This window comes from Psittacula echo (assembly GCF_963264785.1).
Source record: "Psittacula echo genome assembly, chromosome: 3".
Taxonomy (NCBI): Eukaryota; Metazoa; Chordata; class Aves; order Psittaciformes; family Psittacidae; genus Psittacula; species Psittacula echo.
Genome location: NC_137736.1, coordinates 47168168 through 47229809, shown reverse-complemented (window position 1 = coordinate 47229809; position 61642 = coordinate 47168168). Strand labels below are relative to the sequence as shown.

General features: G+C 42.2%; 1 protein-coding gene across 5 annotated transcripts; it reads left to right on the top strand.

Moving 5' to 3' along the window:
- The first annotated feature begins 1562 nt into the window (after positions 1-1562).
- Positions 1563-36817, top strand: BEND2 (BEN domain containing 2). Of its 5 annotated transcripts, XR_013956505.1 has the most exons (13): positions 1563-2011; positions 9626-9772; positions 13049-13209; positions 14327-14398; positions 14576-14650; positions 17960-18064; positions 20114-20627; positions 21783-21983; positions 22937-23058; positions 23693-23948; positions 25065-25268; positions 32183-35485; positions 35893-36817. XR_013956505.1 is itself a non-coding variant. In XM_080614487.1 (12 exons), exons 1-12 carry the CDS (start codon positions 1999-2001, stop codon positions 32413-32415), a joined length of 2055 nt encoding a protein of 684 aa, XP_080470613.1. In that variant the 5' UTR covers positions 1563-1998; the 3' UTR covers positions 32416-36817. The 5 variants fall into 5 exon arrangements, 4 of the variants coding, with proteins under 4 accessions (XP_080470613.1, XP_080470612.1, XP_080470615.1 ...); XM_080614487.1 differs by having other exon boundaries at positions 23693-23900; positions 32183-36817; XM_080614486.1 differs by having other exon boundaries at positions 32183-36817.
- The last annotated feature ends 24825 nt before the right edge of the window (positions 36818-61642 follow it).

Here is a 61642-nt window from a genome sequence, read left to right as displayed (position 1 = left end):
ACTTGGGGGTGCTGGTCAATGGGAAAATGAACATGAGCCGTCTTCAGTGTGCGCTCGCAGTCCAGAAAGCCAACTGTATCCTGGGCTGCATCAACAGGAGCGTGACCAGCAGGTTGAAGGAGGTGATCCTGCCCCTCTACTCTGCTCTCGTGAGACCTCACTTGGAGTATTGTGTGCAGTTCTGGTGTCCTCAACATAAAAAGGACATGGAACTGTTAGAACAAGTCCAGAGGAGGGCCACGAGGATGAACAGGGGACTGGAGCACCTCCTGTATGGAGACAGGCTGAGAAAGTTGGGGCTATTCAGCCTGGAGAAGAGAAGGCTGCGTGGAGACCTCATAGCAGCCTTCCAGTATCTGAAGGGGGCCTACAAGGATGCTGGGGAGGGACTCTTCATCAGGGACTGTAGTGACAGGACAAGGGGTAACGGGTTCAAACTTAAACAGGGGAAGTTTAGATTGGATCTAAGGAAGAAATTCTTTACTGTGAGGGTGGTGAGGCACTGGAATGGGTTGCCCAGGGAGGTTGTGAATGCTCCATCCTTGGCGGTGTTCAAGGCCAGGTTGGATGCGGTGTTCAAGGCCAGGATGGATGAGGCCTTGGCTGGCATGGTTTAGTGTGGGGTGTCCCTGCCCATGGCAGGGGGGCTGGAACTAGATGATCTTAAGGTCCTTTCCAATCCTAACTATTCTGCGATTCTATGATTCTATGATTACCTGCCGTAATTCCTATTGCTTCTTCTGATTCCCTCTTCTGTCCACATACAAGTTGCAGACATTCTCTCTTCCATGCCCTTCAACAGTGCAAATTATAGGTATTTCTATTCTTTTGTTCTAGCTTGCGCAAAATAGAGAACAATGCCTAGCTCCCCAACTGTCAAAGCTTTACACTCTATACATGTCAAGCAAAGACCCTCTCTGGTTACAAGTTACATAACTCTTTCATTACTTACTACACAGTTTCCTCTTTGTTAAGCAACTTCTTATGTTAATCAGTCCACATGATCAATGCCTACTTCTCTTTGGTTCAGGGGGTTTCTTGTGTCACTGGTCCATGAGATGGTGGTCACAATAGGAATTACATTTCACCCAGTTAGTGCTTCGTTTTGCTGCCAGTCGGCTCATCCATCCTGTGGAAGCACTTCCATCTTGAGTTTCTCCTTTAAACAAATGCTTTGCTGGCACTTGATAGAGAATTTAGCAGAACATACAAAAATGTGTGTTACCTGAACTATTAATAAATAAATTGTTCGTGGAGATAAGCTACTAACAATGCATTTTATTAAGCATCTGGTATCAACCAAACTCTGTACAGTTCTGTGAGGACAACCTTTTGCAGCCGTCACTACCCCTCTGCAACTGGATTTCTCTCATCACAAGCGGCTTGAGAAGAACCAAACCAAACCTCATGGCGTTTGATAAACAGACATTACTGTATGCTGAAACCTGGACCTATGGATGGCACACACATGAGGCTCTTCAGTTTGGGAATCGCAGAGGGCACAATTAAGCTACCCACAGACGTGCCCTGCCACAGAGACTCAGAGAGCAGCCTGCCAGCCCTCCATCCTCCTAACGACGGAGAAGCCTGCATGAAACTGAGCTCCCTGCCCTCAGCCAGGCCTGGGCAGGCACGGAGCGTGGCAGCGCCACGGAAACAAGAGCAGCGCAGAGAAAGCCGGGGAACTATGCGTCAGGCGAGAGCCGGCCCCGGCATCGCACCTCTGGCGCCGGGGGACAGGCGGCGGCGGCGGCGGCGGCGGCGACTCGGGAGAGCGGGCGGCACCGCCTCCACCCCCCACACTCCCGTTTGCCAGGCGCGCTCCCGTGCCCAGCGCGCAGCCGCACTGGTTCAAAACAGTTTGTCGCTCACGTCGGAGAAGCTGCTTCCGTTTCCAACACCGCATTCCGGCCACACCTGCCTGTGCCGGAGCCCCGGCTCGCTCCGCTGCCCTACCCGCTTTGAGGAGGACGCCGTGCTCTGCCGCCCCAGCAAGCTATGTCCGCCGACGGTAAGGCTGTCGGCCGCCGCCGACCCGCCGAGGGAAGGCAGGCGAGACGCAGAGCGCAGGGAGCTCCTTCATCCTTCGCAGCAGCCGCAGCGCTCGCTGCCTAACCGGCCGAGCCACGCCCACCGCGCACGCTGCTATTCGCCGGTTCCGGCGCGGTGCACCATCGCCATTGGCTATCCCTGCTGCCCGTCACCGCCGCGTCGTGGCGGCGGCGGTGGTGGTGGTGGTAGGGGTTTGGGACGCTGTGCGGGTTGGGAGTAGCGGGGGCCAGAGCGGTTAACGGTTTCCGAGCGCGGCAGGGAGCGTCCTCGCGGCGGGAGCTGTTGTTGTCGCTCCGCTGGGCGTGCCCAACGGCTTCGGGTTTTCCCCTCGCTGGGAACGCCTGTTGCCGAGGAGTCCCTGCAGTGCTGAGCCTTATGCAGCGAAGCCAAAGGCTGAGGGGCGGCCGTGTGTGGCTGTGCCGCGGGGAAATTACTGCCCAGGCGAAGTAACGTGGCCCTGCCACACTTTGATTATCGCGTGGTGCAGGGCCCGAGGGTGACAGCGGCAGTTGCGTGGTGTGCGGTAGGGGAAGCATTCGCGTTCCTTAGTCTTCAGATGGTGAGTGTAGAGGTAAAACGCTGTGGAGACTTGGCTGTGGAGCAGCGGTGTCTCGTCCCTGGCAGGTCCCCGGGTGCTGCAGTTACTTTGCTACAAAACCTGAGTGCCAGCAGAGATGAGCTCCTAAAGTGTGATGTCTGACACAATGATCTTTCCAGTCAAAGACAATGCATAGTGCAACTTATGTATCTTAGAGTTTAACTTACTTAGGCTTAAACCAGGTATTTTTGTCAGCTGCATGCGCCACCCTGCCCTTCCAAGCAGTAATGTTTACACAGCCTCACATCAGTTTAAGCTCATTTAGCTTATTGCTGTCCACCTGTCCCTTGCTCAGATGCCCAGTTTCCTTGTGTGATTTCATGGTTCAAGGAGCTTTTCTGGCTAAAAGAAAATAGTTATATTTTTGTTGTGGTTAGGTTTCAGCCAGTTCACTGTGCAACAATGCAAGTGTCAGGTTGAAGTAAAAGGGTAAGGATTAAGATGTAGTAGGGTAGGAGCATCGCAATGCTGATATACTCCAGACTAAGCAAATGTACAGGGTAATGCATTGGGTGTCTGTTCCTTCTCCTTTGTCCTAATTTTTTTTTTGGTCTCCTGATTGGCTTTGTCTGTAAGTAATCTTAAGAAATATTAAGACTGTTCTAAATTCATCAGCACCAGAAAAGATGTGCCATTAATAGTATCCCTCAGTCAAAAGGTGCAATATGAGTTCAAATCTTATTAAAGAGAGACCTCTTTCTGATGCTTGTTTTACCTCAAGTTTTGATTTTATTAGCATCCAGATGAGACATAATACCACAGGAAATCTGGTTTCATTACTCTGCTCCTCACCATAGTAATTGTTTTGCATTTGCTCAATATATGATCCCATTGTCTTAATCTGTTGCAGACTTCAGTCATGCAAATTCTGACTGCAGCATTCTAAATTAACTATTGTTCCAGTATTTACTGGCTGTTGATAAGCATTTTATCTCTGGCAGAGTATTCTGGTGTCTCTGATCTGTGACAACATATCTAGATTAATGGCAAAATTATCAGAAACATGCTAAATTCAAAGATGCAACTTGAGGTGGATGGTACCAATTTTTTCTGAGTACAGTACTTGAGCATCATTATGAAATCTAGTTTGTCTTACACATAGCTTCCATGACTGTCTGTTGCACCTGGGACTATTGAGATCACATTTGCAGAAATAAGCGTCTAACTGAACTCTTAGAAAATTAGGAAAAAACACTGTATTTCTTTGGAAAGTTTGACAGTTTTTGTGATTTGGCTAGCAGCCCCCAGGAACTCTGCAGTAGAGGTCGGGATAGGATTTAGTTCTACTTAGTGGTTTCAGTTCTCTCATCCCCCTGCCTCTAACATTCCATACCTCACGGTTACCTCCATTTCTGTTTCTGCAATAAGCAAGAGCATTCATTAGGTAACATCTGACTCGGTTCGAGTCCTTCCTTATCCCTCAGGCATATGTTGTGTATTTAATTAGTAACATACTTGGAGAAAGACAAGTCTGTGAGTTTCTCTTCAGATCTCAGCTGCTGCATTAGATCCCATTGTATTTCTTTGCTCATAGGTTTGATTATCTAAGTATGCAGAGATGTGCTTAAAACTCTTAAGGTTATGTCTGCAGTGAGACTGAGATAATATGCAAATGATTACTTGAAGCTGGGATGGGATGATACTAGCCCTGAAAGGCATCATGACACTGATATCTCTGTGCTCTCTGTTATGTTAGTTCTTTTTTTGTGTATGCTAGCATAAGTGTCAGGCCACAAATAAAGCAGGACTTAGCTGTGGTCCAAGTTAATGCTAGCTGAGTTACCTTTTGTAAGTTAGTTTAAACCCAGGTTAGTTAGTTCCTTGGTGTTTTTTGGGTTGTTTTTTTTTTAATGTGGTTGGGTAGGGTTGCTTTGCTTCATTAGCTGTGGTATGTAATTCGTAGTTGCTGCAGAGGGTTTTTTTGGCATTTATTTTTGTTTTCTTTTTAACTGTGAAAGACTTCATGTTTGGCGCTTTGGTTTTGTGAGGGTTTTGGTTTCTGTTTGCTTGTTTCTACTATTTCTGGATGTTTAATATCAACATCTTTCCATCTCTAAATTATTTTGGTGGCTTGTCCATGCATCTCTGAGTTTTATGTATGTTTCAGTCTGGTTCTGTTTGTCTTTCATTCTTATGTTTTGCATTTTTCTTCTGTTTTTAGCTCTTTTCACCAATACCTATACTACTATACCATTTGGGGAAAGGTGATCGAGCAGCAGTAAAAAGATACGCAGTCGTTTGGTTGCTGAAGTAGGTTGATCAAATAAAAGGGTTTCCAAAGAAGAGAGAAAAATTTTAAGTCATAATTACTTTTAAATATATTTCTCCATTGGTTATTGGAAATAAATTCTTTATGATGCTTGGGTTTACTTTGGTGCATAAAAGCAGCTTAATATAGTAGTGTAACTTCTGATGCGGGGTTAGACACACAGACGTTTCTGCATGTAAATCGTTATGAAAGCTGGGCTCAAGTTGCTCGAAAGCTCAGTAAGTGCTTTTAACTTCCTGCAAATACCTGCTGCCTGATGATTTTGTGTAGAAAGAAGCAAAGAAGAATTCCTGGTGAAAGAATTCTAAATGGTGAACATAACGGCTTTTAAGTAAAAAAGAGCACCTCCAATCTTGGTTCTCTAATTTGGTCATTTCACAGTACTGCTCTGTCTCCAGCTACCTTTCTGTGCAATGCATTTTTTTGCATGTGCATTTATCCATTTTATGGATGTACTATCCTACTGTCTTAACTGAAAATCATAAGTTGTAGTCTATACCATACAACCCAGAGCATGCATTGACTCTGAGAGAGCAATCAGTTTGGTGAAGTTTTCTGATTTTAGATGATTGTCAGGTCAGTGTTCAAACAGAAATTAAGCATTCTCTCACACTGATAAATTGTTCTAATGACTTGATAAACCAGCCTACTTAGTAAGTTTTACTTACTGAATGTGTAATTCTCTTCATGGTAAAAGCCTTATTTGAAATATATAAACCTAAAATATTTTCTTAATCACACTTCTTTAATTTATAATTTCCTCTCAAGACTAACCGGAAACATCTAAATATCTATGTCATTATATTTTTTGTGTCAGTGAAGTTAATGCAATGAAATTACTAACTTGGCACAAGAAATGCAGTTACATCTTCATTCAAGCCTCATGTGAAAAATAATCTTGATGGCTTCATTTTTATTTTTTTTTTTTTTTTTTCCAGGACCACAAATTAATCACAGAATCTGGCAGTTTGTGCTTTCTACCTGAAAGACAGATAGGTATTTAATATTGTTTGGTGCTATGGTATTGCTCCATATTGTTAACGCTTCTGAGAAGCAAAAGAAATACTCAGAATTGCTTAGAGGACTATGTTGCAGTTTAAGATTATAAGTGAACAGCTGGAATTCTTCTATTCTTTCATCATACATTTCTGAAGGTGTGTGAAGATTGCAGTTGAATGAACGAAGTTGTCCTCACATGTAAGAATTACTTCAGTTGTGACATGAAGAATTGCTTCACCTTGCCTGAATAAGATATGTAAAGGACTATGACATAACTACTTCTGCCCCCACACACCTTTTTTTTAACCTACCCATTATTTGTTGTCAAGTCTAAACAAAATACTTCTGAGCAGACTTCTTTTTTTTTTTTTAATGAATCTAACCAGTCTACATCAGAGACATTTACATTTGTTGACTGACTTCAGAGGCAAGGCAGCTAGAATACATTAGGAAAAGGACAAAGTGCTTAGTATAAAGCAGGTTGGTCTGTGTTTCTTGGAGCAGATTTCCTTGTTGTTGAAGTCACCAGTCATGTTGATAAGCCTTCATGGAAATGGGTCATGTATTCTAATCTCAAAACTTCCTGACTGTCTGTGTAAAAGTGCCATTCTGAAGAAGGAATAATTTTCTTTCCCTGCATGACAGCAGCCATGTTGAGCAATGGGTGATGGAGGATAAAAGCCCTTGGAATGAGGAAGATTGTGGGCACCATCTTAGAGGAGAGACTAGTGTATGCTGCTGCATTGCTCCTACATCATTGTAGAAATGTTTTGTAATTAATTAGCTATGTTTTGGAAGTGAGGTATTTCTGTATCTTCTGTTTCATGTGTTTATCTTCCTGCTGAGAGCTGCTCTAGTTACAGATTTTGGTGATTCTTTCTGCTCAGAGTCCACTGTACTGTTGATACTCTGATACTGAAACTTATTTAAGGGAGGGTGGGGGAGTGTGTGGAAGACTGAGCTTTGCTTTCAGTATCAACTAGCTGTAGAAACTGTCCTGATTTCTGATCATATTAGCCTTCCTCTAGTCCAGATGGAGCTGCTTTGTCTCTGCTACATGCTGGTTCCACAGAATTTTCCCTCTTTGTACCTGTTGCTCTGTCTGCTGTAGATTTGAGTGGCATAGGTGCTGGTCAGCTAGGCTTGATTTGCCTGCCTTATTTCCTGTGGGCCAAAGGGAGGCATGAGATTTGTGGTGAAGATCATGAATATACAGGAAAATTCTGTGCATTGTAGGGTTGCACAGGCCATGTACAATTTCACAGAATACTTGAGGGTGGAAGGGACCACTTGAGGTCATCTAGTTTGACCTTCCTGTTCAAGCAGGGTCACCTAGAGCACATTTTTCAGGACTGTGGCTCTTGAATTATTTCCAGGGAAGGAGACTCCACAACATCTCTGGGCAGTGTATCCTAATGCTCAGTCACCGTCACAGTAAAGAAGTTCTTCGTCATGTTCAGGTGTAACTTCCTGTGTTTTACTTTATGCCCATTGCCTCATGGCCCATTGGCTGGCATGACTGAGAAAGAGTCTAGCCCCATTCTCCTGACAGCTTCCCTTCAGATACTTACCCACATTCATCAGATTCCTGTCTTGAGTCTTCTCTTCTATAGGCTGAAGCGGCCCAGGTCCCTCAACCTTTCCTCATATGAGGGATGCTCCAGACCCTTAATCAGTCTGGTAGCCGTTTGCTGGACTTGCTCCAGGAGCTCCATGTCTCTCTTGTACTGGGGAGCCCAGGACCGAACACAGCATTCCAGGTGAGATCTCACCAGGACTGAGAGGGAGGATTACCTACCTCAGCCTGCTGGCAATGCTCTTCCTAATGTAGCCCAGGATACCATTGCCCTTCTTGGCCACAAGGGCACATTGCTGCTGACCCATGGAAAACCTGTCCACCAGGACCCCGGGTTCTTGTCTACAGAGCTAATTTCCTTCAGGTCAGCACCCATCCTGTCCTGGTGACTGGGGTTATTCCTCCCCAGGTGCAGGACCCTCCACCTGCCTCTGTTGAATTTTCAGAAGGCTCCCCTCTGCCCATCCCTCCAGCCTGTCTAGATCCTCCTGAATAACAGCACACCGCTCTTCCCAGTGTTGTGTTGTCAGCAAACTTGTGTCAGGGATAGAAAGATGATTGCAGGGCAGCAGCGGCCCAGCTGTAAGTAAGGCATTTGCCAGGCTGTACAGTAACCTCTTTGGGAAATTGGCAGAGAGGATTCTGTTCTTGCCTGCTTCATTACAGTTGCACTTTTCCTGACTCTGTTAACTCCCTTCCAGAGTAGGTAGACTGCTGGATAAATGTCAACAAAAAAGTTTGTGCCTGGGAGGCAGTTAAATAATTCAAAACATACAAATAGTTCATGTTAGCCTGCGTTGAACTTCAGTCAGTGAACATCACTGAAGTGCTAAAAGCTGCACCTAAATTAACTTCATGAGTAGTCCTCTTGTTTACTTCTATACAGCTAATTAAAATGGGCCAAGAACTGTTCTCTGGGCCTAAGCAGTGTATGCCAGCTCGCAGTCCTAACCACTAAACTCCTTTTTGCAGGGCAGCTATGCTCCAACTAGCTTTTTGGCTTCATTTACTACTGTAAACATAGCTACTGACTGCATGGCAATTGACCGATGTTTCTGAATAGACCCTCAATTTGGTGAAGTCTTTCGTAATCTGATGACAGCCAAATCCTGCTGAATTGTTTCTTCTGGATTAGATGGGAGTAGTGGCCAAAAGCAAGACTTTTATGACCTATGGATTTCAGCTTCTTTCCCACCTCTTGGTCTTTTAAGAAATTGGAACAGAAGAACAGATCAGGATTTGACGTGAATTGTTTGTGTAAGAGTAAAGAACCAGACCACTATTATAGTCATGCAGCCCTGATTCATTCCTGGAGCTTAGTCCATGCTGTGCCCTGAACAGGGTAGAGATCCTGTGGAAAATGCAACATGTGTTCGTATAGTTAGTGTGTCATTATGCATGTGTGCTGGCTGAATTTACGTTTTATTTCCTAACTTCAGTGGTTCACTGTGTGGTTCCTTCCATTAATTTGTTTAATCAAGAATAAATTCCACTTCCTGCCCTACCCTCCCAAAACCACCATACAGATACAGATACAGATCTAGCACTATTAGCTATAATACAGTTGTTCTGAAGCCAGGGTTTTTTTTCTTGATGTAATATGTTTAATTGGAAAAAAATTGGTACTGGAGATTTGCCATTCAGTGTTTCTGCACAGCATCTGACTGGGAGCTGATGTTTGGTTTGATCTGAATACCAATTCTGCAGTTAGGATTTGTAGAATTTATTTCATGTGCATTAAACACTTCTTGTTTATGGAAGTAAAATTTCATATCCAAATTAATGTCTTGTCATATGCTTGAGTGTAAATAATGGAGTTCTTTGAAGTGCTCAGTACTGGTTTATAACTATTTCTGTTAAAGCTGGATGCTGTAGGGAGAATTGAGTACTGAATAATTTCGTGGATCCTGCCAGCTAAGTAACAGCAAGCTGTTTCCCTTCTAGTGTGTGTTGAAACCTCAATGCCTGTGTTTAAAAGTGACTGCATTTAGATGCTAAAGTGAAACTGGGTTAAAATTAGCCAGTAGTACAATTCAGATAACGCTAGACCAGATACAAGCACTATAGCTGTCATCTGATATGCAGAGGGGTGTCTAGGCTTACCTGTTTCTCTTTCTACATATGCTGATAGATTATGTGCCTGTGAATGCTGAAGATGATGTGGAAGCAGTGATTATTGACAATGGAGAAAATGGACTGTCCACACAAAGCTGTGTGTCAATGGAACAAAACTCTGAAGTAAACAGTGGTGTTCACCATGTGGCTCAACTTGCCTATGGTAATTACTGTTCATTTTTATTGTAATTAATAGTTAATGGCTAATTTTAATGCTGTGTTGACAGTGCTGCTGTCTTGAATGCTTTCTGTATTACCCTTATTGTTAAAATGTGTTTTATTAGAAAGCTGCCTTATAGAAACTGATTGGCAATGCATTTAAAAAGAGGGACCTTTTTAGTTACTACTTTAGAGGTCTTTATTAAGAGTGAACCCATTGAAATATTACATTTTTACAAGACATTTTTTATTTAATTATAAATAAGTATACCTAGGAATGAATTAGCAAGCAAATTGGAAAATAAATGTCATGGAAGAACCTAACCCAGAAAATGAGGTTTTTAGGTAAACTGGCCAGTGCAATTCAGTGGAGCACTGGGGATACTGATGTGCGGTGGTAGTAAGATGGTTGTTTAAGGTGATAAATTACTAGATGTAAGTAGCTTTTGGTGTTTGTCTTTAATTCACTGCATTTATTTTAACATGCAAGATCAAAGTCTCTCAGAAATCTTACCCAATTCTCTGTTGGCCCAGACAAAAATTAATCATGGCTGTTCTGAGCATTTAGTTAGTCCAGTAGCAGTATTACCAAGTTTGCAAGGAAAATGACTGTAACTAAGTGATGGCCCTTATTGGCCTTTTTGTTTGGCCAGTTGATTTTATAGAGAATCTAGTCAGTATTCCTCTTCAGTGGAGTCAAGTTACATTTCAGCTTCCGAGTATTATTAGGTGCTTCTGAGAACTTTTAATCTTTTTTGGTCTTCTACTTGACAGTAGAGTATACTATAATTTTTGTACATTCATGTCTGAAAACATATTTGGGGGAGGGGAGGATGGTTTGGATGGTTTACTTTGGGTTTTGAGTCTGTTTAAAAAGGTAACAGTTAAAAAAATCCCACCTGAGAAACTGTCATAGGCAGTTGCTGGTCTTGGTTTTAGGGCAGGAATGATTATTTTTGTATCAACAGAAGAATCATGAGTGGGTATGATTGCTTTTTAAAAGGTAAAAGATGGGTTTGTCAACTTCAGGCTTACAGCTCCTGTTGTTGATCGTTAGCATTTGGTATTGTCTAGTTAAAATTGAGTATTGTGAGATGTATGACTAAAACATAGCGTAAGTTTATCTTGAATATAACTATTTAACTTAACTTTTAACATCATTTCTCTCATTGTTTTATTCAACCATCTTAGGCCAGTGACTTGTCAAGCAGTACCTTTTCTTCAGATCTGGTTCTGTCTGTCCAAACTGGTTCCTTTGACTTTTGTCTCATATCTTCTTGCCTACGGATACTGAGCTGGCAGAGCAAGCCAGCTGCAGAACACTTCCATTGTGTTTTTACTTAGCCATTTATGCCCACAAACTCGGTATCGCTTTTGCTGACACTCTTCTTTTAGGTCATATTTGTGCCTAAATATAAGTTTGGGAAGCTAATCAGAAATGTGATTAGTTTAACATAATATGTTTAAAATATAATTAAACCAGGGAGCTGATGTTTCTCCAAGTAAAATAGCATTCTGGTTTGTCTGCAGAAAGTACCTGAAGTTTGGGGGACTACATTGTGCCTGTGAGTTAATCCTACTGCCATGGACCCTTTCTACTTTCAACGTGTCCTCTTGCCTGTATTACTCTTGGTCCCTCAGAGTGCTACCATCTGTCAGGCTCAATTCTGGGGGTGCTTAGTGCTAGGAGATGAGTGCTAGGTCCGTGTGGCCAAGACAGAGGGATGAGGTCATCTGGGAAACTTTTCAGCTGGGTGGGAGAGTAGGTAGGTTTTAATCTTCACCTAAGAAAATAAATATTAAGTTTAATATTAACTGCATATGTATTTTTATTGCTGAGTTATTGATTATGATTTCAAAATGATGTTAACCGCACTAATCTAAAACTAACACAGATCTTGCCTAGGTAGCATCTGTCAGCTCTGCCACAATATTTGTCTGGGCTCTTAATGCAAATTTTTTTTTAATTTTTTTTTTTAATTAATCTGAATGTATTACTATTTTTCTGTCCTGCCCCAGGCCCTTCCTCTTTGAGTGCATAAAAATAAAGTGATCGTCTTTGCTTCCCAGTATTTCTCTTAGCTTGTCCTTGTCCCATTGGATTTGATTTTTCTTTCTGCTTTCGGGATATTAGTTCTACTTTCCAGTTGGGCCACAAAATAAGTTCCATTATTTTGCAGAGGCAGTAAGAAGTACCCTTATAACTTCTTCTTATACAGCCCCTTTTACTTGAAAAAAATTTATTGTAGGTATCTGCAAAACTCCCCCACCATACCTTTTCAGCTTAGGTTAAGCTGCAGAAAGCTTTTTGACAGCAGATAGCATGGTGGAAACTTGGTGTTGCCTTTTTATGCCAGCTATTTTTCCTTAGTTCTTTCCAACTTTCCAAGGTCTTGTTTAGCTTCTTCAGCTTTACTTGTCCGTTAATATCTTCTCTTATATGTATCTTGTTATCTATATAGTGTTTGGCCTGTCTATAGCTAAAATACATAGAACTCAAGGGGAAGTAATTAACTTTTTTTTTTTCCTTCTTCCCAAGTTTTTATTTCTTTTACAAAAGAGCTGCCATAGCCCTTTCTGGAAAGTTTGAGGTAAAAGCCTGTATATGACAGACAGGCAGAACTGGCAGTAGAGACACAACTTTTCCCTTAACAGTGAAGATCCTTTAATGTTCTTCAAAAGATAGGTCTGGGCTTCAGGAGAATTAGGACAGAGCTTTTTAACTGTGTGCCAGTCCCACACAGGTGGAGGCATTTTGTGTACCACTTGTGGATAGCTTGCGTTTGGTGGTCCCTGAGTATGCTGACTCAACAGAGGAGATACCTGGAACAGATCTCATTTTGTTGCACAGTGTTTCAGTTACAAAGATGGGAGAGACCCCATAAGTGAAGGAAATGGACAGCTGAGGACTAAACAAATGGAAACTATGTCTTACATTTGTGGGTGTTTCGCCTGAATTTCAGTTAACTGGTCTTGTTGAGGTTCTGAATTTTGTGACTTTGTAAAATTGGACATGGAAATAAGAACAGAGAATCAGCAGTGAAAGGCGAGGCAAATGAAGCAGAGGCTGGAGAGAGTTTGGAGGAAAGAATATTAAATTTATGATTTCAGCTCTAAATAAATTGGATTTAGTATTTAATAATATGCTAGTAAACAAATTTCAAATAACTAAGCAGTTAGTAAAAAAAAAAAAAAAAGTGGCTGCATGCTGCTTTATAGTGAAATGTTTAATGCAATGGGAAGCCTTCTGATATGCTTTGCTTTCTCTCCATTTTTTCAGGAAACCAAGGCTTATCAGTGCTAGCTGAACGATTAACATCGCATATAAGCCATTCTGCAAGTATGCTGAGAGGAAATGATCACAGCCCTGAGAAAATGAATTTTGTGCTTTCACGTAATAAAAGAAAACGACTTGCCCCTACTCTAGTAGGGCAGAATGTGGTATGTTTCCCGAAACAATAGCCCTTTGTTTTGAGGCTGGTTTCAATGTCACTGGGCGTGTAATTTTTTCCTTTACGTTTGTATGCTCGTTTAGTGATATCCCAGTGAAGAAGTGGGGATAGGATATCCGTGTAGTGCATGGAAGCTTCTAGCAAGAGTAAGACCTTGTTTTGCTGCATACTGTATGTGTGTAACAACAGCTAGTGTACAACAGAGAGTAACTCATACTGATTTGCTGTGTAGATGCTGTTATTTTTCTCAGTAAAAATCTCTTTGTATAATTTTTGATAAGAGTTGAAACTTTATGTTGAATAAGGATTTGCCTCCATCTATCCAAAAGCAGACTACATAGTTCTAACTTGAGGTAGTGTGAAGCTTAGTTCACATCACTAAAATATTATTCTTAAATTCCAAAAGTCAGGGTGGCTTTTTAATTTTGCTTGTTATGAAACAAAGAAAAACAAGACCCCCGTATCACCAACCTTCTCTTAAAAATAAGGCCTGTTTAAATATGACTTAAAACTCACACAAACAAACAAAAAACCCACAACAACAAGACTTGAAATCCATGATGTATGATGGATGTATGATGTATGATGCTCACATCCAGTAAAAGAAAAATGTCAGAATTGTCCAGGTGGTGGCACTGTTGATTCCTGTCTCAAAGCAGCTTTCAGGCAGTAGAAAAATTACGTCTTTTACACATTTTTACAGCTTCTGCATAGAAGTTATACCCATTGAAATAAATACACTTTTTGTTTTGAAATTGTTTTATTTAAATTAGTGTAACTATCTATAAGGAGTCTTATAATTACATAAGATTGGCTATGCAGAACATACATAGGTGAGAAAGTTCTGGCTTTAGAATAACCAAAGAAAAATACATACTATTACATAAATTTATAAGAGGTTTATGTTATGTTATGACCTAACCACAGGCACATAAATGAGATGACTGTGTTAAATCTCACTTTCTTGGGCTCTTTTGTAACCAGGGAGGGAATATAGCTAAAACTGAAAGTGTTCAAGTTGGATTCCTAGAAGGTTCTCTCTGGAGCTGATATTTTGAATTCTTTCGTTGTTCAAAACATTGAAAGTTCTTCATGTTATTTCCCAGATGAGAACAAGGGAAGGAGAATATGAAGATAGTGACAGTGTCATTTATGAGTATGAACCAGACTATGAATGTGTAAGTTAATTTTGACTGACTTTGAAAAGCTGCTTTGGGGATGCATGTTTTGGGGTAGACTTAAATAATGTGTGAGGTTTGAAGGGTTTTAAAGGCTTAATGTGGTATCCTAAGACTGTGTATACTACTAGCTTGCACTCTTTTTTTTTTTTTTTTTTTCTTTTCTTAATGAAATAGGGGAGCATTGTATCTGAAGCTTCCTACACTGGAGATCAGCAGAAAACTCTAATGGAAGTCCTTAGTTATTGCCAGGTATTTTTTTAATTTTTTTTCTTTGTCTCCGAAATGGCATTTAAACCATTTTAGTTGAATTTCAGGAAGATTTGCATTCTGTAGTCAATAACCTATGACTTCATCCTTTCTGGTTATTCATTTGTTAGCTGCCTGCTCAGTGTTTTCAATGAAAAAAAATCTACTTTGTATTTTCTGAAGTTTTCACATCATAGCTGGCAAGAATACTGTTCAAATATTAAGCTTCAATACAAATTATAAAGTCTAGTGATTATTGGAAGGACTTCATGGTAATGGAAAAGATCTGACTGTCATACACACCCAATTTTTGAAAGTACACGAGACTTGCCAAAAGCATGCCAAAATCCTGGTAGTGGTGTTTTGGTGAGTTCTTTGCTTTTGACTTCTGAAGCAATAGTTGGCAAGATTGAAAATTGACCACACCAAAAATTAAAAGCATCCCATATTTGCTTAGGTGAGGAATTATGTTACTATGGAGTCATAATACTCTATAAAGTGAAGGACGCTTAGACCAAGCTTTAGGGAGAATAATTTATCAGTGGCTTATAGCCAAGTATTAATGTCTTGCAAGTCTCCTTAAGCAGTTTGTGTGGCTTATATTATTGCTGCTAGTCTGGGAATGTGTGCTGCAGCAAGTAGTGCTAATGAGAAGCTGTAGCCTCTTTTGATGCCTACTAGGCCGTTTCCATCTCCTTCACCGCACTGTTATGCACTCCTCCCAGTAAGTCTGCCCTACAGCTACATGAAGCCTTTTAATAATGCCTTTACTGTCCATACCAATTTAAACAATTTTAGTGCTTGGGATATTTATAAATTTTGGAAACATTGATAGCTTCTTTTGTCTGAGAATAAATTGTTTTTAAAAAAAGATAGCTGTTGTATTGAAACCTAACTGTTGGTTTTGATAGAATTTCAAATTATTTTCGATTTATCTACGACATATTCATCTAGCATTTTTTTTCATATCCACATGTATTTTTAAAAATGCTGTAGATCAACAAAAGATATTGCTTTGCTAGTTGAAGACACGTTTCCTCTTTGTAACTCATATGTTTAATATGTCCGTGTGTGTTTTTTGCAGAAATAGCTGATGACATGTATGCGATAGGTATTTTCAAGTTGTCAGTGTCCTTTCAGTATTAGATTAATACTCTCTTATCTAATTCCTTTATATTCTTATGGCACAGAATGTATGTCTAAATTGCTGTGTAAGCATCGTGTTTGAGTTGCTAAATCCTGGAAACATTGAAGAAGGAACTTTCTATATCATACAATAATGTATAGTAATAACTGTTCAACTTTGAATGCTTTGTCTTATCTGGTTTTTATGTCTGAAAATTTGAGCCTTCACAATAATACTTTTTAAGTGTGTCTGATTGTTTTAGTAAGGCAACACGAATTCTTAACATCTGAAAGAAAGCTTCACCTTGGGGATTGACTGAAGATCAGACACTTTCAATAAATAAGTTTTTTCAAGTTTTTTATTTTTGATTCTGTGATTATGAAAAATGTGTATGCAGTTGATTTCAATGCCATGTTTGTTCTGAAAGGCATTACTGAGTTGATTTCTTTATACACCATTTACATCTCATCTTCACAGAATCACAGATGGTTGAGGTTGGAAGGGACCTCTGCAGACTATCTTGTCCAAACCCCGTACTCAAGCAGGGCCACCTAGAGATGTTTACCCAGAACCATGTTCTGATGGCTTTTGAATATCTCCAAGAAGGGAGTCTCCACAACCTCCCTTGGCAACCTGTGACAGGGCTCGGTCACCCTCACAGTGAAAAAGTATTTCCTGATGTTCAGAGGGAAACTGGACCCTCTTGTGTTTCAGTTGGTGCCCATTGCCTCTGGTCCTGCCACTGGGGACAGCTGGAAGAGAGGATCCTGACTCCATCCTCTTTGTACCCTCCCTTTAGGTGTTTCTATACATTGATGAGATCCCCCTGAGCTTTCTCTTTTGCAGTCTGAACAGTCCTGGCTCTCTCAACCTCTCCTCACAGGAGAGGTGTTCTAGCCCGTCATCTTTGTGGCCCTTTGTTGGACTTTGTTCAGTATGTGCACATCTCTGTTGTATTGCGGAGCTCAGGCCTGGACCCAGCACTCCAACTGTAGCTTCACCAGTGCTGACAAGAGGGAGATGATCACTTCCCTTGACCTGCTGGCAATATTTTGTATAATGCAGCCCAGGGTACCATTAGCCACCTTTGTGGCAAGGGCACTCGTATTCAACTTGGTAACTGCTAAAAGATCCCAGGTCCTTTGCTGCCAAGCTGCTTTCCAGCTAGATGGCCCCCAGCATGTCCTGGTTGGTGTCTGAGGTTGTTCCTCCCTAGGTGTGGGGCTTTGCAGTTCCACTTGTTGATCTTCATGATGTTTCTGTCAGCCCATTTTTCCTGCCTATTGACATCTGTGTGGATGGCAGCGCGACCCCCTGGTGTATGAGCTGCTCTTGCAGGTCTGATGTCATCTGTAAACTTGATGAGGGTATGCTCTGCCCATCATACAGATCATTAATGAAGATGTTAAACAGAATCAGACCCAGTACTGACTCCTGGTGTACTCTGCTAGTTACTGGCCTTCATCTAGACTTTATGCTGCTGATGACCACTTTCTGGGCTTGGCTGTCTGTTCAGTTTCCAGTCCATCTCCTTGGCCTATGGGCCAATCTTGCTCATAAAGAGTGAGGAAAAATAGCACTGGATCCCTCATTGTTTTCTGGGTCCTCTGTCACCAGGTCCCCACCTCATATCACAGTGGGACCAGGTTTTTCCTAGCCTTTCTTTTGTCACCTATGAACTTATGGAAGCCCTTCTTGTTGTCTGTGATATTACTGGACACACACAATTCCAGTTAGGATTTTTACTTTACAAATAATATTTTTCTAAATATATTTCCCATTGGTGATACAGAAATCCATTTCAATTTTCTGCCTGTAAGCCTTCTACCTGTGTACTTGGAAGCTTATCATGACTTAATAACATATTATAGCTGACTTGCCTTAGAACTTGTCAGTATCTTTTCAATGTAAAAGAAAAAAAGAGCAGCATTTAAGTGTCAGCCACATTAAAGTCACAAGAGTAAACTTCTCTGAGAATTCTTTTTATTGTGTGATATTTACTACTGGTATTTGGATTTTGTATCTAAATTGATCTTTAATATGCTTACAGAATGTATATATTACCTAAAGATCTTACCTACTTTTTGGGAAGGAATTTTGCTCTTAATTCAACTTTCTTGATTTATTCAGCTTTAAATTGGGTTCTTGTGAAATGATACTGTCCTAACTCTTGTGTGTGTTGTCAGGCCATGTATGATGCAATTCAGAACTTGGATAAAAAATTTGACCTGCTTCATCGTGAGGTCTCAGAAATGCAGCATACTCGTGTAAAGCCGCTGTTGCTCAAACCTGTGAGTATTAAAAACCTAAGGCCTTTTTTTGTACTTTCATTCTCTCACTTCCTCTAATGCTTATTAAAAAAAATAAATAAAAAAATCCTCTCACTAAGATTAAAATTAATAGCAAAGTAGTAGACTTAAAATCCATTTCAGTTAAATTATTCTAGATTTCTTACTGTACGCCAGCTTCAGTCTCCTGTGTTGTTATTGACCTAGTGGTCACTGAGTGGCACCCATCAAATTCAGGATGCCATAAAATTCTATATGTATTGAAATGAACAGAAATGAATTGTGTAGGTTACATCTGAAACTTGGGTAGATTGGTGGTGTTGCTGTATAAGATGTGGTCTACTTTCTCGTTGGTTTCTGTGGTTAGAAGAGAGTTTATGCATCACTCACACAGGCTCGTTCAATTGACTGACCAGTTTTTAGATCTCAGCAGTGTCTTTTTTTTTTTTTTTTTCACCTTTTTTTTTTCAGAAAATTTGATGTTAAGTGTACATTTTCCGTTTTGTTCCTATATGGTCAATCCACTCTTAACTAAGGAGACAGAATATCAGTACCTATAACTATGCTCTTTTAAAAGAAAGCATAACAGATGATTTTTGAAGAAGGTCATAAAATCCATAATGGCCTTTCTTCATCAACAATTTTGCAAAGCTTTTAATGTGGCAGAGGTGATTCTGCTGTCAGGAGATGCCAAGACAGCTATACGGCCATTTGCTTTAGGGGTGGGTGAAAGTGATGACACCCTTGTGCATGTTGTATAGGGTGCTACATTTTATTTGGGAATGCATTTTTGTTGACAACTCTAAGCTTGTACTGTCCGTGCATCCAAAAATACGAGATTTGGGGAACAAACTGGGCTTGTCAGCTACACTTGGACCCTGTGACATCTGTGCTCTTACCCTCCCCTCTGATCATGTGGGATGGCAGCTGCTTTAATGTCCAAATTAAAAGTGTCCTGAACTGCTGGGTTTTTTTTGAGGAAGACTTTCCTTTTATCTCTGTAAGGTGTAAGGGGGAAGCAAGCAAATGGAGCCTGCCAACCATTTTCTTAGGTTCTTCTTTAAAACCATCAGGAATGCTGTAGGTTGTTTCTTTTGTTTCTTTTTTTTTATTTTGTAAATAGCTGTACCATTTTTGTATGTGTGATGGGCTAAGGATATAAATAAGGAAAGGTTGGTAGTAAAAGGTTTTTTTGTTTTGTTTGTTATTAGATCAACTCCAGTAGTTGGAGAAATGGACAAACTTTCTGGCACACAAGCCTTTCTTTAGGTCGTATTTTTAATGGCTACCAGGGTGGAATATAATCAGATTTCTATAAACAAAAAACGCAAACAAAACAAAGATAAAAAAAGTAAAACAAAAGAAACAACAAAACTAAAGCCATGCCTGCCAGCTACATTTGGTAGCTCCTGCTTCATGACTTGTATTTTGAACTAGAACACATGCTTTAGGGTGCATATGTTTCTTAGTAAAAGTATCCCAAGCCTTGGAAAACATAGCCCCTTCTCTGTCTTAGTCTCTTTTGAATCTTCCATTGTAGATGAGGTCTGAATGTTTAATGATTTGAGCTAGCAAGTAAAGAATGAAGAGGCAGCCAGGAGAGAAAGTGAATTGTTTCCCTTCTTGTTTAAAGGGAAGCTAACATGACAGTGAGACATCCCTTGAGGATTCAGCAGACTGGGTCAATGGCTGACAAATTTTAAATGTTATTTTGCATGTTCTTTTTTTCATAAAGTTCATTTTAAGAGCCTTTACAAAGCTGCCTTTCTCATTATATATTTCCCTGGCTTTTTAGAAAGCAATTGCACCAACAGCCCAGGTGGAAGCAAACTGGGACATGTTGAAGCTGACCACATAAACTCTTAGTGTTCGTACTACAAGCAAGAATAAAAGAAAATAAAGGGAAGGCTAAAAAATAATAGTACTAGCTTCGTGACAATGAAGACTGCAATTGATAATTACTAAAATATAGTCTTCCTAGTTTGCAAAAGAAAAGAATTACCAGATATGTCTAATATAACCTTTTAATTGTTTTCTGAATCATATTTGCAGAAACCGGTTGGATTTACATACAGAAGTTCCAGTCATCTGCCCCAAGGAAAAATAAGAGTACAAAAATCCATGGAAAGGGAACCAAGTCTCCATCTTTCTTCACCACGACAGGGAAGGCAGAGCCCAGTCATAAGGGTTGCTTTACAAAACAGCCATGTTCATGTCAATTCAACAATAAAACATGTTCAACAGAGTCTTCAGCTTGAATCACAGCAGCCTGTTCACAGGCAGAGCCCACCACTTCCCACTATAGTTTCTGCACATTCATTGCATTCATCATGCACAACAAACAAAAGGATGCCTGACCTTTCTGCACAATCAAATTTTGTAGCAAGTGTTGTGGAAAGTACTGTCCATGTTGCATCTTCACCAGTGACATCGTCATTCATGCCAGCACCATCTGAGGCCAGCCTGGGAAATAATGTGATGGTGGTGAACTACAGAAATGCACCTGGGAGTGTGAACATTAGTAATGAACTACCATCGTCTTCAGTCTCCATCAATCCTAGTTTTGGTGAGTTCCTTTGTAATAAATACTCAAAGGCTAAAATACTGCTGCTTGCATAAAAAAATATGCCTAACAAAATCTCTGTCGTTATGTAGCAAAGGAGCAGAACTGGCTGCCTTACAAGCATTTCTATAATGGAATACTGTTTAAAATGCTTGAAGCAAAGGTCAGGGGAATATTTAACATGCCAGGGATCACTTCAAAATCTCTACAGTGTGCATACAGTTGTATAAACTACCACAAGCTACAGTGCATCCTTTGGGTTCTTTTAAGACTAGGCCCTCTTTCTGTCTTGATATGCTTGATGTAACCTATTTTTAACCTGTGTATATGTCACAAGTAATGCATGCATGCTATGTGTATATTTGCAAAGACAAAAGAGATTTCCAGTAAAGGTGAGACACATGCCTGTATACATGTTTTGCTTTTAAGAAAGCAACTTGCCTGAGTTGTCTGAAGGAAATACTGTTTTCTTGTGGAGGATTTTGTTTACGCAAAATCGTTTCTATCCTCACATCCTCCAATGTTTGGTCACTTTCAGAATACTGAATTCCACAGAAAATGAAGAATTCTGTAAATTGTTGCATTATAATAAACAAGCACATATAAAATAGCACCATGTTTTAACAACTAATGCATTTCTTTCTCAAGTATAAATATCAAGTTATGTAGAAGGTTAAGCTATGAGGCTTTGGTTGCTTTTGGTATAAAAAATAAGTTCATACAGCTGAAGAGCTGCATGAATAGTAGATGAAATACTTAGATATCTATCTGTGAATTTATAACCAGTGTGTGATTTAGCAGTACTATGTATGGATTATGCCATTCTTCATGGGCCATTTTCTTGAAAACATGCCATTCTGTAAAATAGGCCAGTCTGAATATTTTGAACTCTTACATGTCTAATGCATCTTCTTCGGTGTTATTTCAGTTAGTTGGTGGTTAACATGAATAAGAAAGGTATTTTTGTTACCGTTCCAGTTTAAAGCTGCTTTTGTAAGAGCAAAGATAAGTAATACATAATGGAGTTAGGTGTAGTAGAAAACATTGACCAGAATACTGCAGAGATCAAGAGAGAGTTTGAAAAGATATTCTTTTTTAACAACTTGTATGGGGTTTTTAATGATTATTTTTTCTTTAAATGTTCTTGTTTTACAAAAGAATTTGTTGGTGACCCAGTGAGAAATGTAAGAGTTCCTGGCACCTATCTGATGAAAGCTCGGCAAAAGACTAAACCGAAATATGCGGCACGCTACTTAGTTCGTGTCTTGTTCCCCAAGGAAACCTTGTTGTGCAGCATTATGGGAGTGAGCGCACGAGGGCGCAGAACACTGGATCCAAACAAAATTGCTGCAGTGAGAGGTATGCTGCTACCTTTTGAAGTACACAGCTTTACTTGTTCAGTACTTAACTAAGTTTCTAATTTACAAGAGTACTTCTCCGTATGTTTCTGCTGATCATTATCTAGTAACTGGTGAACTGATAAAGACAGTAGTGGATGTCCAGCTCCACTCCACTGTCTTTTGGTTTTGAAATTCCTGCTTTGTAATTCTCAATATTCATTTTTCTCCAGTGTGGATAAACCAGTTCTGATTTGTCCTAGCTTTGTGTATTTCATGTTCATCAGTCATGCTGACTGTTTCTAAATTTTTCATTGCAACTTATTCTGTGTTTGTGTGGCATGGATTTTGTGGTGAGTTTTTGGTCATGGTATACTTCGGATTAGCATTAACTGGTGATTCTTAAATATTCTTTTAAGTTCTGTTCACTTCTGTTGTTTGAGAAATGGGAAAGATGGGAGGACAATTTCTTAATTTTTTTTTTTTCCCAGTGTCAAGCCCTTTCTTTACAAAAATCCCATGGCACATACGTGTGAAACCATACACCTCCTTCTTCCTGTTTAAAAGGTGGGAGGTTATTTAAGCCATGTGAAGTAATTGCACCATCAGCATTACCTTGTCTCTGGATTTTTTTCATGTTTTGTTAGTAGGGGATGGGCTTGTTGGTGCTTTGGGTTTCTTTAAGTTAGTATAGTAAATCACACCTTTCCTCTAATTCTACCAGAAAATGCTTAGTAATAAAAGCTTTATTCACAGTACTGCAAAAAAGCATCGCTGCACATGTTAAATTTGTAGTGCTGCTTAGCTTCAAAACACGAGTTTCCTATCTCTCTGTAGCTGAAGCTGGCAAGCTAAAGCTTCTAAAGGAACAGTAAACATGAAGCATTTCTTTCTAAATTTCTCTCTTTCTAAATGAGATTATTTTTAAATATCACTTTTTTTCACAAGGCTTAAAAAATTTTGTTTTGTATGCAGAATTTCTTGCAACTAATTTTCCCAACTATGATTTGAGCGAACATGGAAAAGACTGGAAAACCTGTATCACAAATGTCAACGCTATGATCCGCTGTTTACGCTCTGAAATGAAAATAAACCCAGTAAGTTGTTTCAAGGTGATACTATATTAAGTACTAAATTAATGCTTCTTTCTCAAGTTAATTATTGGAATTTCTCATCATAGGAGCGCTCTAACTGGAAATTCCTTGGGTTTTTACTTTGCATTGCTCAGCATAGGCCTGCTGACTGCAGCACTAGTTCCATATGGGGAATACTGAAAGCATATCCCTTTCTCTTGCTCTGCATCTTCCTGTTCCTGTGTCCAGCATTCAGTTAAGAGATGTGTAAGCATAGGATGCTAAAAGGAAAGCACTGTAAATGTTGCCCAGAAGTAGTGTCAGATTTGATTGCAAGCTTAAACATGTAGCTGCTAGCACCATTTTCACAGGATTTCCTTCAGATATATCCAGCTATGCATTTCAACTTTATATTGTCTGAAACATCACTCCCAGAACACCTGTAACTCCCATTTACATGTGCTTCTAAAAAGTTTTGTCCAAGTCTGTGAATATTTAGTATCTCTTTCACCTGTGGTTTTCATGATTGAAATTCAGGAGCAACTATATTATAAATATCTAGAATCTAATTTATACTAAATGGGAAATGAACTGGAGCAGTATTAGAAAACTGGTAGGCTTCTCCCAGTGTATGTGCTAACCGCATGTAATGTTTCAGGAGACTGCTGAAGGGAAGGAAAAAGTGACTGATGCTCCAGATAAATCTCATTGTGTAGATTTAAATTGTAATGAAGATAGTGAAGGCAATTCTCAAAACTCTCAGAAAATGACCACAAGTGACATGTTGCAGAATTTGGGATTGGAAGGGTTTCCAGAAGCTTTCCACGCACCTTCGATCAAGAAATCACAGTCTTTGGAACCTATGGGTAAACTAAGAAATGTTCATCTTCTGGATTTGTGTTACATTATAAATGGTCAGTGAGAGGCAGAAGATGCTACTGTAGGTGAAATTGTGTAGTATAGGGATTTGCTAAACTGTGGGACTTTTAAGGCAGTGACTGGGTGTGCATATGATAGGTTTTCATGAGAGCAAACTAATGGTTGGCCTCTACCAATGTCCACAAGGCATATCCACTCTAAGATTGGAAAGTTCATCTGTGAGATACTGAGTTTCGCTGAATAATTTTTTTTCAGGAACTATTTCATAGTTGCCCTGATTGTGGTTGGGTGTGGTGGGGTCTTGTTTTTTTTGGGAGATTTTTTGATAGATATTCTACCTGAATGGAGTAGGCTGGCTCAGAATATCTGTTGAATGGTATTGCAGTTTCAGAAGAAAAGCACGTGTTTCTGTAAAACTGACTGCTTAGGACAATAGAAATCTCAAAGTAGCCTTCATAACTTTTTTTATTTTTTCTTAATAAAAATGCACAGGATACAAATGCATTGGAAAAAAATCCACATACAGCATGTGATGCTCTAGATAGCTTACAGGAAAATAAGCTGAGATTAGTTGACCTTTGAAATAATGTATTTGATTAGAATCACTTTGGTGCTCTATCAGACCTGCTCCTGGACCCAAGATTTGTTAGTCTGATCCCACAGACATGAGTTACTATCCACATTTTATATAATTTTTTTTTTTAAAATGTTTTTAGTAGGGTCAGGTTGAAGTAGTTAAAAATATAGATCCTGTTTTTCAGTTTCTGTTTCCAGGATCTAAACACCATTGAAACAGCAGAACTTTTGTTTAATTATATAAGTGGAATAGCATCCTCTTTTGAGATGAAAACAATTTAGAAAGTGATCATTAATAATGCAGGTTATATTGCTAGCACTGCTGAAAGCATATCAGAAGTGCCATTATGTTGCTGAAAAACAGGGAGGGTTTTTTGGCTACTTGGATATTTGTCTTCAACATGTTGTATTTTACTATTAGCTGTAGTGTTCAGTTTTACCCTGGTCTTGCCAAGCAAGTACAGTAGTTTTGGGAAGAGCTTTTTGTGCCCTAGTTTTACTGTAATACAGTGACTTTGAAGCATGGTTAATATTGGAGAAGTAAAATCTCTCTACCCCCCCTCTATTGTTTTTAGAACTTCTTGGGAGTCCATGGCGCAATGTTCAGTTGCCTTTCTCAGTCATTTATGTAGCTAAGGGGAAGTCTCGGCCAGAGTTGTCAGCTCGCTACCTAATTCGTCATATGTTCACTGAAGATGTGCTGGTAAAAAGCAATGTATATGGTAATCTTGAACGTGGCATGAGCCCGCTGGACTGCAACAGAATTAATGCTCTCAGAGGTGAGTAAGAAAATCTCTTTTCAAATGATAATGTTGAGAAAATAACAGGAGTGATTAATTTTGTATCCTATGAACAAACCACAGTTTCAAAACTAAGTCTGTGTAACTATTCTGCCGGTATTAGTGTAAGCAGTAGAACAAGTTGAGAGAAAGTAGATGGAGTTATAATAAAGCAAGTCAAGGAAGTCTCTGGATCACAAATCTGGTTTGTATGATGACACTTTAGTCTCCTTGGCATCTGCTTGGAAGGTCAGTACAGTGAGAGATGGAAGCAGTCCTAGAGGATTCTGGAGGGTGTTTGGGATAATTTTGTGATACAGGGGCTGGGTAGGCCAACCAGAGGTCATGCACAGCAGGTTATGGCCCTTTTGACAAAAAGGGTTGGGGTGTGATAATCAGTGGCAGGATTGTCTGTAGAGACTATGAAATAATAGACCTCAAGGTACTGAGTAGAGTTTAAAAGAGTGGGAGTATAGACCATGTAACTTAGGAGACTAGACTTCAGCTTATTCAGGAAACTCGTAGGTGCAAGCTTGTAAGAGACAACTCTGAGGTGAAGAGAAACTCAGGAAAGTTTGCAGGCCTTTAAGGACAGCTTTCTGCAAGCACAAGAGAGCCTATCCTGACACTTAGGAGAGCTGGTAGAATTATGGGGGACAAGTTTAGCTAAGCAGGGGATCCACAACTGAGCTCCAGTGTTAAAAAAAGAAAAAAAAAGAAAGAAAAGAAAAAAAAATGCAGTACAGAGAGCTTAGAAGCAAGGATAGCTTATGAAGCGGAATTTAGCACCTGTTGTGGTTTATCCTGGCAGGTATCTAAAACACCACACAGCCTCTTGCTCACCTCAAGTGTGTCACTCTGCAGTGAGATAAGGGAGAGTATTGGTGTAGGAAATTAAAATCTGTGGGTTGAGATAAACAGTAGGACAGAAACAGAAGGGAAAATAATGATGATAAAAGAATTAGAATGTACAAAACAAATGATGCACAGAGCAGTTGTTCATCCCCTGCTGACTGAAGCCCAGCCAGTTCCTGAGCAGTAGTCCCCAGCCAGCTTTTCCCTTAGTTTATATACTGAGGATAACATCATGTAGTATGGAATATCTGTTTGGGATATCAGTGGGTTATCAACATTATTCTCATCCTAAATCCAAATCACAGCACTATACCAGAAAACAGGAAGAAAATTATGCCAGCTGAAATCAGGACAGCAACTTTGCCTGGGAGTGTTGGAATGGTGTCAGTAAAGCTAAAGCTCAACCAGAGTTGATACTTGCCAGGAATGTCAAGGGCAGCTTCTACCACAACATTAATCATAAAAGACTGAGCAAGGAGTATGTGGGCCAGGTGCTGAATGGGGCAGGTAACTTAGTGACAGCAGAGTCAGATAAGGCAGAGGTGTTCAGTGTCTCCTCTACCTTAGTTTTCACCATGACTTCACTGAGGGGAAATCCTGCCTGACCAATTTGGTGGTCTTCTATGATGGGGCTACGGAGCTGATGAACAGAGGTAGAGCAGTTGACGTCATCTACCTGGACTTGTGCAAAGCGTTCGACACTGTGACGCATGACATCCTGTCTCTAAATTGGAGAGACATCAATTTGATGGGTGGACCACTCGGTGGATAAAGAACTGGCTGGATGGCCACATGCAGAGAGTTGTAGTCAATGGCTCAATGTCCAGCTGGAGACCAGTAACGAGTGGTGTCCCTCAGGGATCGGTGTTGGGACCAATCTTGTTCCACATCTTTGTTGCTGTGGGATTGAGTGCACCCTCAGCAAGTTTGCTGATGACACCAAGCTGTGTGGTTCGGTTGATACGCCGGAGGGAAGGGATGCCATCCAGAGGGACCTCGACACGCTTGTAAGGTGGCCTGATGCCAACCTTATGAAGTTTAACCATGTGAAGTGCAAGGTCCTACACCTGGGTTGAAGCCATCCCAGGCACAGCTACAGGTTGGGCAGAGAAGAGATTCAGAGCAGCCCTGCAGAGAAGTACTTGGGGGTGTTGGTCAATGAGGAACTTAACATGAGCCAGCTTCAGCATATGCTCACAGCCCAGAAAGCCAACCATATCCTGGGCTGCATCAAAAGGAGTGTGACCAGGTCGAAGGAGGTGATCCTGCCCCTCTACTCTGCTCGTGTGAGACCTCACTTGGAGTATTGTGTGCAGTTCTGGTGTCCTCAACATAAAAAGGACATGGAACTGTTGGAGCAAGTGCAGAGAAGGGCCACAAGGATGATCAGGGGACTGGAGCACCTCCTGTATGAAGACAGGCTGAGAAAGTTGGGGCTGTTCAGCCTGGAGAAGAGAAGGCTGGGTGGAGACCTCATAGCAGCCTTCCAGTATCTGAAGGGGGGCTATAAGGATGCTGGGGAGAGACTCTTCATTAGGGACTGTAGTAATAGGACAAGGGGTAACAGGTTCAAACTTAAACAGGGGAAGTTTGGATTGGATGTAAGAAAGAAGTTCTTTACTGAGAGGGTGGTGAGGCACTGGAATGGGTTGCCCAGGGAAGTTGTGAATGCTCCATCCCTGGCAGTGTTCAAGGCCAGGTTGGACAGAGCCCTGAGTGACATTGTTTAGTGTGAGGTGTCCGTGCCGATGGCAGGGGGGTTGGAACTAGATGATCTTAAGGTCCTTTCCAACCCTAACTATTCTATGATTCTATGAAGGTTTCTCAGGCCTGTGGGTAGTGGTGGTTGGGAATAGTCAGTGCTTTTTTACCTGGCCTGTTTAACATCTTTATGCCTTGGAGAAAATGAAGAACATACAGTAAGTTTGCATTTGACATTATTAACAGGTACACAACCAGGAGATCAAGGGAAAGTTTGCCCTCTGTTTAGCATTTATGAGTTTGCATTTGGATTACTGTGTCAGATTTTGGGTCATCTAGTTCAAGAAAGAGATACTGATACAGCTGGAAGGCCACCAGAAGGCACATGAAACTAGAGCACCTGCCCAGTGAGGAATCTGGGTTTACTTAGTCTAGAAAAGAGAAGGTTCTAAGGGACCTAGTAGCAGCCTGCCACTGCCTCTCTTCTCAGCAGACTCTTAGAGTCAAGCTGTTAGCAGCATTGAATGTGGGAGGTGAGAAACCACAGGCATAAGTGGAAATGAGAGGTTCAGACTGAATATGAGCAGACTCCTTTTCCTCATGAGGACAGACGGTCCAGCACTGGAGCACATTGCTCCATGAGGTTGTGCCATCCCTGTCCTTTTTCCATGCCTCAGTGAACAAAGCCCTGAGCAATCTGGTCTGACCTTAGAGTTGTCTCTACTTTGGACAGAAGCTTGGAGTAGAGACTTCCCGAGGTCCTTCACAGACTGAATGACTTTGACAGGAAAGGAAAGGATTCAAGTGCCTTGCCCTTGCTGGGGATCAGAGGTTGGCTGTCCCTATTCACCTCAGAGGCTCTATAGAGAGAAAAGGTCTCGGCAAATTGTTTAGTTGTTTAGAAGCTGCAGTTGGGATACAGACTGCTGCCAACTGAATAGGAAGCATTTTGAACTAGACCAGTTTGAGCTCTTTGAATAACAATTTTTTACTGAAGTGTGTCTTTTAAAATAACATGTAGCAGCCTGTTCCACTGTATGAACATGGACAGTTTCACAGTTTCCTCAGCTTACGTGTATCCAGGATTTCTTCAGGAAATTGGTATTATTCACCCTAATTGCAAATACTGTTCCAGAAGCAGAGGGAGAGTATGTTATGGTTGGAGTAGTAGCAGATGTTTTGCTTTCTGCATTGTTCTGGCTTCAGCATTAAGACTTCTGGAACACTGATCCATGCTCCCTCCCACCTAGAGTGCGCCTTCTGTTAGTCTCATTTGGTCCCTCCTGCAAGGCTGGATAAAGACAGCAGAAATGTGACAAGTAGAATTAGCATAACAGTTATGTAGCAAGTGAGGAGGAACGTGAAGTAGGTTATAGGTAGAAAAGGGTGTATGGGTTATCACACAGAAGAAAACTTGGTATTATCTGACAGAGATTTAAGCATGGCCACCATAAACAGTGGTGTGGGGGGGAAAGATTATCAGGTTTTTGGTGGCCATATGCTCTGTGACTATAACAGTACCTAAGAGAGTTCAACATACTTGAAAAGGTTTGGTTATGCAATATTGAAATCTTTCCACCTTTAATTTTATGTGTTCTTGTCATATTTTAATTGTAAAAGTCAGCTTTTTTCTGTGAGAAATCTAAAGAGAAAATATGTGCATTCTCTAAGTTTTGCTTGGGGGATGTTATTTACTGGGCTGGATCCCAGGTGGTAGGTAGTGTAATAGTGGAGTGCTTTCAACATTTCCCAACAGCACTGGCTTGATGTAGGGTTTTACTTCCTCCTGTTTCCTCATGGTATCACTATGGGATAGTGATCACTAAGTTAGTAAGGTTGCATATTTGACTAGTTATGCTTGTCTGGACAGCAGTCTTGGTCATAGGATTTAGTTTTAGGGAGCACTGTGAGGAGAAGGGAGTTGAACTAGATGATCCTTATGGGTCCCTTCTGACTTGAGGTTTCCTGTGATTCATCACACTTTTTTGCAACATGCATCTCCTAACAAATCTTGAAACTGCTTCTTCTCCATGTCTGGAACACAGAGAGGTTGAAAGCGTCATTAACATCCGGACAATGCAGCCTAACAGCTCTGCAGGTGTGGCAAGATTGCCTCTGAGGGCACAGCAGTAGTGCTAAATAAAATGTGGCTGGGGCTCTCACTCTCTGGGTTGGTATGTGGGTATGGCTTGAGGGATAGAGCATGCCAGAAACCATTCCCAATATGGCAAGGCAGTACATAAGAGTGGGCTTTCCCAGACTGTGCAGCCACTAGCCTGGGAAGCTTTGCCACTTTAAGCATTTACAGATATACACATATTTTGTTTTGTGACATCTTGAGCTTAAGAAGCATTCAAAAGATGCAAGTGTTTCTTAGGGTTGCAGGAACACCATGTAGGCTCCAGACCAGAAGACAGACAAAGTCCTCTGTGTCGTGGTTGCAGCCGTGCCATGTCACTTGGCTGTGAGGCCAGAGGGCAGTCCCCTGGTCCTGTTTTCTTTAACATTATAACATGGCCTGAATGTAACCCTGCTGAGCAGGAAGGGGCCCCACACAGCCTTACTGTAGTCCCTACAATTGATCAACTTCTGTGACAGAAAAGGCATAATTTAAAAACTTGTTTTGTGGGCCATGTACAATGGTTCTGTTGGCCTGTGTCATGGTTTAAGCCCAGCCATAACGCAGAACCACTCAGCCGCTCTCTCACTTCCCCCCTCCCTTCCTCCCCCCCCTCCCGGAGGGATGGGGAGGAGAATCAAAAGAATGTAACTCCCATGGGTTGAGATAAGAGCAGTCCAGTAACTAAGGTATAACACAAATCACTGCAGCTACCACCAATAATAATAATGATAAGGGAAATAACAAGGGGAGAGAATACAACCGCTCACCACCTGCTGACCGATACCCAGCCTGACTGAGCAGTGATCTAGCCCTTCCGGGTTTATATACTGGGCATGATGTGCTGTGGTATGGAATACCTCTTTGGTCAGTTTGGGTCAGGTGTCCTGTCTCTGCTTCCTCCCGGCTTCCCCTCCTCCCTGGCAGAGCATGAGACGCGCAAAGTCCTTGGTCAGAGTAAACATTACCGAGCAGCAACTAAAAACATCGGTGTTATCAGCGCTGTTCCGAGGCTGAAAGTCAAAACCACAGCACTGCACCAGCTACTAAGAAGGAGAAAAATGACTGCTACTGCTGAACCCAGGACAGCCTGGTATAAGGAATTCCTGTTATGTGTTGTAGCTCTGAGGCCAAGCATTTTATTGAATTCACTGCTGGGGATGGAAGGGAAGAGAGCCCAGCTGCTGCTTCAGCCAACAGCTTGTGTGTCCTTTGTCAGCATAGTTTATTACAGGAGCAGCCTGGGAATAAAAGAACCCAAGGTGCTCTCACTTTCCCCTTTGCCCCCACTGGAGCAGAGTAAACTGCAAGAGCACAAGTCTTTCTGTCTGTTTTCTTCCTTCAGCCCCATGCTGCAAGTTAAAATATCACCTGTAAACAATGATACTTTATTAGATTTTTACTTGCTAGTATATGAGAGAGCAATGGAAGAACAAAACTGGCATAATATCAACTAGCTGTACCTTTCATTCTGTTAAGATAAATCTAGATGTTAATCAGAGAAGTAGAAATAGTATTGCATTTGATTTGAAATTATAGCTGAGATTTTCTTTTGGTGCTTATTTATATCTGTTAAGGGCTTGCTTGAAGAAAATGTGTAATTCAGCTAAGCTCAGAAAGACAGTCATTCCTCAATAATTAAAAAATAATAAATCTGTTTTAAAAGCATTTTACTTGTTGAGGGGGGACAAAGGTGCTGTAGTCTTACCTTATTTATCCCATTAGTACCAAACTCAAGTATCTGTTTATTGATCTTGTTGCAGTATGGTAAGGAACAAGCTCTTGCAGTTTTTCTGTCACTGTTCCTCTAAAGCTGTGTTATGTTGAATTACTGTGTTTCATTTTAGTGACTATAGTTGTTGGAGATCTCTGAAGGAGAGATTGGTCCTGCTGAATAATGATCATTTTGAAATGGAGCCTGAGATTTCTTTGCCCTGGTTGACCACATTAGAAGCTGAAATTATTCAGCACTTAAAGGGATCAAGCCCACATACATGGTTACATGCTTCTTTGCAAAATTTGCTTTTATGCTTAGACCTTTTGTTACCCTTTTTCAAATCAAAAAAAGAAGGGGAGGGAAGGAATATCTGCTCTCTAGCTTTGCTTTTGAAGCCTTATAATATGCCTAGCTGCCCTGTTTTGGTAGCATGACTTGTTATGGCTTAATTACATCAATAAAAGAGTATATAACTTCCATAAATGATTCATAACTTACTATTACATACTTGATTATTTTTAGACTTTCTTCAAGAGAATTATCCATCTTTTGATCTAAAGGAAACTGGATATGATTGGAAGGCATGTGTTGCTGCCATAAACAGCACAATCCGCAGTCTCAGACATGACCATAAAAAGGCCACAGTTGGAATCCGACGGAAAGTCTTGACCGTGCCACCAAGTGCAAAGAGTCCTCCACAGAGTCCCACTTCAGTGAAGCCATTTGAAAGTGACGCTATCAATCTCATGGACTGAAGCTCTTTAATATGTGTCTCAAATCCTAGTTTAGTGGTTTTATAAACCCTACGTAGAAGCCTGTTGCATCAAGTTGTCCTATTATACTGAGTTGTCAGCCACACAGAATAGTATTATTTCATGAGACCAAAGTTAGCAGAAGACTTGGGAACTGCAAATTCTTTTATAAGTAGCATGTGTGCTCCTCAGAAATTACTTCCACTGTTCCCTGCAGCATTTGCAATGTGCTCTCTCCTAAAAGCACTTTTCTTCTCATGATTCATTGACTCTGAAACATTAATCTAATTAGAAAAGATGCACTGCGCATCAAGTCAGCAGAAGCAGATAGAAATGTGGAATGATTGGTCCTCCTTGGAGGAAGGCTCATAACCAGTAAAATTATCTCATGTGAGAGGAATGAAATTTGCTTTGACAGTTGGATATTTTAAGCCAAAATATCTAATGCAGAAAGGAAAAAAAAATAAATCCTGCATCCAGCTGGCTTGTTACGTTGCTCACCTTTTTTGCCTCCTACAGCAGTCTTTGTTGTAGAATAAGGAAAGCGGCAGGCAAAAATGTAATTACAGTTGGTAATATTTTCTTTGCTCTGATTTAGCTCTACAAAAGCACAGAGGAAGCATCCAGAACAAACAGTTTGATGGTTGGTTCTGTTTTTTCTTGATGAAAATTAAAGAAAATACTTCTTCAGGGCCTTGGTCTGCTGTTCAGTGGTATATGTCTCATCAACTCGTGTGGATGTCCACAAGATGCAAATCTGTTGCAACTTTCATCTAGAGGATTTGGATCCTAATACCAATTTGAGAAATAATAATTTCCATCGCCTTCCAAGTTGGACCTTCAGTTGCAACTGAGAACACATGCTGTACTGTTGATATGTAGTCAGAGATGATCAGCATCAGTGGTATGCCTTCTCAAGCTCATAATCATAGTTTTTAATACTCAGGTCTACAAGGCTGAAAGTGTTTGCTTTGCTGTCTGGGTAGGCTGGTGTTATAAAGACTTGTCACCCTGCCTTTGTTAACTTAAAATTTTGAAAGATGTGCAGTGGTTATTTGCAGAGTCACAGAATGGTTGAGGTTGGAAGGGATGTCTGGAGGTCATGTGATCTATTTTTCCTGCTCAATCAGGGCCACCTAGCGCCAATTGTGTAGCACAGTGTCCAGACCGCTTTTGAATATCTCCAAGGCTGAAAAATCCACAACCTTCTGGGGCAGCTGCTGCAAGGGCTCAATCATTGTCACAGTAAAAAAAAAAGTGTTTTCTGATGTTCAGATGGAACCTCATGTGTTTTGGTTTATATCTATTGCTTCCGGTCCTGCCACTGGGCACCACTGAGAAGAGCACGGCTCTGTCCTATTGGCTATATGTCCTTTTTGCAACCTCCCCTCAGGTATTTATATATATTGATGAGATCCCACTTGAACTGTTTCTTCTCCAGACTGAACAGTCCCAGCTCTCTCAGCCTTTCCTCACAGGAGAGATGCTCTAGACTCTTCATCATCTTTGTAACCCTTTGGACTCTCTCCGGTATGTCTGTGCAATTCTGTACTGGGGAGCCCAGAGCTGCACCCAGCACTCCATGTGTGGCCTCACAAGTGCTGAGGAGAAGGGTTGCCTCCTTGAGCCCTGCTGGCAACATCATCCTAGTGCAGCTCAGGGTACCATTAGCCACCTTTGCAGCAAGAGCATGTGGCTGGCTCATTTTCAATTTAATGTCCACTAGAACATCCCATGGTACACTCTGCCTCATCGTAGAGGTTGTTAATGAAGATGTTAAACAGGATCAGATCCAGTATTGATCCCTGGGGTACTTCACTAGTTCCTGGCCTTCATCTGGACTTTGTGCTGCTGATTACCACTCTCTGGGCCCTGACTTTTTTACAGTTTCCAGTCCACCTCACTGTCTGCTCATCCAGCCTATGCATCAACAGCTTGTATGTGAGGATCTTATGGGAGACAGTGTTAACGGCTTTCCTCAAGTCCAGGTAGACAATTCATGCCTCTTCTCTCATCTACCAGTCATTTTATCGTAGAAGCTTATTGTGTTGGTCAACTGTGACTTCCCCTTGGTGAAGCCATGCAGTGACTGCTCCTGGTAGTATTCTTGTCCTTCATCTGCCTGGAAATGGTTTCCAGGACTAGCTGTTCCATCGCTTTCCCAAGAATGGAGGTATGGCTGACTGGCTTGTAGTTCCACGAGTCCTCCTTGCCCTTCTTGAAGACAGCAGTGGCATCTACTTTCACCCTGTCTTTGGACACTTGTCCCATTAAATCAAAGATTAATCAAGAGTGGCCTCGCAATGGCATCAGCCAGCTCCCTCAGCACTCATGGGCTCATTCTGTCAGAATTCTTGGGCTTAATACATGTCCAGTTTGTTTATGGATTGCCTGACCAGATCCTCTTCCACCCAGTGTATATTCATGGCTCTAGCCTTGCCCCCTGGCCTCTGGATTCTTGAGGGCCAATCTCGCTCATAAAAAGCAAGACAAAGGTTGCATTGAATTTCTCAGCCTTTTCTGTGTACTTTGTCACCAGGTTCCCTGTGTCATTCAGCAGTGGGCCCTTTTGTTACCTGTGTATTTACAGAAGCTCTTCTTGCTATCTTTGACATCCCTGGCCACTTTTAGTTCCAGTTGGGCTTAAGCTTTCCTAACTTCACTCCTGGATGCTCAGACAATGTCACTGCATTCCTCCTGGGTTACTTGGGTTTTCTTCCACATTCTGTATGCTTCCTTTGAGTTTGTCCAGAAGCTCCTGGTTCAGCACAGGCCTCCTGGCATTTTTGCTGGACTTGTGGTTCATTTTGATGGCTCTCTCTGGAGCTTAGAGGAGGTGATCTGTAAATTTTGACCAACTTTCTTGGGCCATCTTCTGTCCAGGGCCCCAATCCCGTAGGACTCTTCATAGCAGATCTTGGAGCAGACCAAAGTCCACTCTCCTGAAGTCCAGGATTGTGAGCCTGCTTTTTACTCTCCTCTCTCCCCTTAGGATCCTGAACTCCACCATCTCATGGTCACTGAGGTAAGGCTGCTTTTGATCTCCACGTTCTCAGCCAGCCCCTTGTTGTAGGTGAGTATGAGGTCAGCAAAGCGCCTCTCCTTGTTCACTCCTCTATCACTTAGAGGAAGAAGTTATTGTCAGCAATGAATATGCCCTTTCTGGCCACACAACACTAATAATTGTTAGTGTGCTGAATTATGTATTAAAAAACCAAACAAACTTTGAAAATTACTTGGATGCTGAACTCATGAAAATAAATAAAAATTAATAACTCATATTCAGTTTCACATCCCCCTCCGTTTCATTTGTAAGTTGAAATTGCACAGCAGTAACTGCAGAGAAGTTAATGGCTTTCTTTGTTTTGTGAGTTCTTTGTTGTTTGGGGTTTTTTGTTTGTGTGGATGTTTGGTTGTTTGTTTCTTGTTTACAAAAGAGGAAGTATTTGGTATATGCCTTTCTGTTACTTGTTTTTCCAGCATGGGTCACATAGTCTTCTTACTGTCTACGTATTGGCTAAGGTAAGATTGCTTTGCCACTTGCGTTGTGTCCAAGTGTTGTCTTGGGTGTCCAGCTTTTTCACAGAAAGAAGCTTCTTAGAAGGCTGACGCAGGGATCCAGTTTCAACTCTGCAAGCTGATGCAGTGGTGGCTTCCAAAATTACGCCTGTGTACATAGCAGAACAAGATTTAACTAAATCTGCCCTCTCCAAGGCAAAGGTTTCATGGTTTGTTCTTTTGTTAGCAGTAGGATAAAATAGCAGAGTTACTTGTTCTCACTTTAACTTCTATTCATACTGAACAGGCAGCGTTTATTATATACAGTACAGGATCAGCTTTTTTATTGAAAGTTAGGATATGCAATGGCCTTATCAGATATGAAATTAGTAACTTAAGTGTCACCTACAACCTCCTTGCAGAAGTCTTCTATAGGATTTAAGAAATAGGCTGAATTTCTGATTTTTAATTATTTTTTACTTGAAATGTTGTACTGCAAAATTTCATTGTTCTGGTTTACTGCTAACAAATTCTGCTGTTACTGTTCTAAACAATCATTCTTGTAAATGCCAAGAACTTTGTTGTGTGTAGATATTACTAGTTCCAGACCTCAGAAGAAGCCAAAAATGCTATATTTTTTCAGTAGTATACTTTTTCACTGTCCTTCACAGATTTTAATGGTAGAATGATCTATTTATTGAATTACCTGTCTGGCACTGAAATCTGTTAGTCTGGTGCATACCTATAGCTTCCATATTGAAAAGAGAATTGAATAAAAGTAGAAATAGTTTTCTTGTTTCTGTTTCAAATGTATTATTTTTTTTCTAACTTTTATAAAATAAAATTAGAATATTTTGCTGTTAGGAATAAAGTATTTTACGAATAAAACTAGCATATAGCTCCTTGACTACCTGTGTGTGAAGTATTTCTTGCACCATGAATCTACAGTTGAGGTACAGTTTCATCTGAAAAGATTCTTTTGATCTTTCAAGAGCCAGGGCTTTGAGGAGACCTTCTGATTTCCAAATTTAGACTGCCTTAACTGATTTGGTAACCAAAGCAAACTCCGTTTAGACTTCACTTGTTAGTTGCAGCTTTTTGTGTGAGCTGTCTGAAACAGAGGTTTCCACAAAACAGCAGGAGTTAAATAAAATTCTCAAGACACTCCTTTAAACTGGTGCATTTTTAGTAGACAAGACATTATTCAAGCGCTGGAATCAGTTTCTCTGTTAGTCCTTGTCTGGGGAATAAAACAGGGCTGGAAGGTAATCACTCATGTGAAACACTGAGAAATCACCACCTGTCCTCCATCTTTGTAGTCCTAATAGCTGTCCTTAAAGTATGTGACTGACATTTCTGGACTTGAGTTGGTGTTTCATAGTTCAGCTGGTACTTGATGGCTTTCTGATCTAGTGCTGTTCATGTCTGGGGTCTGCTATGTGTTTCCTGGTAACATGTAGCACAGCTACAGGTTGGGCAGAGCAGAGATTCAGAGCAGCCCTGTGGAGAAGGACTTGGGGGTGTTGGTCGACGGGAAAATGAACATGAGCCGGCTTCAGTGTGCGCTCGCAGCCCAGAAAGCCAACTGTATCCTGGGCTGCATCAAGAGGAGCGTGACCAGCAGGTTGAAGGAGGTGATCCTGCCCCTCTACTCTGCTCTCGTGAGACCTCACTTGGAGTATGGTGTGCAGTTCTGGTGTCCTCAACATAAAAAGGACATGGAACTGTTGGAACAAGTCCAGCGGAGGGCCACGAGGATGATCAGGGGAGTGGAGCACCTCCCGTATGGAGACAGGCTGAGAAAGTTGGGGCTGTTCAACCTGGAGAAGAGAAGGCTGCGTGGAGACCTCATAGCAGCCTTCCAGTATCTGAAGGGGGCCTACAAGGATGCTGGGGAGGGACTCTTCATCAGGGACTGTAGTGACAGGACAAGGGGTAATGGGTTAAAACTTAAACAGGGGAAGTTTAGATTGGATATAAGGAAGAAATTCTTTACTGAGAGGGTGGTGAGGCACTGGAATGGGTTGCCCAGGGAGGTTGTGAGTGCTCCATCCTTGGCGGTGTTCAAGGCCAGGCTGGATGAGGCCTTGGGTGGCATGGTTCAGTGTGAGGTGTCCGTGCCGATGGCAGGGGGGTTGGAACTAGATGATCTTAAGGTCCTTTCCAACCCTAACTATTCTATGGTTCTATGTAAAAGATTTAGCTTTCTTGATGCATCTTGATGTTGTAGCCTTGTGAATGGGGGTGCATACAGTATTGCATATGAGATAATAATTACATATGTAACTGATATGCAAAAAATATATATATTACACAAATATTAAAATACTTTTAAATTAATTTCTGTCTTAGGACTGACTCTAGACATAGGCAGAGAATTGGCAAAATTCTCTCCTGATCTCCAGCTCCCACTTGGTTTTGTGTATTATCAGCCTTGCAGTCCTGGGTCTTGATGTATTAATGAGCAGAACTTTGGTCTTGTGAATAGATCTTCCAAGAACAACAACTGAATAGTTCTGTTTCCAACATGGCACTTCCATATTAGTTGGAAAAAAATTGCAAGGAAGTGCCTTTCCCTTCCCTCTACAGTATGTAGTTACTGGGTGACTGATACATCTCTGTGTCAGATCCTCTCTTGCTCTTGGGCAAATTAGATATGCTGGAAACTCTTCCAGGAGATTTCTTAGCGCTTGCTCCCACATTGCTGGAGAATGTAAGTTGTTACATGAGCAAGCGAAGAGAGCAAACCTTCATTGGTCTTCCTGTGCCTGCTGGTACCTTAAATGGTTTCTGTGGGTGTCGTGATTTTGGTCAGCGTTGTTCTCAGACGAAAGTCAAAAACACAGCACAACACTAGCTACTATGAAGGAGAAAAATAACTGTTACAGCTGAACCCGGGACAGTGGGAGTTGAGAGGTAAGTCTCCAGGAAATAGTTCCGTTCTTCCTTACCTGCCTGTTGTAGTGTGGATGACTCTTGTGCATTTGTGAAATGGATCACCGCATGTCTTGTCTAACAAACGAATATAGTTGTTCATTGCACTTCATGTCAGGGAGCAGCCTGAGTGCTGCTCCCCCAGTGAGGGAGAGGACCCATGGCGCAGGCAGCACCAGGACCTTTACTGAACAGGGTCCTCTGATCAGGGCTGGGGTGATGACTTAACAGGGATCACAAACAGTCCCAGAGGAGACAGTGTTAACAAGTCAGGTCTGGAGTCCAAGATGGATGGCGGGCAGGCTGCTCAGGGTGGCTGAGGCCTCTTGGTGCCCCTTGGGGCTCAGGCTGAGAGTTTTGGAGGTTTCACAGCATGTGTGTAAATAACCCATCTCACAGGCACGTTCAGCTTTAGAACTCATCTCTTAGAACAATACTGATACCGTTCTTCTCTATTTTGTTCAAGTGCTAGTTCAGATCACTTAATGGACATGCTCGTTTGATTTAGAATATGCTGCAGAAAGGTCTAAATATTTGTGCAGTTCTTAATTTCTAATTTTATCTATATAACATTGTCATAATTTTTTAGTTGTCTTGTACAGTCACTTTATTGTTGCTCAGTATGTGGTATGATGATACGGTGCGTGAAGTAAGATGGAAACTGCTGACTTTAAATGCCGTGTGAACTGTGAGCTTGTCTAAGTATTACAAGTTCAGAGTAGATAGATTTGGTTATTTATCTATCATTTATTTATTTATTTCCCCCCTTAAATGGTGAGGTGACATTGATGATGCTATTCCAAGAAATTCACTCCGCGCTAGAAACAAGGCTGCATCTTACTCCTTGGTAGCTTGAAGGGCGACAGCACCACCTACCGAGGGACAAACGTTTTTCTGGGAAACCAAAAACCGCCCTGCCTGGAGGAAATTCATCAACCTGACAGAATGCTGCAGTTCTGAGAATTTGATTTTGGTTTCACTCTTAGCTCAGCTTTGTCCTTTGAGGCTAAGCCTTTCCACTTAAGAATCATCGGAGTTTGGTGTGTTTGTTCAGTGATATGGTATTTTTGGTTTAGTTACTTTTAACATCATCTATAAGCCTTTTAACACATGGGACAACTGTTCACCTACAGTTTTGTATGAGTAATAAAATGCGGGGGTGATGGAGCGCCAGGATCAGCATCCTCTTTTCTCACAGCCTGAAGCAGATTCTTTGGCATTGCATCTGCTAACATGAGCTTTACAAGGGTGGCATTTGCTCTGTAAGCCCCACAGAGGAAGAGAATTCCAGCGCCCCCGGCGGGCACGCAAGCACACGGGGTTTGGAAAATTCCCGGAACTCTGTGAAGGGAGCACAGGTTGTCCAGAAGGACATCTTTCTGCTTGTAGAGTCAGGTTTCAGAAGGCAGTATAACAATATTGTAGGCTAGAAGGCATTAAAAAATACCATCGGGTATCTAGTTTGACATAGGAAGGGTTGCAGACAGGGTAACAAAACAGCCCAAATTGAGGGGGTTTTCAGAAGTGGGAGGTGACTGTATCCCAAAGTACTCAGACAGGTGAACTTATTAAAAACAGACTGGTGTTCTAGCTTCAGGAAGACTTTAGAATGATGTGGCAGTGAAACTGTACCAAGTGCCAAAAAGACTTGAGAAAAGGAAGGGACCTAACCAGATGTGAAATCCTGCAAGAGCTGCTGTTTGGCTGCGGAGGCTGCTGACCAAAGATGAAAAACTATACTGCTAATAGGATTCTGTGCGTGTCTTTTTTAATGAATGTCCTAAATTTCTTAGTTTAGTCCATGCTTCTAAGGAATTAAAGCTCAGGTGGCTGCAAACATGGCTTGTTTGATGTACACTCTTCTTATGCCAGTTAGTGCCTGTTTGGGTCACTTTTAAACTGTGTATAGACACAGCCTGAGTCTCTAGGAATCTAGGGTGTTATCTTATTCAGGTTGCTCTCAAATGTATTGACTCTGAAGGCTGTTTGAGGGCTTGGTGATGGGACCCAGAACATCATCTAGAGGAGGCGGCACCTTGTTAGCCAGCTGAGCTTCCTGTCTGCTTGCTGTGTGAAACACCTGTTACCAGACAGTACAATATTTACCTTGTTTACTTCTGTTGCCCAGCCCTGTTTTGCCTCACTTTTTTGAACCATGAAAGCTGATGAGAAAGGCAGGACTGTGTCATTAAGCATCAGTTTGCTTTCCGAGGTCTGCATTATCACTGAAGAATGCTTAGAGTCTGCAAGCAATGGGTTTAGTAAGCTGGATTTTGAGACTAGTTCTTGTACTGCATCCTGCTTTGGTTCTTATTGCTCAGAGCGTAAATCTCCACTTAGATTTGGCAACAAATATGCTGAAAGGGATTGGCTTTTTTTTCTGATCCACAAGAAAATTCCTTTGCCTTACTAGTTACACAGGCAGGGAATTTTAGAAGTAAAGGGAAAGCTCTTTAAGTTGGCACTGGGGGGTGTGTTGTACTGACTGTTGCATACTACTATATTTCAATGGCTATAGGAAAGTGAACACAGCAGTCAGGTGCTTGGGATGTGAAAATGAAGTGCGTAGGCGCGGAGTTTTTTTCTCCCAATTGTCAGATAAAGGTGAAAACACTGAGAAATTAATAGTAAAGTATTGCTGACATGAGTGGTTTTATTTAAATGTTTTCAGAGATAATTTATTGACTACAAACCAAGAAAAGTGAGAAAAATACAGAGGTGGTTTGGTTTGGTTTTTTTAAGAAACCTTAAAAAAAACCCCAAAAAAGTCAGACACCACAAAACAACAAAAAACTGCCAACAATGACCTGCCACTTCCTCTAGGAGGTCAAAGATAAAATTTAAGTGTCGCTATTTTCTGTTCCCCTTTTGCTACTGCTATGAAAGAAGAGTTAGTTTTCTGCTTTATGGTGGTGACCTTCTTGGAAATAAATTCAGTCCTTGAAAGCAGCAGCCTATTAAAACATATTTGTTTTCCACACGTTGCAGAACTCTTCTTTAAATTCCGGTGAGATAGTTTTCCGTAAGACATTCTTTCCATCTTTCCATGTATTTGAATTGTAAGTGAGGGTTATTTTTCTGCTGCGTGATCTCATGGAGGTGTTAGTTGAGCACATTTTGTCCCGTGTACTTTTAAGGATGTAGTTCTATAGACCTGCACTTTCAGTGCTCACTGGAAGCAGAGATAAACACAAGCAAATATCTGTAAAAATCTTTACTTTCTTCCACGTAGCCACTGAGGTGTTTTTACATGGAGATCTTTATTTTTTAATGTAATTTCTTTCTTCCTCTTATAACTGCAGCAAAAGATGCCTTTCCTGTGACAAAACACAAAGATAGCATATTCTTTATAAAAGGAAAAAATACCCACACCCCAAGCACTGAAAGCTGTGTTTTTGCAGCTTTTCTCAATTTCATTTTAAATACACTTGTCCTAAGAAAGCCATTTCTTAGATGCCGTGGGCAAAACTCAGTCCTGCTTAGTCTGGAGGCAAATCTAGTCAAGCTTGCGCTTGGCTTTGAATTTATTATACCAATACTTGAGTCTGTGGCCCAGTTCTGAAAACGGCATCTAGGTGTGTAACTTCCATCCTATTTATTATTCCTTAAGGTAGGAAAGATGAACTATGGAAACATAGTTGAAGGATCAGGATGTAGGTTAGCAAATAACAGCTTCATTCTAATAGTAATAATAAAAAAAAATACAATAATTCGTCAGGCAATCACAAGGAGCAAGTGTAGGAAATGGGTGTTGTGGGCACTCAGCCAAGCTTTGCAAATTTAACTATTCCCTCCTTCTGGGGATTACTGACCTCGTCGCAACTGCGTAATTTAGCCATTCCAGTTCATAATTTGCCATGGGAGCTGGCACCGCACACAAACAGGAGCTTACACAAGTACCCTGGACTCCGCAATGGTTTAGCTGCCTGCCCAAATGCTCTTCTGCTGACTTCTGTGAAGGCAGAAAGACAGACCAAGAGAAGTGATGATGCCTGAGGCTACCACAAATTTCTGCTGAGGGAATGTGAGCCAAAGCCCCAGCTTCCCCTCTGTCACAGGCATCTAAGAATATGGTCACAATAGCAACCAGTTAGTCATCCTAACTGCTTTGTAAAACGCAGAAACAGAATCTTCAGTACTTTGGATTATGGAGATATTTCCCGTGTCTGTCTCTATTTCTCCAAAGACAGCCCATTCTGTTTAATGTCAGGAAAATGACAGTGATCATTAATGAAAGCCACTCACTGACAGAGTAGAGGGATGCTGAAACCGCAACAAGTGAGCTTTCTGGGCTAAGGGGACTCTTTATTTTTGTTTCTATCCACAATGTTTTGTGCAAGTGTTTTTGACCAGGGAGCCCATCAGCATTACAGAAATTAAGTAAATTCTGGCCTTATTTGAAGGCTTGACTCAACCCCAACTGAAACTGAAAGTAATCTCTCTGCAGATCTTCCTGGAGGTAGGCAAGATTGTTTGAAGTATAGGTATATAAAATTGTTAATTTTATATGGGTTGTGTGTGAATAAAAAGTTTTAAGCTAGAGCCACTTTGAAATAGCTTTTGTAATGAATATCAGGTCTTCAGCCAGGGGAACAAATGCAAATGCATCTCTTCTCTAGCTGCAGATGAGTTGAAATGTGGAGTCCCTAACCCTACATGCACACTTCGAACACTTTTTTTTCTTTCTGCTGACAGCCTTTTAGCAGCATCCCCTCAGGAGGCTTATATTATAAAGTGTAATCCATCTTCTGTTTGGTGGATTCTAGGATAGTTAAAGAAAAAGTGCTGAAAGAAGCAGACTGCTGCTGTACACCCTGTCCTGAATCAATTTCTGAGTCCTACGTGCCTGCTTACCAGTGAAATCCTAATTATCCTTATTTTAGGATTAAGTATCCTATCTACTAGAATGTAGGAATTTCCTTTATTTATCTAGTGCCTCCCAGTCTGCCTCCTACTTTTCTGTCTACACCCTGTAGCCTTGAACCACCCTTAATTCGTCCCCACTTTCTTGCCAGAACAAACCCATCCAAATCAGCTCCACCTCTAGTGGCTCCCCAATGGGACGCCCATCTGTTTTCCTCCTTTCCTGGCTCCACAGCATACCTGGCTACATAAAAGCACTTGGGTTTTTGAACACTGAACGCTTTTTTGTCTTCATATGCCGCCTTCTAACTTGTAAAGGTCAGCTGGAAGAGCTGTTGTTTAAGCAAGCGCAGCTTAGCAAGTGGTGACTCAGTAAGTTGTATTGTCTGGTATCTCCTGACTTGCATCAGAAATGGAAGAACAATAGCAGGGTCTGATTCCCCAGGGACTGTGGGTTCAGTTTTTGGTTTGTTTTTAATAAAACCAAGAACATTTGTTGGTAATCGAAATGTCATAGGATATTACACTGAGGTCATGTATTTTAGCTGAGCTTTAGTAGGCCTTCTAACGGCAAGAATTGCACAAAAAAAGAATTGTTCTGTGCAGAAAGAGGAACATTTTTCATGTCTGCAAAAGGCATTGCATTTCGTATGTGATCCCATGTTCTGAAGTGCATTGTGAATGTAACTGAAACTATACTGTACAGGACTGTGTAGAAAGGTATAACCTCAAATAAGCCAGGTAAGAGTATTTTCTTCAAGAGAGGAACTTTTATGAAAGGGAAAATAAAATGCCTCCAAGCCTCTATCTTGAAAGTAATGCAAATGTTGTACTATGTTCTATTTTTGTACGTCTCAGCCATCCCTTTCACTAAAATGGGACATTGATCCAACCCTTTTATGCAGTCAAAAACATAGTGTTTCGACCATCTGTTATAGGTATCCTTCTCACTTCAGCCTTCTTGTAGCCCATCACCAAAGTTTGTGTTCTGATGTGCTGAAGAAGGGAATTTATCTCCTCACAGGTTATTCCTTTTTCCTGCCTAATTCACATGACATTTCCTGTGAGACTGTGAATTCTCCTGTCTGTGCATGCCATAAAACAAATATTGAACTTGTAGGTCATTTTAAAGAAAGCCTTTTGAAGAAAAGTGCTTTAATTAACATTTACTTTTATTTGCAAAGGAACCTTGAAGATCCTTTATATCAAAATATAGGTCACAGCTCCCAAAGAATACCAATGATGTACTGTAAACTATGCTATTGATATATTAGCATCAGACTCCCAGGCATACTAAATCTGCACGATCGTGAAGCACTCATTATTTCTATTAATTTCGGTTATGATAATGTGTAGTGACTACAGCAGAGGTCTGAGCCTGCTTTAGAAGGTGAGGGACACTCAGAAGCCAGTTCCCACCAGGCAGCACTCACAACCCAGGCTGGTAAGAAGCAGGCACTGGACAGCATCACAGCCCTGGCTGTGGCGGGAGCAGAGGCACAGGCACTGCTCCTCATCCAGGATCACTCTGAATCCTGTGGCAAGGCTTGGCCTGGAAACCCAGGAGTCTTCAGCCAGTGTGCTGGGAGCAGGCTCTGCTGGGCCACTGCTCATGGACACCCGCTTGTTCCTGCACACGAACTGGGGAGCATGGAGGAGGCACAGAGCCCTGGATCCCTCTTCTGTTGCCCGCATGGAGCAGAGACACCGTGAGGATTTTTTTTTGTGTTTGCCTTGAAGGCCTGAAGCTGTGGGGGTTTCTTACCTCAGGTGTTGGAGGTAGAAAGGGTAAACATAATGAAAACCTGCTAAAGACTGAAAATAATAGAATTCTTCATATTCTCCCCATCTTCTCTAGCCCCCTGGAGCATATGAATTCATTGGCAAGATAAGCCAGATACATTATCCACTTGGCCACGCAATCTTGGTTTGTATCCAGGGGTCTTTACAGGTGTAAAATTAACCACAGGAGAGCTCTTCTATTGTTCACTGACTGCAGTGCAAACATATGGAGGGCTACAAGTGAAAAAAATAATTAAAACAATGTTTGAGTACATGCCCCTTATTTTATATGTACCATACATATAAATCCATCCTCCTTTTTTTGTTTCATTTTCTTAATGCAGAAAAGTGAAACTTTTTTGTTCAAAATACAGTTTTCTCTTTGAAATAGTACCTTTTGGAGACGATTTGCCCTTGCTGAGAGCACAGCGGTGTTCAGAAATGTGCACAAAAAGAAAGGTTTTATTGCTTGGCATGAGTAACAGAATACCTTGGAATGATACTGTGAAAATACTATGGCAGACTTTTCTAACTTGGCTGCCAGTGCCTTTCAATAGCATACCTCTTAAAAGAAATAAATCTGGATTTAACTGATAGTAAAAGGTCATGGTCCATCAGCTACACTAAGATGTTTTTAAACCTGTCCCAACACAAACCCATCCAATAAACCAGGGAGGCTCCTTCTGAGGTTTTCTTCTATTTGGTACAGAAAACGTATTTTAAAGTTCACCCGGACACACACACACTTACTCAGCAGACTGGAGTGGTTCCAAATTAAGTGGGTTTTTAATTAAAAAAATAAAACCTACCTAATTATATCTTTTTCCTCAAGTGACAGGAACAGCTGCAAAGGTACAATTCTGATCTCTCTGATAAATAGCCTGCATTTTATTTACTTATTAAGGCCATTTAGCACCCTTGAAAGGTTTGAGAAGCCAGTTTGAGAGCTGTAGAGCATCCAATTTTTTTTTCCTTTATTTTTTCTCTTGTGAAGCGATCAGAACAACTGTGGCACAGGCAGCTGTTGTTGGCTTCCCCACTGGGCCTGGCAGTCTCAAAAAAAGAGAGAGGGATTCACTCCAGTTTCTCCCTCCAGTGTAAAGGGTGGAAGATTCATTGACTCTTGGGTGGGACTAAAGGGAGAAGAAATCAAGGAGTAATAAGGACAGCAATGTGCTGGGGGGAGAGTGTGGTGAACAAGCAGATGAAGCAAAGCATTATGGAGGAAGGCAAGGATGCTCCTCCAAAGAGGGAGAGGACCACATGGCAGCTAGATGTATACAGTAAGGGGGCAGATCTATATCCACCTCAGACATCCCCAGACCTTTTTTCCCCTACCTGAATAAAAGCTAATCATGCTTTCACTTCTGGCAGCACTGTACAGTTGATTGAGGATCTAGAATATCATGTGGCTGTTAATGTAGATTAATATGTATATATGTCATTCTATTTGTGTGCGTAGTGACTGAGGATTTCTGCCCCAGAGTTTGCCATCATAAATTAGAGTGCAACTGCTCCAAACTATTAGTAATACACTACTGGCAATTGCTTGGGGGGGAGGGGGGGAGAAGGGGTGGGAGGAGTGGTGTTTCATGGCAATTACATCTGCAAATATGGTATGTGTTATGTTCTACTAATTCTTATTTTTTCTAAAGCAGCAAACAAAAAGAAGCTTACAATACAAACCACTGCTTGGTTACAAATATGAAATCCATTAGATCAATTAGTAGCAGAAGAAGGAACATTTGGGTCCGTATTTGGGATCATTATCGAATCTACTTCTTACATTTATTGTGGTCAGCTTAATCTAATGACCCTCCCCCACTGTGTGTGTGCCTGCACGGTTGTGGGTGCACAGGCAATATGTATATCAATTACTTGCACATAGGAATACAACTGGTTAGCATTATTTCAATAGCATGCGGGCACACACCAACAGGCATGTGTAACATTTCATGCAGAACAGTTATTTTTAAATACTGGATTTGGAGATTGACCTCTCAAAACTATTCCTTTGGCCTGACTCCCTACCATGAATATCAGCAAGAGCAGATTTACAGCTCACCTGTACTTGAATGGTTTGCAGCAGCTTACAGCTCTCCTTGAACCTGAATTCAATATGTACTGCTAGTCCTGCTGGGATGGTGCTGGGTTATGTGAACTGGAGCCCAGGAAGGGGTCAGGCTGATAAGAGTTGGATAGTGCTGGTTCCAACGCACCACCCGGCCGAAGACCAGGTAGGTTAGAGAAAATGTAAGTCCACTGCACCGTACGGCTGTATTGCTGAGTATGTTACAGGCAGCACAGACCTGGAGCTAAACTCTGTCCCCTGTCAGCTACATCAAGTCTGGTCGACTGGCTTTTGCTCAGGGATAAAACCCCCATTCTTTTCAGGCCACTTGGCTTGCATGGGGACAGGACTTCCCCAATTTCTGTTATGGGCCCCAGTGCCTGTGCCCCCTTCCTTTGCTCAAGGGCAGCTTCTGGAGGGAATCACTGTGAATTGTTTCATTTTCTTCTTCCATTGTCTGCGGTGGGGGGAGATGGCAAAATATCTTAGAAACAGTAATGCTAGAGATGATCTCACAGTGCAAGTGGAAAAAAAGCAGCAGCAGGCAGTCCTGTCCAGCCCAGAGCAGGAGCAGAGCATCAGGGTCTAAGGGCAGGCAAAAAGGCAAGTCTTGCACCATTCCTCACTGGATTCAAGGGGCTGGTGCAGAGTTCAAGGCTTCTTCACAATGAAGCAGCTGGGTAACACCTGCAGGCAGTTTACTTAAATCCTTACTGGATTATTTTGGGAATCTGACTGGGTGACAGCCTGGCTGCTTATGAGGAAGTAAACACTTCAAGACAAAATGTTTAAATGTTTTGCCTAATCTGTGTGTGCTGGCAAGAGGAAGAAAATAAAGCAAAGTGTGAGGTCAACAACAGCCCAGCTAGTCTGGAATGTGGAGCTCACAGAAAGGAGAGACTCTGAAGCCTGAATGGAGCACAGCAGAGCAGAGCAACCTCTGCCCACACATCCCTGCCTGCCGCTTGCATTGCTGCATCCCCCTACTCTCAGCTCAGGCATCCCTGCACCGGGCTGCTTTGGACAGCACTGCTGGGTGACATGCAGGCACAAAAACTTTAGGCATGTGCTCTTTAGGAAATCCAGCTAGTGATTTTAGTGGATGGGGAAAATGGAGGTGATTGGGACACCCAACCCCATCCCCCCAAACGTGAAATTACCCTTCTAGAGCCTGGGTAGCGCATTCTGGTTGTACAAGAGCAGCCACCCTTAGCACTACCACACAACAGGGCAGTGCTAGGAGGAATGATGGGGCTAGAGGTGCCAGGTAACAGCAGCCAAAGTTGAAGTTTCTTGTGTTATCAGAACAGGACAAGCAAGCAGGGCTGGTCAGACGTTAGCAGACCATTTCTGAAAACACATCTTGTGTGTGAAGCACCCACTTTTAACATGGCCACAAGAGAAGATGAGCAGTTCCTGTCCTAAAGGGAAGTGGGTTTGATGGTGGTGTGGTCACATAGGAAATGTCCTCTCCCGCATCTCTTGTGGCTGTGCAAATTCTGTTGTCACTTGTAGGTCTACAGGAGAATGAGGACTACAGACCAGAGCTGGAATGCCCCTGTGTTCATCACAGCATTACACACACGGAGTAAGCCAATTCGGTACTACAAGGTAGCTGGTGTACGGTGGTCCTGTCTGAAAGCACTTCCAGTCTATCTAAATCAGACAGGCAAAATGTTGTACAAGGGCAGAACAGCCAATGGGAAGGTGTGTATTTCCTCTGGATATTCCTTTTAAAGTGTGCTGGGGCAGAGGGAGCTATCATTCATTAACTGAATGTGTTCTTTGAAGAGAAAAAAGCATTTGCAAACTCTAAGGCCTCCCAGACCTTCTGTGGTGAGAAATACTGCAGCTGCACAAGCCTGTGTTGCACTGGAGTGGGTCTCTGCACTTCATGCTAAGACAACACCTTACAGGTCCAGTGGCTGCTATCATCTGCCAGATAAGCAGTCCCGCAGAAGGCAGATATGTTCTTCTCTGGATTTAAATCCCTTGCCTTTGGGTCCCTGTCGTGGTTTAAGCCCAGGCCGTAAATCAGAACCACGAAGTCCACTTCCCCCCCCCCTTTCTTCCCTCCGCTTCTGGAGGGACGGGGAGGAGAATCAAAAGAATGCAACTCCCACGGGTTGAGATAAGAACAGTCCAGTAACTAAGGTATAACGCAAATCACTACTGCTACCACTAATAGGAATAATGATAAAGGAAATAACAAGGAAGAGAATACAACTGCTCACCAACCGGTACCTCACCCCCACCCTGCAGTGATCCAGCCCTTCCGGGCCACCCTCAGTTCTACATCCTGGGCATGATGTGCTGTGGTATGGAATACCTCTTTGGCTAGTTTGGGTCAGGTGTCCTGTCCCTGCTTCCTCCCGGCTTCTCCTCCTCCCTGGCAGAGCAGCAGACTCACAAAGTCCTTGGTCAGGGTAAACATTCTGACCAGTAACTGAAAGCATCGGCTTTATCATATTATTCTCAGGTCGAAAGTCAAAACACAGCACTGCACCAGTAGAAAAACTGACTGCTACTGCTAAACCAGGACAGTATCCACCCCTTATTCCATACCATTCACGTCATGCTCAGATCCCACATTTTCAATATACCCTCACTCTCATTTCAGTGCACTGTTATCTTAGTGCACAGACCAATCCCTATAAAGCTGCTGAGTCCATTCGGTCCATGATGGTGGGCTCCATCTCTTGTAACAGTCTTTCAGAGCAGGAGAGGCCCATTGCAAAGTCCACCCCTCGATCATGAGTCCATCTCTATGTTGCATCTCCGCCCTGATGGATGGGCCCATCAGGCTTAAAATAATTCACCCTCCCCTGCAGCAGTCTCTGCAACTTGTGGTGGGGGCCTCCATACAGCTGCCTTCCATCTCCGATGCTTCCAAAGCACTGGAAGGGCCCAGTGGATTAGATACTCGCCCATACTGTCCCACACACCCTGCCCCTCATGACTGTCCAGCCTTGGGGAAAACCTCTCGGTCCCCCTGTATTGTCTAAACCCAGACAAGACCCAAACCTGACTCTGCTTAACTCTCAGGATCAGACAAAATGGCCGTGGGTAAAACACACTCTGTGTGTGTGCCAACATGGTGATCCCCATCACAATCAGCAGGCAGGTTCCAAGGGTACCCAAAGGCCATTCAAAACCTTCAGAACTCTCAAATGATGCTGCTGTACTTGTCACTGGGGCTAGTGTAGCTGCTATGCTTGCCAGCTCTCTCACCACCAGCTTCTCTTTTTCTGAGTCCAGATCTTCCTCCTCTGCCTTGCTGGAAAGTGCTGTGGGGCCTCCTGCATCCTCCTGGGGCTCAGGCTCACGGGGCTCAGCGGACGGCTGCTGGGGGATGCTCTCGGCCGCCGCGGGGCTGGGCTCGGCCGTGGGGCTCCGCTCCTCCGCCGCCTCCTCCCGCTGCTCGGCACCCGCCTCCTTCCCGGCCTCCGGCCCCGCTCCCGCCGCCGCTTGGTCCCCGGGGCCGCTCTCCCGGGCCGCTTCGGCCGCCGCTGGCTCCCGGGGCCGCTCCCCCTCAGCTCCCCGCAGCCTCACAAAGACGGAGGCGAGGACGAGGGCCAGGACGGTGAAGAGCAGCGGGACGGCCAGGTACAAGTCCATGGCCACGTCCATCCCGCCCTGCTGCCGGAGCCCCCCCGTATTACAAGCCATTACCATAAAGTACAATGAAACAAGAACCTTAGCCCAAGGCCCACACTTGATAAACACTAACACATCAAATACCGGCTCCAAGCAAGCTACGACATACAGAAACTGTGGTATCAAAAAGAACAACTTTGAGAGCCCATAAATCAGCATTGTGCCTCGGTCAGATCTGTTGTTATCTCAACCCTTCCTGCCCCACGTTGGGCGCCAAAAAAAGAACTGTCGTGGTTTAAGCCCAGGCCGTAAATCAGAACCACGAAGTCCACTTCCCCCCCCACCTTTCTTCCCTCCGCTTCTGGAGGGACGGGGAGGAGAATCAAAAGAATGCAACTCCCACGGGTTGAGATAAGAACAGTTTAATAACTAAGGTATAACACAAATCACTACTGCTACCACTAATAGGAATAATGATAAAGGAAATAACAAGGAAGAGAATACAACTGCTCACCAACCGGTACCTCACCCCCACCCTGCAGTGATCCAGCCCTTCCGGGCCACCCTCAGTTCTACATCCTGGGCATGATGTGCTGTGGTATGGAATACCTCTTTGGCTAGTTTGGGTCAGGTGTCCTGTCCCTGCTTCCTCCCGGCTTCTCCTCCTTCCTGGCAGAGCATGAGACTCACAAAGTCCTTGGTCAGGGTAAACATTCTGACCAGTAACTGAAAGCATCGGCTTTATCATATTATTCTCAGGTCGAAAGTCAAAACACAGCACTGCACCAGCAGAAAAACTGACTGCTACTGCTAAACCAGGACAGTCCCAAAGCCCAATCGCAGCAGATAGGGCTTTCTGCCTAAAAACCTTTATTGTGATAACTTACTGAGTCACAGCATCTGCTGATGGCAGGGGACATCCTGGAAAGCTCCCGGGGCTCGGGGAAGCCGAGGGGCTTCTTGCCCATGGCCACATGGCAAGTTAGCGGGGGAGACATATGACCACAGCCACAGAGGGAGAGACAAAGTGCAGTCCTGGCACTTCAAGTATCAACACCACTATCAGCCATGTCAGTGATCTTCCCTTTTTCATGCCATGCTTATAATGTTGCCATTCACGGCTGTAACAGAGGTGGGTTCACCTAGTTGAGCAGAAAGTCTGGCTGCTGCAAAATCCTGCCTTCAGCAGCTTTGCCCTCTGTTTGCTCCTCCCGGGAGCTGCACTGCTTGTGCCTGACTTGGGCAGACAGATTCTCCATCCGCTGAAAACAGATTGAGAGCCAGGAGCTGCTGCATGCTCCCTCCCCATTCACACTTATTAGATCATAGCAAACTCTCCCATAGCCCCATGATCATGCTGGCCAATGAGCCCTGCAGAGCTTTCTGCTTGGTAATGAACATGCTATGCGTTCATGGAGGGATACCAATATTCTCTGACCTATTTCTGTATCACCCTCAGATCTGTGGGTAGAAAGGATTTCCTCTTTCTCTACTGCTGACCCTCACATTGCTAGTTTTTCATAGCACTGCTGGTGCACACTTATTTGGAACAGAAGAAGGAGGTTCCTCTTTTCCATTTGTTTCTTAGTTTCTAAGCCTTTTGCACTTCATTTTAGCCCAGGAGGACAAGAAGACCACTAAAGAATTCTCTTACCTGTTACGCCTCTCTTCAACAATGTCATTTGGACATCATTGTTAAAATGAAAGGTGAAGCTGGGAAAGAATACGGGCAAGTTGAATACAGTGTTGAGAACCTGGGAGCCTTACCATGCGTTCCTCAAGCCAGGATGCCTGCTGTAACACTTCCTGAAACAAGGCTTTTCCTCCAGGTTGACCAGCAAACTTAAGGCCCTTCTTCCCTGTTGCAAATGGCACTGTGTGGGAACGTTGCAGACCAAAGAGCACAAGCCCCCCAGCATGGAAAGGTTTTGTTGTTGCCGTTGCAGATAGGGACAGAGCAATTAATCGGAATATATTTTGTCAACTTTCTTTCTCTGTTACCAAGCCCTATTAATGAAATTGCTAAAGAATTACTGATACCTTTTCAGTGAGCTTCTGTGCTACCCATTCAGTCTTTAGAGGATTAAAATAGCTTTTTCTCATGGCAGCGCAGGGAGAACTGACTATACATGCATTGATCTTGGGCAAAAGATAATGACACCAGCAGTGGGGGTAGGATGCATGACAGTAACAAGGACAGCAACGGGTGTGTTGGAGCCACCTTTTTCATTCTGTACTGCCAGCAAACACAGTTTAGACCAGGACAGAAGTTTCTGACTGACACAGCTTGCACAGACATAGATAGAGATTCAAGACATCTGGTCCCTTCTAGGCATATCCATCAGACCTGAGCCCAGGCCTTTGAACAAATGGGAGAATTTTCTCTGGCTTGGGCTTTCAGGGGGCAAAATGCCAGAGGATCTGGCTTCACTCCTGCTCAGTTCCTGTGAAAGCCTGTGCTGCTGAAAGCATAAGCATTACTTGTTTGGGTACCTCTGTGGGAGGTAAGCTCCTTGAGTAAAGTCTTATCCTGACAGTAAGTGCCATGCACTTGAAAATGTGGCCCGTCAGTGCTGCCTAAGTAAATCACCTGCAATGTGCTTGAATCGGATGCAGAGTGTGCAGTCACCTTTCTAGATCAAAGGAGAGTTTCCCTCGTTCTTGAGATCTACAGTTATGAGCCTTCTTCAGCCACCCATGCACTCTGCGATGGTCAGCAAATTCTGTTCAGATTTAATGTCAACAGCTCTTGGCATAACACTCCTATGGAGCAAAGCTAAGCAAAGGGAAGAAGAGGCAAAATCTGCTCAGTCGTGATGACTTGTGTCCTGTCCTTTAGCAGTTCAGCAGAGCACAAAATACCTATCTCTTCAATGAGGGAAGTGGGTAATGAACCAGTTACAGGAGCAGGAAACAAAGCTGGAATGGGGACTTAAGATCAGATGTTAGTGCATTATGCAAATAAATCAATGTAGCAGAAAGTAATTCCCACCATCATGCTCCCACCCCCCTCAGATCTCCCTTTACTTAAAACTTGAAGTCACATCTCTCCTCTCCAAAACTAGCGTATTGTTACCTGGGCAAGAGTTTAGCTCCTGGTTTTACAATACACTTTCCAGTCTCAAATTTATGTTTCTCAGTTGCACAAGCCCAGATAATTGAGTTGCTATTGAGGCTGCAACTCTAATGAAACACTCCTAAATACACACAAAACTCCTAAGTTTTGGAGACTAGAAATAAACCCACTGGCGGATGGTGGCTTTTTTGAGAAAATGAGAATAGAAAGTATCTACAATGATAATATCCTTCTGAGACCTGACTATGTGTGGATAAGTATGCAGAAGACCTGTTGTGGCCCCTATGGGCTGACACTTGGACTCTCTGTCAGTGACACCAGCTTCCACCTCTAAGTCACTATAGTGAATGACTACAACATGCTAATTCAGTTGCTCTTGGTCTCTGTAAACTCAGTTTTTCCGTCAAACTGGCAATGAGTTGGTACGCCTTGCCTTTTTCCTCCGTCTTAAGACATGACAATGAAGCCACAGAGCATACAATAGTGGTTTTGTCCTGAGGGGAGACAGTTTCCTGAGGAACCACAGATTTATTTAAGAGTAGCTTTATTAAAGAAGAGAAGATTGTGGAGATTAACCCCACCTCTTGCCATTTCTTGGGACAGCACACTGAGGGTCCCACAATGGAGGAGTGGAGTTGGGATCTCTTTTCACCTGAGAGGTGCATAAGAACATTATTCTCACCCTGTCCCTGAAATACCGCATCAGACCAAAGGATTACCTGGTTCAACACCTAATCTTCTGCAGTGGCCAGAAGCAGGCACCTTGAAGAGTATGCAAAAAAAGGCTAGTGCTGTATCACCCTTGTCCCGGCACACCTTTTCAGTTACCACCAGCCAGCTATGGCAAGATGCCCCAAGCCAGAGGTTGTGTTTGTGATTCAGTTTAATAGACTACTGGTAGACACTCCCCGTGGAAACATTTCTAATCCCTTTTTCAGTTGCTTTGAGCCATTTATGGCAATGAGTTGCACAGCTGTAATTATGCACAGTATGAAACCAGCTTCTTCTCTGTGTTGGTTTTCAAATCTGCTGCCTGTTTATTTCATGGGGTGCCTCTTAACTCTTGCTGTAAGAGAACAAAATATGCTCCTTGCCTACCTTTCCCATGCCATCTGTAGTTATCTAGCTCTCAGGTATAAATCGCCTCCACCATCTCTGTTACCACTGTAGGGGAACAGAAGAGTCTTTGTCTCTTTAGTCTTTCTTCATGTCTAGTGCTTCTGATCACCCACTTCATCCTTTTCTCTACCTTGTCTAATTCCTCTATATCTCTTTGGGAAAAGACTGATCACAGCTGCACACAGCAGCCATGGTGTGTGTGTCCTATAGATTTCTGCACCAGCGTTGCTTACTTCTTTGCTCCTGAACATGTACAGCACAATAACAATAATAATTATTCCACTCTGCCTTATCAATGTGTATTTCTCAGGCTACTGAAAGGTAATCTTCTGAGGTGAGTGAGTAGTCTGTCCTTCAGTGCCCGTTCACTCACCAATGTTCATGGAAGCTGGCCCTGGAAGAAGAAGTTGCAAGTTTGTAGTGTTGGTACACACTCCCTGAACACTTAATATGTTCTGATAAGCCACTGAGGAGGTGATCAGATTGATTCTGCATGCTACAATGCAGTTTGGCCTCAAAAGCATCATCAAAGATCAATGGAACAGTTTGCTCTCCAGCCGTACAGCCCAGAGGATCTCCAGGATTTAGTCAGTGTTTTCAGAAGCTAAAAAACTCTGACCTTTTCAGGAAGGTGCTTGAAATTTCCTGAAGAAATTTAAAATCTTTCTGTTACTAAATTTAGCCTAGATCCAGCTCAGTGAAACATTAAGCATTAAACATCTGCTGAACATGAAGAACTAAGAATGCTAAAAATGTGTAATCCCATTCCTATTTAGGTCTTTATTCATTGTGGCAATTAAACATGTGCATTTGTGCTCTGCTGCACTAGGATCTAAGTACCTGCAAACAATTAAACACTGTGCTGAATCGAGTCCCAAAGCCAACATTGCTGCACAAGATTTTAACCTATATTTCTGTCTACTGTGCACCTCAGTTAAGTGCAGAGAATATTTATTACTCTAACAGATAGTTGTCAGTGGAAAGGGATTTACGCTAAAGTATGTCACATGCTAGTTTAATGATTCCAGCTTGCCGAATTATTTTGTGAAAGGAATAATTAATAGTTCAATGTATACATATGTAATACTATATATATAATAATATCTTTTGACTAACCACTTCCAGACTGTTCTAAGCAGCAGTGTGTTTTCAGGTTTGGCTATGCATACATCAGAAAATTCTGGGGCTATACATACAGTAAACTATTCAGAGTTTCATATGCTTTACATATATATTTATTTATATATATGGGATTTATTATAAAGAATACCTGAAAACCAGGATAGAAGCAATTTCAAATCTCATCTAATCTGATCCATTGCACTTTGGGCTGTAAGCTTGTATGACCATTAAGATCTACAACAGTGCAAAGGCTTCAAGAGACAACACAAACGCTGCTGCTAACGCTGGTGCTCCCAGCTACCCCTGCTTTCTTTCGGGTTTGTATTGTGAGCTTATTTAGCCAAGAATGCTTCTTTCAGCAGTGGCATCTGCAGCATATTGAATATTGGAGCATCCTGCCATCCATTCTGCTTTCATCCAGTTGAATTGCTGAAGTGTCTGAGATGCAAAGAAGTCCCAGGACTTGCCTAAGGCCACACAATGAGTCAGTGGCACAACTTTTTTTTTAAAAAGAGAATAATTTTCCTGTCCCTTTGCTTAAGAACTTTATTGCAAGGCATCCTTTATACATATTAGACTATTTCTCTTTTCAGAAGGGATGGAGCTTCGTGGGTATGACTTATGCTTCCACTCACATGCTCAATCACCTTTCCTGATGGAAAAATTCTTCCCTAGGAATTACTAGTGATTTTTTTTTTTCTCCTTGTTCTATGAAGTCAATGGACAAAATAAGCTTAATAAATTGATTTTCCTTGGCACAAACAAGAACACTAAAATTGTTGTCAGCACTGGCTATTATACAGCTCCATCTTTTCTCTTGCTTTGCAAACCTGGCATTCCTCTCTTCAGAAGCTTTTCTTCTCCAAGACCTACCATGTGGTAGTTCCATGGAATGATTGCATGACATCTTCTCATGCCTTGTAACTACCCAGCCACTTACTTCTGAAGCTTATTATTATTGTTTAGATTTAGCATTAGTATTATTTATTTCTAAGTGGAAACTGGAAAGTTGTTCTATTCATGGGCCTTGTGTCTTTGTCTTTTGAATTCAGATTTTTTTTCATGAGGCCAGAACGCCACAGAGGTGATAGACTTATGCCAATGGAAATACAGCCGCAGCAGTACAAAACTCCATGTTGCTGGCATGCCAATGTGCTCAGATTTAAATTGATAACCTGATAATGCCTCAAGAGACCTGAGGGTACCCACAAACACTGTAGATAGAAATGTGCTTTTTACCCTAAAGTTCACTGGGACACAGGGTTATTTTTTCATCTTTCCAAAGTAGATTTTGATAAAATTCATCAAATGCCATCAGGAGTTGAGTTCAGCTTCAGCATATGTATGTGAACTTGTGATCTGATCAGTCTTGGGTTGCTCCTTGGCAGGACCAGCCCTACTTACCATTGTCTTCACTCAGCCATAAGTTCATCTTTGCTCTGTCCTTGATTGTGTCTTCACTGACTTGCTCCCAGGGACAGTAAGAAACAGGTAAAATTTAAATTGGAATTTTTCCCTTGGAAGAATCCAGTAAAGAGAAATAAAGTTATTCTGATCTGCTTGGTCACTGCTATTTTTGGGTTACAGTGAATGAACCCTCTATTAGCAGTGTTGCTTGCTACACAAGCTGTCAGAAATAGGCTCATACAATGAGCTTTTTTTTCACATGACATCCAGTGTTTCTTGTGTCTCACTTGCCTCCATGGGAATATATGAATAAATCCAATAAAAAAAGAAAAATTACTCCTTTTTACTCCCACTCTGTTAACCAGATGTGCAAACTCATCTTGGCTTTGGTTGCCAGCTGGGCATCCTTTTTTGTTTATTGACTTACCCTCAGTAATGTGGGTTCCCTCAGGGCCAAATCCTGGGTTCACTTAGAACCCTATACCCCGTGGTCCTCAGTGGGTGCTTGCACTCACATGGTGGATGTAGAGTTGGGAATATGTCCCTGCCTGTGGGGTTTAGTCAGCATGTCCACAGGGATGCATAAAGTGGACTAGAGCCCATCACCCTCCCAGGCTGTTGGGAGTACTTGGCACAGCTAGCAAAAATTAGCATAACTGAGATCATATACATTTTCATTAATCATTGTGAGCCTTAAATAAAAGCAGCCCTGTTGGCAGCTCTGATTAAGAGCTTTCCATTGATCATAAAAGCCTAACACTAAAATGAATTGTTTAATGTTGAAGGATTGAGATAACAGCCAAATAATTTGATTTATCACAAAACCAAGACATAAGAAGAAAAAAATATTTCAAAATAAGAATGCTACGGTCTCTGTGGCTGGCCATGAGCTAATTTCAGGCAGAAAAGGAAAACATCACAGCCTCCATGGCCAAGCTTGCACCACAAGACAGGGTGGTCACAGCCCCTCACTGCTTGATGGGTGCCTTGACCAGCACTAATATGGAGGAAGGAGGCTTGAGATGCCTTAGCTTTGCACAATAAGCCCATTCCTCTCTTTTGTGTGTGTGCTTTCACATGCCCTCACTATAATAGATATACATTTTTATACAAAGCAAGAAAATGAATACAAATACTATACATCGTGAGTGGAATTCACCTTGCCTCACCACTTCAGCCATCTGAAAGTTGGGCACTTGGGCTGATTATTTATATTTAATAGCCCCTATTGTTACTGGAAGGAGAGAAAGCAGCTCTTTAATGAATACCTATTGGAGGACATATGAGTCACCTTCTGGAGGCATTTGTTTCTGTTCACTGTCTAGAAAGGGTACCATGACTTAGGTTAGATCAGATACCTAGTTTTTAGATAAGCTAGATATTGTTATTCCTCTGTGTATGTGCAGGATGATAGAAAGTGTGAACAAATAACACCATTCCTCATCTTTAGACACTGATGAGCTCACAGAACTCATTCACAAGAATTAATCTCCTATTCTGGTGTGTGCTGAAGGCTCCCACAGAGCTCACCATCCCAAATGCACCTGTAAATCCCCTACCACACTCCTGATAATGGGTAGAAAAAAGAGCTCCTCTTCTGATCACCATTCTGACTATGTTCAGCAATATGATTTTCTTTAAGGATGGTGGACTCCTTGGCAGGGTTTTGGCCATTCATCATCAACCCTGTAGTTTCAGAGAATAAAGGAATAAAGAGCCGGTGGACGAGTCATTTGGAAGAAATGAGACATAATCCAAACTTCTCTATGCCTGCTTAGTTACCAAAATGTCTGCTCTGGCTCTATTAGCAGCTAAGCATCTGTCAAGCTGCTCTGCTGTAACCCAAGCTTACTCAATGACCAGCAAACTGCAGGCTGGACATTAGAACTCTACCAGGACTTAAAGCAGACCTTGCCTGTGAACTGTGAGCTGTGCAGAAAGAGTTGGGAGAAGCCCCAAAATTTGCAGGCTCCTTCACTTGTCCATAAGAAGACCACACTTGCCTTTGGGTGGCAGAAGTTTGCAAAGGAAGTGTGGTGTCTAAGTGCATGTGTCAAGTGTGGGGACACACACCCAGCATGAGACACATTCAGGCAGTGTGTGTCCATCTCATCAGGGCTTAGAGTACAGAAAGCTCCAATATGGGGCATATGTGTGTGGCATATCCTCCTAACCTTCATTAGCTTAAAGTCCTTTCAGTGTGCCTTATTCATAAATATGTGTGCATGTTTGTTTGCGAGCATATGTTTTAAAAATGAGTGCATAAGCTACTTTAGTCTGCCACCCAAATCCTCCTCCAAGTCTCCCACCTGGTTTATTCAGGACTCATCTTGCTTTGGTTCCCACTTTAATGGCTGCATTTCTTTTGCCTTCTCCATATGCATGAAGGTGCATGGATGCCAAATAGCATCAAAGATCCTCACAATAATTTCCTCCTGGAGATCTGCCAGCAAAAAAATAGGGCAGACAACAGCTCTGTCCATACACTGTTGCGGTAGAATTAATCTGTTCCTTTGTTTTTAAGGGGGGGGAGTGGGGGAGGCTGTAGTGTAAATCAGCCTGACTCTCATCCTCCTCCGCAGGAAGAACATTCCTGGGTTTCACTATTCCCTTGTTGGTGGTTGAGCTTCACTATTCCCTTGTTGGTTGTTGAGCATCGGAGCTGAAGCTTTCTCTTTGAGTCATGATTTTCAAGTATTGACCCTTTAAACTTCCTGGCATCGGATCACTTTAATATCTTTGTCCTCTTTATTGCCCAGTAGATATTGACTCTTACAGCACCACAACGGTAATGGCTTTGCTTTTGGATATGGCTCTTTAAACATTTTAGCAGGGCTTAGTCACAGGCAAATAAGTGCAGGGGAAATTCCTGTTTAGTGTTAGCACCCTTGATTTGATGGCTGTGCCTCTTTAGGGCAGCTCACTGTGGATAAATTTGCATTTTTTGATAAATAAGTGAATATTAAAGCATGAAGGGAACATTCTTTCTCCCCTGTTGTTGTTTCTTTTGAAGTTTATTCTGAATTCTAACGTGATTTGCCCATGTGAATAGGAACATTCCAAGCACTATCTGCTTGCTGTGATCGCAATAAACAGCGGAAGCCACTAATGGAGTCCCTAGCACATTTTTGGAAGAGGAATATAGATGGCATATGGCACAGAAGAATAATTTCATACTAATAAGCAAAAGCCAGTTATTAGTGAGACACTGCTTTGTAGTGTCTAATGGTGTTATGGATAATGAGGGTGGTTAAGGAGAACCTGTTCTGAGTGCTGGAAAACAGGCGATCTCTCCCCTCAGCAGAAACAGTACCATTACCAAAACATCATGAGTCCTTTGATAGACTTTGGGGAAAGCTGTCACAGTGTCCAAAGGCGAGCTGCAGCACAGCTTTGGGACTCGGCTGTGCTGCTGCTGGCAGGAGAGCTTGCTGGCAGCTCTACTACAAGCCAGGCCAACCTGAGCAGCAGTACAGAAAGCCCTGCAGGTGGCATGGCCATGCAGCCGTTGACATTGTGCTGCCATCCCTGCATGCTCACGAGCAACTAATGTTTGGGTTTGTGTCCACAGCAGCGAAAACTTGTCAGAAGTAAGAGTATGAATTATTTCCAGGTTGTTTCAGGAAAGGCTTGTTGGTTTATTAAAAAGCAGTATTTATCTGAAGGTTTATGTTATAGCCATTGAAAGAAGATCAGCAAGGATAGGAGTGTTCACAGTTTATACTTCTCCACAGGCAACTTCGCCAGTGTACCACACTTCC

What these genes read in the sequence shown, in the direction of transcription:
- BEND2 (XM_080614486.1), top strand. An exon ending in TGTGGCTCAACTTGCCTATG is followed by an intron (nt 9,773 to 13,048) that starts GTAATTACTGTT and finishes CCATTTTTTCAG; the next exon opens with GAAACCAAGGCTTATCAGTG. An exon ending in ATGAACCAGACTATGAATGT is followed by an intron (nt 14,399 to 14,575) that starts GTAAGTTAATTT and finishes TTAATGAAATAG; the next exon opens with GGGAGCATTGTATCTGAAGC.